The sequence below is a fragment of the Coregonus clupeaformis genome, chromosome 18 (assembly GCF_020615455.1).
Source record: "Coregonus clupeaformis isolate EN_2021a chromosome 18, ASM2061545v1, whole genome shotgun sequence".
NCBI lineage: Eukaryota > Metazoa > Chordata > Actinopteri > Salmoniformes > Salmonidae > Coregonus > Coregonus clupeaformis.
The window spans coordinates 28,748,358-28,809,305 of NC_059209.1; the positions used below are offsets into that span (position 1 = coordinate 28,748,358).

The 60,948-nt window shown below is 44.4% G+C and overlaps 1 protein-coding gene across 1 annotated transcript; it reads left to right on the forward strand.

Moving 5' to 3' along the window:
- Positions 1 to 26,388: 26,388 nt before the first annotated feature.
- On the forward strand, positions 26,389 to 58,667 carry LOC121587270 (ABC-type oligopeptide transporter ABCB9-like). The gene is made up of 11 exons (XM_041904185.2): positions 26,389 to 27,144; positions 30,370 to 30,484; positions 30,672 to 30,802; positions 31,729 to 31,934; positions 32,096 to 32,293; positions 32,555 to 32,683; positions 39,856 to 40,044; positions 52,218 to 52,391; positions 52,633 to 52,792; positions 53,584 to 53,720; positions 58,197 to 58,667. The coding sequence occupies exons 1-11, from the start codon at positions 26,439 to 26,441 to the stop codon at positions 58,515 to 58,517; spliced, it is 2,466 nt and encodes an 821-aa protein (XP_041760119.2). The 5' UTR covers positions 26,389 to 26,438; the 3' UTR covers positions 58,518 to 58,667.
- The last annotated feature ends 2,281 nt before the right edge of the window (positions 58,668 to 60,948 follow it).

Below are 60,948 nucleotides of genomic sequence, written 5' to 3' on the forward strand. Positions count from 1 at the left end.
GCCAAATACATTTAAACTCAGTTTTTCACAATTCCTGACATTTAATCCTAGTTAAAATTCATTTAACCCTGTTTTAGGTCAGTTAGGATCACCACTTTTATTTTAAGAATGTGAAATGTCAGAATAATAGTAGAGCGAATGATTTATTTCAGCTTTTATTTCTTTCATCACATTCCCAGTGGGTCAGAAGTTTACATACACTCAATTAGTATTTGGTAGCATTGTCTTTAAATTGTTTAACTTGGGTCAAATGTTTCGGGTAGCCTTCCACAAGCTTCCCACAATAAGTTGGGTGAATTTTGGCCCATTCCTCCTGACAGAGCTGATGTAACTGAGTCAGGTTTGTAGTCCTCCTTGCTTACACATACTTTTTCAGTTCTGCCCACAAATTTTCGATAGGATTGAGGTCAGGGCTTTGTGATGGCCACTCCAATACCTAGACTTTGTTGTCCTTAAGCCATTTTGCCACAACTTTGGAAGTATGCTTGGGGTCATTGTCCATTTGGAAGACCCATTTGCGACCAAGCTTTAACTTCCTGACTGATGTCTTGATGTTGCTTCAATATCCTTCCTCATGATGCCATCTATTTTGTGAAGTGCACCAGTCCCTCCTGCAGCAAAGCACCCCGACAGCATGATGCTGCCACACCCGTGCTTCACGGTTGGGATGGTGTTCTTCGGCTTGCAAGTAACCCCCTTTTTCCTCCAAACATAACGATGGTCATTATGGCCAAACAGTTCTATTTTTGTTTCATCAGACCAGAGGACATTTCTCCAAAAAGTATGATCTTTGTCCCCATGTGCAGTTGCAAACCATAGTCTGGCTTTTTTATGGAGGTTTTGGAGCAGTGGCTTCTTCCTTGCTGAGCGGCCTTTCAGGTTATGTCGATATAGGACTTGTTTTACTGTGGATATAGATACTTTTGTACCTGTTTCCTCCAGCATCTTCACAAGGTCCTTTGCTGTTGTTCTGGGATTGACTTGCACTTTTCGCACCAAAGTATGTTCATCTCTAGGAGACAGAACGCGTCTCCTTCCTGAGCGGTATGACGGCTGCGTGGTCCCATGGTGTTTATACTTGCATACTATTGTTTGTACAGATGAACGTGGTACCTTCAGGCGCTTGGAAATTGCTTCCAAGGATGAACCAGACTTGTGGAGGTCAACAATTTTCTTTCTGAGGTCTTGGCTGATTTCTTTTGATTTTCCCATGATGTCAAGCAAAGAGGCACTGAGTTTAAAGGTAGGCCTTGAAATACATCCACAGGTACACCTCCAATTGACTCAAATGATGTCAATTAGGCTACCAGAAGCTTCTAAAGCCATGGCATCATTTTCTGGAATTTTCCAAGCTGTTTAAAGGCACAGTCAACTTAGTGTATGTAAACTTCTGACCCACTGGAATTGTGATACAGTGAAATAATCTGTCTGTAAACAATTGTTGGAAACATTACTTGTGTCATGCACAAAGTAGATGTCCTAACCGATTTGCCAAAACTATAGTTTGTTAACAAGAAATGTTTTGGAGTGGTTGAAAAACGAGTTTTAATGACTCCAATCTAAGTGTATGTAAACTTCCGACTTCTTCAAATGTAGGTCATGTGTGTAATTCCCATGTGAGCTTTCTCTGGATTCCATTGGAAATTGTCAATAATTGTTTGTGTTTACAGGTGATAGCCAACATGAATGCGGCGTACAAACAGGAAAAGAAGAATGCCAAGAGAAGAGCTCGGAACATGCCCTCCATTACCTTCAAAGTCACAGACCCTTTGTTTGGCTCGGGTGAGTCGTCCTCCCCGAAGAAACTGAAACAGAGCATTTACCTGTCTTTCCCGGTGGAAACGGTCCTCGCCACTGAGCAAAGCAGCTCTGATGAAAAAAAGAGTGACTTGGAATACCCCCTGACGATTTCTGATGCACATTGAGGCCTGCTATGCTGGGGGTTATAGTATACAAGGAACAGAATTGAGAAGCATACAGTGACTGTATTAATGGATCAACAATTCCTCTCGCTTCAGTGGTATGATGGAGACATGATGTCCTCATAAGATTCTACACCTCAGAGAGAAGATTGGTGAACATGGAGTCACCGGAATCAAGAAGCCTGACCAGATATATTGATAAAAAATTATATTGAGTTGGACACATGTCCAAATACATAGGTTTTCCCAGTCAGTGCCTGTGGATTTGTGGTCTAGTCCTTGATATTGTGAGGCATGTAGGTGCTATATGCCAATTTGTTTGCCAAGAGGTGAATGAAATGAGTACGTTGTCACTATCCTATCATTTAGGATACCCCTTTCTCTAACTCTGTGTTAAAAATCTGATATGAAGTTGTATTGACATCATGGAGCAGGGTATGTGCACTTGGGGCCAGCATCAGTTTTTTTTGTGGCCACTTTTTCTTCACAATCAGTTATTAATTCATAGTTATTTGAATTTCGGCTCTGTTACATGCTTTAGAGAAGGAATTTTATTAACTGGTTAGGGTCCATGTCAAATGATGGCATTTGGTTTATTGCTGTGCATGGATTCAATATTCCCCATAGGCCAACATTCTATTGACCAGTGCAACCTTGAAGAAATGTGGATGGAAAAGCACAATAGAGTTCTAAAGTAAAAAATAATGTAATTTATTTTAAAATAAGCTAACACAAAACAAATCACCCTTTTAATCTATTGCAAAGTCTTGTTAAAGGTGCAATATACAGAAATCGCTCTACCAATTCCTGGTTGCAACAATTCTAATAGTTCACCTAATTTCAGTTTGTTCCCCAACTGGCGGCCAGCAGGGTTCCCCAACTGGCGGCCGCGAGCAAAATCTGTCCTGCCAGCAATATTATCTGGCCCTCCAAATTAATTATGAATATTTTTTTCATTAAAAATAAAAAAATCTCGGACTCGAGATGCAAAAACTCCCAAATGCAATGTCCCAAGAAGGAAGTTACCCTACCTAAGTAATGCAAAAGTTACATTTTACTTATATTCATGAGGAGAGAGAATACAGGAGACAGTCAACTAATAAAGCAGGCAACAGACCATTTTGTGGTGCTGAAAGTAAAGCTGCAACCGCAGCGCAATCAATAGGAGGTTAACCGCCTCTGGTGCTGAACATATAGCTACAGATGGAGAAAACCTACACCAGTCAAGTTATTCATTTCAACAATAATCTTCATTTTAATTTGACTTTACAAACAACAAGAGTGCTTAATTGGAGTCTTTCTTCTGAGCCTAGATAAAATAACTTAACTGGTTGAGGTTGGCTATGAGGCTTAACAGCATCTTTCACAATAAAAACATATATGCCTAATAGAAGTGGGATATTTTGTATTAGGCCTACCAAAAATGTAGCATCCTACATAAAACAATCATTGAAAGAAAAAAATGGCTATATCTGTATCGGGATAGGCTGCTCCTTTAGCGACAGAACAAACAGAAAATACTGTCAGCTTGAGACCTAAATATCCCTGGATAAGCACTCACAATAATGTTAGTATTTTCTAAATACAGTCATATAGGCCACTAGGTGACTGACTCAATGGGAAAAGTTGCATTTCCGCTAGGACACGATCTTGTGGATGTCGCGTGAGATGGGTGTGATTTTGATGCGCAGGCAGTCCTTGATTGATTTATGTGAAAGCCGGTTTCTGTCGTGAGGAAAATTAGGACTTGCAGGTGTAAGTCGATCCAAACATTGCTAGCACATAAAATGCAAGTTTCTTTATTGTTCTGTATTCCTCTGAGCGTGCCACCCAAAACGCACACAAGGATTCGGCACTCCTGAGCGCATGCCTGATTTGGCTAGATGTCTGGAATTCAATCAACTCAGTTTGAATTGCGGCCTCATTCAGCGAGGGTATCGTTTTCTTAGCAAGTGAAGAGAATTCTCCACCTGGGCGGACTGTGAGAGGATCACGTACAAACACAATGATATCCACGGGCATGCTGTAATTTCTGGTGGAGAAATTGTCCCTCAGCTGCTTGATGAAATCTTCCATGACAATGCTGCGGCCTGGTCCCTCTGCCTGTCGTTTCTTCAGTGTGCTGAAGTGCAGTAGCCTTCCAGATGACATGTCCAAATCGAACAACTCAAGCTTCCTAGTAAAGGCCTCAAGTTTTTCCACCATGTCCACGAATGTTTTCCCTCATCCTTGCAAATGGAGATTTAACCCTTTTAAGTGACAGAATATGTCAGCCAAAAAAAGCCGTGTGTGTAGCTTGCAGTTAACTCTTCAATGTTTCTGCGTCGGGCCTCTGTCTGGGGCGGGAAAGCCACTTTGAAAGTTCCATGCTTAGATTCATAATGACGTCTGAGTTTGTATTCTTTGTAAACAGCGATATTTTCATTGCAAATAAGACACACTGGCTTGGCATTGGGAAAAGATGGTAAGACGAACGCATATCTCTCTATACATTCTTCCCTGAAACTTCGACTTTCATTATCCACCTTTCTTTTGATATTTTTTGAAAGCGCCATTTTCGCTTGCTATCAAGTTAATTGCTCTGAACGAATGTTGTAGTTTAAAAAAGTAGTGTAGCCTACAGTAGGCTACGTATACCTGTTTTTCCTACCAATCAACAGAGAAATAGACAAAATAATATTTGAATAGAGACATGGTGATTTTATGAGCGTAATCAGATCGAAATTATGTTATTGTCACTGAAATGTATTATGTACTAATCGGATGTGTTAAACATATTGTTCAATTAATTGTGATTATATACTCATTATATTCTGGGCCGCCGACTATTAGATCAGAAAACATTTGTCCCTAGGCCAAACCTAGTTGACGCACCCTGGTGTAGAGAATCATTGTACCATCTAAATCGCTTTCAAATATATTTTAAATAACCAAAAATATTGTATTTTCAGCTGTTTTGAAGCTGGTGTACAAAAACCGAAAGTAAAAGACAAAAAATGACGTTTAACCGAAAGCATAGAATAGATCTACCGCTTCTTTGCATATACTGTAAAATATATTTACAAAGCCATCGATGACATCGCGGCATTATTTTCTATGGGAACGCATTTTAAGACCAGAAAGTTTCGTTGATGCGCGCGCTATCTTGTTTCATAGTAGAGTTTTTGGAAACAAGGCATGCGCAGTTTGAGCTAGTCCAGAAAGTGACGTCACAGGCTGCGACAGTCTGAAATGACAACATTCCATCACGTGGAGTTTAGGCAAACTGCCGGTAGTTCCCATATATGTTCATAGGCCACTGCACGCAAGAGCAGTCAATGTGCAAGAGTCAGCTTTTTTTATGTTTTTGTCAGAGAGAGCTATTCTTTGATCCGCTTCGGTCTATGTCGCAAGCCAGCTTTATGTGCACGAGTAAAACAACTTTTCACTTTTAAAACCTGCGTGCACTACTCACACTGTGCCACCACCAGTTGGGGAGAGGCAATCATGCACCACCACATCTAGCGATACAAAAGGTAATTGTTTATTCAGATTTTGTATGAAATTGTCTGTCAACGCAATCACAACAATACATAAGAAAATGATAAGTTAGTGCATGCAGCCATTTATCAAGGTAATCTATTCATGGCTTGTGTTGGACTTATCTTCTGTTACCCAAAACATGTCTATTAATAATACAAGCCTTTGCCCTAATAAATCAGTCAATTGCCTTGTATAACCAGCCTGGTTGTTATCGTAAGCATCATATTCAATTTAAAACCAAAAGGCTATCATGTTTTATGTGAGGATGCATAACCCAGCGCCACGTTGTATCAACTCCAGGATTCTGTAAGAGGCTCTAAACAATATGTAGCTAGCTATTGAGTGATGTCAAACCAATATAGGATGTTAGATATACTATTTGCTGCTATGGTTTCCTGTGACTGTAAGAGGGGGGATCGGTCATCTTCTCTAACCCCTGCCAAGAGATTTCTTAGACCAGGCGTTTCAACATAAGTACAGCATGAGGTACATTATTTCTGACCAGCTATTCAAAACAATAAGTGGTGCATCAGAGTAAGAATGGGTAAAATTATGTATTTTTTTTTCACAAGGTCCAGTCTTTACCTGCCCCAGGTCATTCCACCCCCCCACATGAACCAAGAGGATATGGCCCAGCCTGGGAATCCATTTGTTTGTAGAATATGGTGAGAAGGCCAGACCACCCCATCACAACCTCCCCAAACAATGACACACTTTCCTCCAACCCCAGACCCTCCCCAACGTTTCTCTGGACCTCTTTTCCCCGCGCCACACAGTACATTCGGAAAGTATTCAGACCCCTTGACTTTTTCAAATTTTTGAAAATTGATTTAAAAAATACAAAACTGAAATATCAGATTTACATAAGTATTCAGACCCTTTACTCAGTACTTTGTTGAAGCAGAGATTACAGCCTCAAGTCTTCTTGGGTTTTGGCCTACAAGCTTGGCACACCTGTATTTGGGGAGTTTCTCCCATTCTTCTCTGTAGATCCTCTCAAGCTCTGTCAGGTTGGATGGGGAACGTCGCTGAACAGCTATTTTCAGGTCTCTCCAGAGATGTTAGATCGGGTTCAAGTCCGGGCACTTGCTGTGCCACTCAAGGACATTCAGAGACTTATCCCGAAGCCACTCCTGCGTTGTCTTGGCTGTGTGCTTAGGGTCGTTGTCCTGTTGGAAGGTGAACCTTCGCCCCAGTCTGAGGTCCTGAGCACTCTGGAGCAGGTTTTCATCAAGTATCTCTCTGTACTTTGCTCTGTTAATCTTTCCCTTGACCCTGACCAGTTCCTGCCACTGAAAAACATCCCCACAGCATGATACTGCCACCACCATGCTTCACCGTAGGGATGATTCCAGGTTTCCTCCAGATGTGACGCTTGGCATTCAGGCCAAAGAGTTCAATCTTGGTTTCATCAGACCAGAGAATCTTGTTTCTCATGGTCTGAGAGTCTTTAGGTGCCTTTTGGCAAACTCCAAGCGGGCTGTCATGTGCCTTTTACTGAGGAATGGCTTCCGTCTGGCCACTCTACCATAAAGGCCTGATTGGTGGAGTGCTGCAGAAATGGTTGTCCTTCTGGACGGTTCTCCCATCTCCACAGAGGAACTCTCGAGCTCTGTCAGAGTGACCATCGGGTTCTTGGTCACCTCCCTAAACAAGGCCCTTCTCCCCCGATTGCTCAGTTTGGCCAGGCGGCCAGCTATAGGAAGAGTCTTGGTTCCAAACTTTTATTTGAGAATGATGGAGGCCACTCTGTTCTTGGAGACCTTCAATGCTGCATACATTTTTGTTTGTACCCTTCCCCAGATCTGTGCCTCGACACAATCCTGTCTTGGAGCTCTACGGACAATTCCTTCGACCTCATGGCTTGTTTTTTTTTTGTCTGACATGCACAGTCAACTGTGGGACCTTATATAGACAAGTGTGTGCCTTTCCAAATCATGTCCAATCAATTGAATTTATCACAGGTGGACTCCAATCAATTTGGAGAAACATCTCAAGGATGATCAATGGAAACAGGATGCACCTGAGCGCAATTTCAAGTTTCATAGCAAAGGGTCTGAATACTTATGTAAATAAGGTATTTCTGTTTTTAATTTTTAATACCTTTGCAAACATTTCTAAAAACCTGTTTTTGCTGTCGTCATTATGGGGTATTGTGTGTAGATTGAGGATTTTTATTTATTTAATCCATTTAAGAATAAGGCTGTATCTTAACAAAATATAGAAAAAGTGAAGGGGTCTGAATACTTTCTGAATGCACTGTATTTGTAACAGTATGTGTTCATTGTACTGTACGTCCACTATATTTCGTTATTACACTTTGAGAGAAGGGTTGGAAAAGGTGGCCATAGCATAGCTATGGTTATGTAGCCTGAATCCTTAAGAGTTGTGTTTTTGCCCAACATATTTGTTTGTGCCTGTTGCATTTAAAAGTTATAAAAGTTTTATGGCCTTTCTGGTGTGCATTGTATTACAGGAGGATCTCTCACCAAAACACTATCTTACCTAAGCTACGCTGCTAGCTCTCCTAATTTATTTTGTCTATGCCTCAGGTGCGCATGTAGAGCACGTGATTTAGTCTTCAATAACTAACTTGCATGATCTAAAACACCATCTAATTATTACTAAAAGTTCAGAAATCAGGAGCACTGGTCTTTAAAATGCACAGTCTGTATTGAAGTGTGTGTTTTGTAAGAGGTTGTTACCTGTTAGTTCCTGATTTTTGATCGAGCTGTGCGCAGTTTTCTGTATCCAGCAGTGCCAGTGTGCACGTGAGAAAAGATTGCACGGCAGAGGGTCATAAACGGGCCCTGTTTTCAGACCATTACAGGGTTGACTATTATATCAACTGACTGCTTCTGTATGGGGTAGATGTTACAAGCATTGCAATGATGAAGGCTTACATGCGTATTTCTATTTAAACTACAATCAATAAATAAGAACTCACAGACCAACAGGAGTCTTAACTATTCCTCAATGATACTTTATTAAAGTATTTCACAAAACGACATTTTACAACAATGTGAATTACAATGCTACTTGGCTTACAACTGGAAGTTGTAATATGATGATTGTAACAGTGTAATTGGTCCTTTTGTATGACCTATTATTTCCTCTTGTTTTTATTTAATCTCATTTCAGAAAGGGAGTGAAATGGTACGGTGTCACCCAAAGCTGCCCAAGGTGATGGAGGAGAAGTCTGTGGGCCATCCAGACATGTTTCTTCCTGGATAAGATCTGTGAGAAGCTCAGTAGCCAGGCCCCTAGTCACAGCATGGAGGTGGACCTGGCAGAGCAGGACCAAGCCCAGGACCTCGGCACCATCGTGAAGGACTGCTTAAAGTTCAGAGCTTAACCCAACTCGGCCCACTTGCACAACATGGATATCGGTGCTGGAATAGAGCTGGACGAGACCTTGCTGATGGCCAGGGACATAATCACAATTATGCTGGTGACCCTAAATGACAATGTGAAAGTGAAGGTCCCTGTCGCTTACTTCCATCTCAAGCACCTGACAGAGGCAGAGAGTGCCAACCTTCCCGGACCCGGCTAGCCCAGCCAAGAGGATACAGGCCCTGCTAAATATGAGTGAGATGTCCAGCCTGCTGCAGATCTTTCTGGTGTCCTCCAAGGTCATCATTGATAAAGGAGTGAACAGAGCAATCATTGTGCAGAAATAGGCAGGGCTAACATGTTTTATGTGACACTAAGATGCTCGCAATAACGGTATTGTAGTTACATGTTGTGTTATTATCTGTAAATAGTTCACTAAACTTTTCTGCATCACACTGGCCGCCTACTTGTTTTCTTTCTTGTTCTACACAAATCCCATCAAGACCTCCAGTGGTGAAAGGTTATATACTGGCTGCTGGCCCAGTTGATGGAGTTTGACATTTACCATCCCAGTCCTTAGGGACTGAGAAGCTGAACCTTAACAGGGACAGATGGTAGCCTAGACTGCAAAGTGGTCACACTCAAGAAATGCTCTAATTTTCACTGCAACCATTAGATATCAATATCATAATGGAGTGCAAAATTACACAGCTAATCATTTCACACGTGATAACTGAAGATAATTATGAGCAAGTCATAGGCTAGAGGATATTAAACACAATGAAACTGTTGAAACTCACAACAGCCCCACACTAACCTGCTAGGTGGCGAATGGGCCGAATCAAGCACCGATTGAGCAATGTCTGTTTGATGAGCTGAGCTGGGGATGCCTCCTTGTGGCAGCGTGGACAAAGTGGGATAGAGAGCGTGGGTTTGTCGGTCTTGGATCAGTTGAGGTTTGGGAGAGTCACGTGGTGACGTCAGCTCCACTGTAATCAGCCAGGTAGCTCTCTGCTAGAGGCAAGGAATCAGCAGCAGCAGTGTCTTTGGAGCTCTGGTGTCGGGTGGCCTGGAACACACCAGTGAAATTGGATAAATGGCATGCAATTAACAATGTTAGCTGTCACACTCAAGTCCATCCCTGTTTGCATGAGTAATAATAAAATAAAAATGAATTGTCACATACACTGGATAGGTGCAGTGACGTGTTGTTATACAGGGTCAGCCATACCCACCGGGCAGACACTGGTTGAATCAACGTTGTTTCCACGTCACTTCAATGAAATGACATAGAAGCAACGTGGAATAGACATTGAATTGACATCTGTGCCCAGTGGGTAGTAGTATGGCGCCCCTGGAGCAAATTAGGGTTAAGGGTACATCAACAGATTTTCACCTTGTCGGCTCGGTTACTGGCCCAACACTCTAACCTCGAGCGGAGTGTGACATGTTCTTTTTTGGAGGTGAAGGTGCAGCTTCGGACGTCAGAACACACAGGAGGACCTCAGTTAAGTTTCAGGTGAACACGAAACGGTAAATGACACACCAATGAAGAAGAAAGTATGGAAAAAATCATCCCTCTCTGAAGGGCTTCCTCCTCGGCGGCGTTCTGCCAATGCTGCATGCTAGGTTGATAGACAGAGTGTGTGTGTGTGTTTTGTGTGAGTGAAAAAGACAACTTAATAATAGTAGCACGAGACAAATGGATGGTGCTGAAAGAGTTTGGGGAGGATGGAGCCACATTCACTACAACAACAACAACACATTTTATTTAACACCCTAAAACACAAGATAAAACACATTAAACTATAGAGCAGCAGAGGCCTGCTTTGGTTTAAAGCCCACTCACCACGTCAAGGTACAGGCCAAGACTGAGGTGTTAGTATGGCTGAGTTAGTTAACATAGACAATAACGCAGAAAGTGCACACTTAAAGAATACAAAACGGGCAATAAATAAGTGCAACTACACTGAACAAAATTATGAACGCAACATGCAACAATTTCAAAGATTTACTTTTTTACAGTTCGTATAAGGAAATCAGTCAATTGAAATAAATTCATTAGGCCCTAATCTATGGATTTCACATGACTGGGAATACAGATATGAATCTGTTGGTCACAGATACCTTTTTTAAAAATGTAGGGGCGTGGATCAGAAAACCAGTCAGTATCTGGTGTGACCACCATTTGCCTCATGTGGCGTGACATCTCGTTCGCATAGAGTTGATCACGCTGTTGATTTTGACTTAAGACCTGGGACATTTTCAACTTCCAGGAATTGTGTACAGATCCTTGTGACATGGGGCCTTGCATTATCATAATGAAACATGAGGTGATGGCGGCGGATGAATGGCACAACAATGGGCCTCAGGATCTCGTCACGGTATCTCTATGCATTCAAATTGCCATCGATAAAATGCAATTGTGTTCGTTGTCTATAGCTTATGCGTGCCCATACCATAACCCCACCATGGGGCACTCTTCACAACCGCTCGCCCACACAACGCCATACACGCTGTCTGCCACCTGCCCGGTACAGTTGAAACCGGGATTAATCCGTGAAGAGCACACTTCTCCAGTGTGCCGGTGGCCATCGAAGGTGAGCATTTGCCCACTTAAGTCGATTACGACGCCAAACTGCAGTCAGGTCAAGACCCTGGTGAGGACGATGAGCACGCAAATGAGCTTCCCTGAGACGGTTTCTGACCGTTTGTGCAGAAATTGTTTGGTTGTGAAAACCCACAGTTTCATCAGCTGTCCGGGTGGCTGGTCTCAAACGATCCCGCAGGTGAAGAAGCCGGATGTGGAGGTCCTGGGCTGGAGCGGTTACACATGGTCTGCGGTTGTGAGGCCGGTTGGACGTACTGCCAAATTCTCTAAAATGATGTTGGAGAACATTAAATTATCTGACAACAGCTCTGGTGGACATTCCTGCAGTCAGCATGCCAATTGCACACTCCCTCAAAACACTTGAGACATCTGTGACATTGTGTTGTGTGACAAAACTGCACATTTTAGAGTGGCCTTTTATTGTCCCCAGCACAAGGTGTACCTGTGTAATGATCATGCTGTTTAATCAGCTTGTTGATATGCAACACCTGTCAGGTGGATGGATTATCTTGACAAAGGAGAAATGCTCACTATTACATTTTAGTCATTTAGCAGACGCTCTTATCCAGAGCGACTTACAGTTAGTGATACAGTGGGGGAAAAAAGTATTTAGTCAGCCACCAATTGTGCAAGTTCTCCCACTTAAAAAGATGAGAGAGGCCTGTAATTTTCATCATAGGTACACGTCAACTATGACAGACAAAATGAGAAAAAAAATCCAGAAAATCACATTGTAGGATTTTTAATGAATTTATTTGCAAATTATGGTGGAAAATAAGTATTTGGTCAATAACAAAAGTTTCTCAATACTTTGTTATATACCCTTTGTTGGCAATGACACAGGTCAAACGTTTTCTGTAAGTCTTCACAAGGTTTTCACACACTGTTGCTGGTATTTTGGCCCATTCCTCCATGCAGATCTCCTCTAGAGCAGTGATGTTTTGGGGCTGTCGCTGGGCAACACAGACTTTCAACTCCCTCCAAAGATTTTATATGGGGTTGAGATCTGGAGACTGGCTAGGCCACTCCAGGACCTTGAAATGCTTCTTACGAAGCCACTCCTTCGTTGCCCGGGCGGTGTGTTTGGGATCATTGTCATGCTGAAAGACCCAGCCACGTTTCATCTTCAATGCCCTTGCTGATGGAAGGAGGTTTTCACTCAAAATCTCACGATACATGGCCCCATTCATTCTTTCCTTTACACGGTTCAGTCGTCCTGGTCCCTTTGCAGAAAAACAGCCCCAAAGCATGATGTTTCCACCCCCATGCTTCACAGTAGGTATGGTGTTCTTTGGATGCAACTCAGCATTCTTTGTCCTCCAAACATGATGAGTTGAATTTTTACCAAAAAGTTATATTTTGGTTTCATCTGACCATATGACATTCTCCCAATCCTCTTCTGGATCATCCAAATGCACTCTAGCAAACTTCAGATGGGCCTGGACATGTACTGGCTTAAGCAGGGGGGACACGTCTGGCACTGCAGGATTTGAGTCCCTGGCGGCGTAGTGTGTTACTGATGGTAGGCTTTGTTACTTTGGTCCCAGCTCTATGCAGGTCATTCACTAGGTCCCCCCCGTGTGGTTCTGGGATTTTTGCTCACCGTTCTTGTGATCATTTTGACCCCACGGTGTGAGATCTTGCGTGGAGCCCCAGATCGAGGGAGATTATCAGTGGTCTTGTATGTCTTCCATTTCCTAATAATTGCTCCCACAGTTGATTTCTTCAAACCAAGCTGCTTACCTATTGCAGATTCAGTCTTCCCAGCCTGGTGCAGGTCTACAATTTTGTTTCTGGTGTCCTTTGACAGCTCTTTGGTCTTGGCCATAGTGGAGTTTGGAGTGTGACTGTTTGAGGTTGTGGACAGGTGTCTTTTATACTGATAACAAGTTCAAACAGGTGCCATTAATACAGGTAACGAGTGGAGGACAGAGGAGCCTCTTAAAGAAGAAGTTACAGGTCTGTGAGAGCCAGAAATCTTGCTTGTTTGTAGGTGACCAAATACTTATTTTCCACCATAATTTGCAAATAAATTCATTAAAAATCCTACAATGTGATTTTCTGGAGAAAAAAAATCTCAATTTGTCTGTCATAGTTGACGTGTACCTATGATGAAAATTACAGGCCTCTCTCATCTTTTTAAGTGGGAGAACTTGCACAATTGGTGGCTGACTAAATACTTTTTTCCCCCACTGTAGCATACATAAAATTAAAAAAATCATACTGGCTCCCCGTGGGAATCGAACCCACAACCCTGGCATTGCGAGCGCCATGCTCTACCAACTGTTCTACATGGGGACCTTGTATAGACACGTGTGTACCTTTCCAAATCATGTCCAATCAATTGAATTTACCACAGGTGGACTCCAATCTGTTATGATTTAACTGGATAGAACCCAAATGCAGACAAGTACACCAAGCCAGAGAAGTTTTAACAGGTTTATTATAATGTTCAATAGTCCAGGTTTCCAATAAATGGGGAAGAGCAAGTCCAGGTTACAGTGAGGGTACAGATCCAGGTCAGGGCAGGTGTGGTACCGTAATGTCCTAGTGTCCGTGGGGAGTCCAAAGGAGAGGTCCGATAGTGGAGAGCAGGATGGTGGTGGCAGGAGTGAAGCGGAGGCAGGAGTCAGGTTCCAAATATCTGTGGCACAGGAGAAAAAGTAAATAAACAGTCCAAAAAACACAAGCGCGAAAACAGACAGGTTGAGTCGGCAGCGAGACTAACATGGTTGTCTTGACTATGATCTGACGATGAGTGGCAAGTTTGACCGGGTCTTAAAGGGCTGAGGTGATTATGGTGAATGAGCTGCAGCTGGAACCCTGACTCCCGCACACCAGACTTCACTCCTGCAATCAAGGACAAACAGAGGGGAGGGGAAGAGCAGAGAGAGAGCTACCTAGCAGCAGTAGGCCTAACAGTACCCCCCCCTCTACGGACGCCACCTGGCGGCCGACAGGGTTTATCGGGATGTAACCGATGAAATTCACGGACCAGAGCAGGATCCACAATGAAGCTCCTGGGCACCCAGGAACGTTCCTCAGGACCATAACCCTCCCAATCCACCAGGTAATGGAAACCACGACCCCGGCGGCGAACATCCAGAAGTCGCCGGACAGTGTAGACAGGACCCCCACCCACGATCCGGGGCGGAGGAGGGGGACGAGAGGGCGGGCACAGAGGGCTGACAGACACAGGCTTGATCTGGGATACATGAAAAGTGGAATGAACCCGTAGGGAGGCAGGAAGCTGTAGCTTAACCGCGCAGGGGTTAACAATAGACAGTATCTTGAACGGTCCTATAAAACGCGGCGCCATCTTCTTAGATTCTACTTTCAATGGAAGATCACGTGACTTAAGCCATACCTCTTGACCAGGAGAGTAACCGGGAGCCTGGGACCGGTGACGGTTGGCTTGCCTCTGCATGTATGACGAAGCTCGGGACAGAGCTACCCTGGCCTTCCTCCAGACCTTGAAGCAGCGGCGCATGTGGGACTGCACCGAGGGTACCGCCAGTTCCCTCTCTTGAGAAGGGAACAGGGGAGGTTGATAACCCAGAGCACACAGAAAGGGAGACAAACCAGAGGAAGCGTTAGTCAAGGTGTTATGAGCATATTCCACCCAGGGGAGCATGGAGCTCCAAGACCCAGGGTTAGACCCTGTGACACAGCGGAGAGTGGTCTCCATCTCCTGGTTCGCTCTCTCGGCTTGCCCGTTGGTCTGGGGGTGATATCCAGAGGACAGGCTGGATGTGATGCCCAAAGCTTTACAGAAAGCTTTCCATACCTGGGAGACAAACTGGGGACCCCTGTCGGAGACAATATCAGTGGGCAGACCATGAGAGCGGAACACATGTTCAACCAAAATATCAGCCGTCTCTCTGGCAGTGGGCAGTTTAGGTAGGGCCAAAAAATGAGCAAACTTAGAAAAACGATCAATCACAGTAAGAATGACAGTCTTTCCAGACGAGGGGGGAAGTCCAGTGACAAAATCCAAAGCAATGTGGGACCAGGGCCGACTGGGTATTGGCAGAGGTCGTAGATGACCAGCGCTGGCCTGGGTGGAGTTCTTACTTCGTGCACAGACCGTACAAGCAGCAATGAAGGCTCGAGTGTCCGCCTCCATCCTGGGCCACCAGAACTTCCGTCGCACAAAGTCAAGGGTCCGAGTAACTCCAGGGTGACAGGTAAGGGGAGACGAGTGAGCCCACTGAAGTACCTGGGAGCGAACAGACTCAGGGACAAACAACCGGTTAGGAGGACCGCTCCCAGGGTCAGCTTGATGATGTTGAGCCTGTCTAACAATCCCTTCGATGTCACATGTAATGGCCGCAATACTGCAGGTAGGAGGCAAGATGGGTTCAGGGTTACTACCAGTATCAACAGCAGAATGAACACGAGACAGGGCGTCAGGCTTGACGTTGCGTGACCCAGGACGGTAAGACAGAGAAAAATTGAATCTCCCAAAAAATAGTGCCCACCTGGCTTGACGGGGATTGAGCTGCTTAGCTGACTGGATGTATGCCAGATTCTTGTGATCCGTCCAAACGATGAAGGGTTGTTCCGCCCCCTCCAACCAATGCCGCCACTCCTCGAGAGCCAGCTTAACGGCGAGCAGTTCACGATTGCCAACATCATAATTCCTCTCTGCCTGAGAAAGCTTCCGTGAAAGAAAAGCACAGGGATGCAGTTTGTTATCTTCAGGAAAACGTTGTGACAAAACCGCACCTACCCCAGTGTCGGATGCATCCACCTCCCACGACAAACTGGCGGTCTGGGTCCGGCTGCATCAGAATGGGAGCCGAGGCGAAGCGATGTTTCAGTTCTTCGAACGCTGATTCGGCCCCTTCATTCCAAGCGAACGGTAGTGAGATGGAGGTGAGAGCGGTGAGTGGTGCCGCAATGCGGCTGTAGTCCTTGATGAACCTCCTGTAGAAGTTCGCAAACCCCAGGAATCGTTGAAGTTGTTTGCGGGTGGAGGGGGCTGGCCAGTCCGTGACTGCAGAGATCTTAGCTGGGTCCATCCGCAACTCCCCCTGAGCGATTATGTAACCCAAAAAAGAGGTCTCAGACACATGAAATTCACATTTCTCCATCTTCACAAATAGTTTGTTCTCCAACAACCTTTGCAACACCTGGCGCACATGTAGTTCATGTTCCTGGGAGGACTCTGAGAAAATCAGGATATCATCCAGATAGACAAAAACAAAACGATTCAACATGTCCCGAAGGACATCATTCACGAGTGCCTGAAAAACAGCAGGGGCATTAGACAAACCAAAAGGCATGACCAGATACTCAAAATGTCCCAAGGGTGTGTTGAAGGCAGTCTTCCATTCATCACCTTTACGAATGCGCACCAGGTGATACGCATTTCGTAGATCAAGTTTCGTAAAGATGGTAGCACCATGAAGGAGGGGAAAAGCAGAATTAATCAAAGGCAGAGAATACTTGTTCTTAATGGTGATATTGTTAAGTCCACGGTAATCAATACAGGGTCTGAGGGTCTTATCCTTCTTAGCAACAAAAAAGAATCCTGCTCCTACAGGTGACGAGGAAGGACGCATAATACCTGCCGCCAAGGAGTCCCGAATGTAGTTCTCCATAGCCTCCGTCTCCGGCCGGGAGAGATTGTACAGGCGACTGCTGGGGAGCGGGGCTCCTGGCTGGAGGTCAATGAGGAGGAAGAGAAGTAGCTCTGTGTTTGCAGAAAACGGATGCCAGGTCATGATACGCGTCAGGAACAGCAGAAAGATCCATGGACTCCAGTGGAGGTTGAGGCACAGTACTGGCAGGAGTCTGAGCAGAACACAAACAATTCACATGACAAAAAGTGCTCCATGAAACAATGCTACCTGTCACCCAATCAATGTGTGGATTGTGTCTTATGAGCCAGGGGATACCAAGGACCAGGGGGGTCTGTGGGCAGTCGATAATATGGAATTGAATGTTCTCCTGATGATTTCCCGACACTCTAAGACACACAGGAACAGTCTGATGGGTAATACGGGTCAACAATTGTCCATTTAGACCCTTAGCCTGCAGCGGACAGTCCATAGGAACAGTCTCCAAATCCATCTGTTGAGCCCACTCTCTATCCAAAAAGCTTTCGTCGGCACCAGAGTCAATCAGCGCACTAACCGAGAAATTCTGAGACTGCCACTGGAGGGATGCCTGGAGCAGAATGCGGGGAGAAGAGGAAGAATCCGCTGCTCGGCTCACCAAAACTTCTCCCATTAATGATGAGCCGGGCCTTTTCCCGGACGAACTGGGCAGGAAGGAACGAAATGACCAGCTTCTCCACAATACAGGCAGACCCGAGCCTGAATACGACGTGCACGCTCCTCTGAGGACAACCGTGCACGACCCACCTCCATGGCTTCGGGTTCAGTGCTCCTCGTATCGACTCGGGAAGACACGGCTTTCTCCGTAGGGGAAGATGCAGGGAGGAGTTTGTTGATGACAGACACTCCTCTCCCGGCGGCGCTCCCGAATCCGATTATCCAACCTGATAGTGAGTGAAATAAGATTATCCAGCGTAGGCGATTCATCATATGACACCAATTCATCCTTTAAAGTCTCAGACAAAGCATTGATGAACACTCCTTGTAATGCCTCGTCATTCCAACCACTCACTGCTGCTAAAGTCCGAAACTCCACTGCCATCTCCGCCACACTACGAACCCCCCTGCCGAAGAGAAAACAACCGTTTCGCAGCCTCCTTGCCTCGTACGGGGTGGTCAAAAACCTTCCTCATCTCCGTGGTGAAGGCCACGTAAACGTTGCAAATGTCCAACTGACTCTCCCAGACCGCGGATCCCCAGGCACGAGCGGAACCGCTAGTAGAGTTGATAAGGTAGGCAATACGGGCTCTTTCTGAGGCGTAGGTGAGGGGCTGTTGTTCAAACACTAACGAGCATTGAGTCAAAAACTCGCCACAGGTTCCCATGTTCCCGTCATAGCGCTCTGGAGCAGGAACAAAAGGCTCTCTGATCTGGGCTGAAGGGGTAGTAAGGGCAGACACTTGATTGGTGAGTAATTGAACCTGATTAAGCAGCACCTGACTGTCCTCAGCAATCGTCTTAAACAGGGTATCATGTCGGCCAAGTAAAATGCCCTGATTGGCTATGGCAGTCCAAATTTGAGTGCACTCTGGGGTGGTATCCGAGCTACTGTCTGCTGGGTTCATGTTGGTCAGATCATACTGTTATGATTTAACTGGATAGAACCCAAATGCAGACAAGTACACCAAGCCAGAGAAGTTTTAACAGGTTTATTATAATGTTCAATAGTCCAGGTTTCCAATAAATGGGGAAGAGCAAGTCCAGGTTACAGTGAGGGTACAGATCCAGGTCAGGGCAGGTGTGGTACCGTAATGTCCTAGTGTCCGTGGGGGAGTCCAAAGGAGAGGTCCGATAGTGGAGAGCAGGATGGTGGTGGCAGGAGTGAAGCGGAGGCAGGAGTCAGGTTCCAAATATCTGTGGCACAGGAGAAAAAGTAAATAAACAGTCCAAAAAACACAAGCGCGAAAACAGACAGGTTGAGTCGGCAGCGAGACTAACATGGTTGTCTTGACTATGATCTGACGATGAGTGGCAAGTTTGACCGGGTCTTAAAGGGCTGAGGTGATTATGGTGAATGAGCTGCAGCTGGAACCCTGACTCCCGCACACCAGACTTCACTCCTGCAATCAAGGACAAACAGAGGGGAGGGGAAGAGCAGAGAGAGAGCTACCTAGCAGCAGTAGGCCTAACACAATCAAGTTGTAGAAACATCTCAAGGATGATCAATGGAAACAGGATGCACCTTAGCTCAATTTCGAGTCTCATAGCAAAGGGTCTGAATACTTATGTAAATAAGGTATCTGTTCATTAATATATTTGCTAAAAAATCTAAAAACCTGTTTTCACTTTGTCAGTATGGGGTATTGTGTGTAGATTGATAAGGACATTTTTTTATTTAATCTATTTTAGAATAAGGCTGTAGCGCAACAAAATGTGGAAAAAGTCATTCATGCATGTAAACAAATTTGTGCACAACATTTGAGAGAAATAAGCTTTTTAGGTGCATGGAACATTTCTGGGATCTTTTATTTCAGCTCATGAAACATGGGACCAACACTTTACCTGTTGCGTTTATATTTTTGTTCAGTGTATACAGTTGAAGTCAGAAGTTTACATACACTTAGGTTGGAGTCATTAAAACTCGTTTTTCAACCACTCCACAAATTTCTTGTTAACAAACTATAGTTTTGGCAAGTCGGTTAGGACATCTACTTTGTGCATGACACAAGTAATTTTTCCAACAATTGTTTACAGACTGATTATTTCACTTATAATTCACTGTATCACAATTCCAGTGGGTCAGAAGTTTACATACACGAAGTTGACTGTGCCTTTAAACAGCTTGGAAAATTCCAGAAAATGATGTCATGGCTTTAGAAGCTTCTGATAGGCTAATTGACATCATTTGAGTCAATTGGAGGTGTACCTGTGGATGTATTTCAAGGAGGCCTACCTTTAAACTCAGTGCCTCTTTGCTTGACATCATGGGAAAATCAAAAGAAATCAGCCAAGATCTCAGAAAAAAATTAGTAGACCTCCACAAGTCTGGTTCATCCTTGGGAGCAATTTCCAAATGCCTGAAGGTACCACATTCATCTTTACAAACAATAGTATGCAAGTATAAAGACCATGGGACCACGCAGCCGTCATACCGCTCAGGAAGGAGACGCGTTCTGTCTCCTAGAGATGAACGTACTTTGGTGCGAAAAGTGCAAATCAATCCCAGAACAACAGCAAAGGACCTTGTGAAGATGCTGGAGGAAACAGGTACAAAGTATCTATATTCACAGTAAAATGAGTCCAATATCGACATAACCTGAAAGGCCGCTCAGCAAGGAAGAAGCCACTGCTCCAAAACCACCATGAAAAAGCCAGACTACGGTTTGCAACTGCACATGGGGACAAAGATCGTACTTTTTGGAGAAATGTCCTCTGGTCTGATGAAACAAAAATAGAACTGTTTGGCCATAATGACCATCGTTATGTTTGGAGGAAATAGGGGAAGGCTTGCAAGCCGAAGAACAACATCCCAACCGTGAAGCACGGGGGTGGCAGCATCATTCTGCGGGAGTGATTTGCTGCAGGAGGGACTGCATTTCTAAACAAATAACAGGGTAATTCCTCAATTTGTACATGTTGACCCTTTATCACTAGTACATTGTTTGTAGTTTGTGCTTTTACCATTTTACTATATATTTTCTTCATTGTTTAGAAGCTATATTTTGTTTCCATAGTCTGTATTTTAGAAAATATGTCTACTACACCTTAAAGACTCCAAACCAAATAATATGACATCATGGGTTCAGATACAATACAAGTTGGTTTGGTGTGTTTGTAAGGTGTTTTATACATATTTTTAGAATACATGGAGATCAATAGCAATATCGAAAACAAAACTTGGATGACAACTATGTCAATATCTGCAATAATCTATTTTAAAAAATGACCTTGGAGAATCAACTATGATTAAGGTAAGAGTGATAAAGAGTCCACATGTTGCTAGGACTGATAGTCAGACATCCAAATAGGAGTTATAAACATATGTTGAATGCAATAAATGGTTTGCTTACACATTTGTAAGCATTCAGAGTTATATTTTGGGTTATGATGGAGTGAGTCATTCTGAAGTCATGAGGCATATAGCTAGACATAATCTGCTAGAATCAGTGGCTAATGGCTATATTGTAAATGTTGGCCCTACATGTCCACAAAACCTTCCTTAGTAGTCTCTTTCCATCAGGCGTGAAAGTAAAAATGTATTTATTCCTGGTAAACAACTCCTATGTGTGCACACGCTTGTCAAACAATCACTTCAGCGGGCTACTTTACTTGGCTACCCATGCACATTCATCCACTTGCAACATACTGTATTTCCAGCCTCCAAACAGTGGTGAATGGAAAAAGACATATGTTACACAAAACATCAAAAAGTGTAATGACATCTGGTAATTGCCATTAGGCCTGAATTTAACACACTGTACAAAAAAAATATTCATGCTGAGTAGGTGTAATCTTTTTTCATCATTGCTTAGACATTCACATTCACTCACATGCATTCACTCACATGAATTCAGAAGTTATAAATAACATGGCTGATTGTGCTATCTTTATGTAACTGCAACAAGAGCTCTATGAACGCGAATTCATTTTCATAATTAATCAAGATATATTAGCTAGCTAGTTGACGTTAGCTAATTGTCATGATCCTGTTTGTGTCAGAAAGAATGCCCATTTGTGGAATACTAAGTTAGTGCCATGATGAAGTAGCTAGCAGTTTCTGGGGCAAGATAATGCTAGTAGCTAAGTATTGATGTCTGAACCTGTCAACCATTAACTTCAGCTAGCTAGCTAACGTTAGTTCACAGGAGCCAACATTTATCACATAAATGTAGACTATAAATGAAGTTGGGTCATAAAATGGGAACGTGAAAACTAAATACATGAACCTGCATACAGACAAGATCAATTTCATTCGGCCTAACATTGTTAGTCTTGCCTGCCAATACAGTGCCTTGCAAAAGTATTCATCCCCCTTGGCGTTTTTCCTATTTTGTTGCATTACAACCTGTAATTTAAATGGATTTTTATTTGGATTTCATGTAATGGACATACACAAAATAGTCCAAATTGGTGAAGTGTAATGAAAAAAAGAACTTGTTTCAAAAAATTCTAAAAAATTAATAACGGAAAAGTGGTGCGTGCATATGTATTCACCCCCTTTGCTATGAAGCCCCTAAATAAGATCTGGTGCAACCATTTACCTTCAGAAGTCACATAATTAGTTAAATAAAGTCCACCTGTGTGCAATCTAAGTGTCACATGATCTCAGTATATATACACCTGTTCTGAAAGGCCCCAGAGTCTGCAACACCACTAAGCAAGGGGCACCATGAAGACCAAGGAGCTCTCCAAACAGGTCAGGGACAAAGTTGTGGAGAAGTACAGATCAGGCTAGGGTTATAAAAAAATATCAGAAACTTTGAACATCCCACTGAGCACCATTAAATCCATTATAAAAAAAATGGAAAGAATATGGCACCACAACAAACCTGCCAAGAGAGGGCCGCCCACCAAAACTCACGGACCAGGCAAGGAGGGCATTAATCAGAGAGGCAACAAAGAGACCAAAGATAAGCCTGAAGGAGCTGTAAAGCTCCACAGCGGAGATTGGAGTATCTGTCCATAGGACCACTTTAAGCCGTATACTCCACAGAGCTGGGCTTTACGGAAGAGTGGCCAGAAAAAGCCATTGCTTAAAGAAAATAATAAGCAAACAGGCATGTGGGAGACTCCCCAAACATATGGAAGAAGGTACTCTGGTCAGATGAGACTAAAATTGAGCTTTTTGGCCATCAAGAAAAACGCTATGTCTGGCGCAAAACTCTCATCACCATGAGAACACCATCCCCACAGTGAAGCATGGTGGTGGCAGCATCATGCTGTGGGGATGTTTTTCATCGGGCAAGGACTGGGAAACTGGTCAGAATTGAAGGATTGATGGATGGCGCTAAATACAGGGAAATTCTTGAGGGAAACCAGGGATTCCAGGGATTTGAGACTGGGACGGAGGTTCACCTTCCAGCAGGACAATGACCCTAAGCATACTGCTAAAGCAACACTTGAGTGGTTTAAGGGGAAACATTTAAATGTCTTGGAATGGCCTAGTCAAAGCCCAGACCTCAATCCAATTGAGAATATGTGGTATGACTTAAAGATTGCTGTACACCAGCGGAACCCATCCAACTTGAAGGAGCTGGAGCAGTTTTGCCTTGAAGAATGGGCAAAAATCCCAGTGGCTAGATGTGCCAAGCTTATAGAGACATACCCCAAGAGACTTGCAGCTGTAATTGCTGCAAAAGTGGCTCTTCAAGCTATTGACTTGGGGCCAGAGCATATGAGCGGAGTGGAGCGGTGAGAATCTCAGCTCCTCGCTCACGGAGCTGTTCACCCCTCCGCTCCCCCCGCTCAAAGCCACATCAGGCCAGTCCGCTCATTATCGCTCAGCGCTCAACGCAGTTTGCATCGCGCTCCACTAAAATCGCCCCCCGCTCACTCCAAAAAAGGAACAAAATCTGCATGTATTTCACTTTTAGCTTAAACCACAGCCTTACTTTATCTCCCCGAATTTGTTGCATACAGACTCATCTCGGATTATCCATTCTGTCTTGAAACGGGGATCTAACACTGACGCTAAAATGAGATGTTAATCAGTATAGTATATTCCATAGCGAATTGACACGTTGTTTGCCAATGTTTCTGCAAAAGCAGCGATGCCCATTGGAAGTGCAGCGTGAGTGTAATCGGTGAGCAGGGATTTGATTTATGTGACAGCAGGGAGGATCATCCCCAGGTTCCCCAGCTCCTTCTGCATTTTGTCTGTGAGGTCTGCTAGTGGTGTCAGCACACTGACAAGGTGCGTCAGCTGCCGTACTTGATTCAGGGTGATGTTAGCAACATTAGACTTGAGTTTGTTTTACCATAACGGGTCTTTTTTGGAACAACCGGATGAACGACTGAATCATCCGCAGCTGGCTGCTCCATCGAATGGCGCAGGCATTTGTGGGGCGGACACCTAATTGGTCGGTTTCCTCTGTGCTCTTGCGTACACTTTTCACCAGGTGCCCGACTTTCACTAACAGCCTATTAATGTTGTCGTGCTTGTTAACAGCGTTTTTGATCGCCAGCTGAAGCATGTGAATGGGGCATCTCAGATGTAAATTTGACAAAGTTAAGTACTGATTTATCATAGTTTCTTGGGGGAGTGTAGCCCGGTTGAGCTGCGCTGGCGAAGTGTTGCATCCCTTCGCGTTCTCCTTTACTCAGCGGTTCATAGTCCATGAAAATCATTTCAAAAATGCTACATCCAGCTCTCTTTTTCTCTCCCTTGTTATGGTTGGGCCTTTGCGTGCAGTGAATAAACTTTTGAATTCCTCAACCCTTTTCTCTTGTTGCTGCTGCTGCTCCTCTCGCTCTATAAAATACAAATTCATGGACGACACAAATTAAATTAAACAGATGGATTCTGGGTCAGGCTTGAGCATGCTTCAGACTCGTGGTGTGAGCGAGCGAAATTGGAGCGGGACATAGGGCGACGCTCCGTCCTTTTAAAAATGCCGCTCTGCGCTCTGTTCAAAATCCGTCCGCTCCCGCTCCACGCTCGCTCCCGCTCCACTCCGCTCATATGCTCTGCTTGGGGCACGCTCAAGCTATTGAATAGTTATGCACGCTCAAGTTTTCTGTTTTTTTGTCTTATTTCTTGTTTGTTTGACAATCAAAAATATTTTGCATCTTCAAAGTGGTAGGCATGTTGTGTAAATCAAATGATACAAACCCCCAAATAATCCATTTTAATTCCAGGTTGTAAGGCAACAAAATAGGAAAAATGCCAAGGGGGTGAATACTTTTGCAAGCCACTGTATATGCTGCCACCGGATCAGCCACAACAGGCAGGTGCATGCAGAGTTGATATTAGCTAGCTAGTTAAACATACTGTAAGATGCTTCGCATGTCACTCATTATTGAACATAAAATTAGAACATTCATGCTAAGCTAGCATTGGAAGCTAGGCTATCTGTTAGCTAACCCTCTACTAGCATAAGCCTAGCCCTAGTTGACACGAAAATATGAAAGTGAAGATCATAATTTAATCAGATGACAGATTTACCACAAAAAAAGATAATCATCCTCCTTGCAATAGTGATTAGTGCAGTTAAATCCTGAACAAGCTATGTTTGCCCTTGCTATCAACACTGTATCCAAACGACTCTGAAGAACAAACGCTGGAAATTGGAGCCATCAGAGATCATAAAAATAGCTCTGATAGCGTTTACATCAGCCTGTAGGGCGGGAGGAGACGGCAACATCTTTCCCGCAGGCTGCAATGACCATAAGGGTTTCTCTTTTCTTCTCTACACAGGATTGTGAAGTCAAAACTAACTGCCGGTAGCAACAAAATTATCCTCATAACTTCGCTGTGTGTGATTTTAAAGTAATCGGTTCAAGGACATATATCTGGTGAAATAGAAGCAAGTATTAATACATGATTGTGTTCGGGAAATGTTTTTATATCCACGAATATTGACCACGAAGATCGCCAAACTCCCATTGACTATAATCGAGGGATCCTGTTTTCTGGAAACAATTGCCTGCAGTACCGCGGCAGTTGGCCTTGAACTTTACATCTTCAATGCGAGGGCGGCAGTCGTTCTCCCCTGCTTCTTAGACTTGCTGTCAATGGGAATTACAGAGCTTTAACTCACATTTCTATGTGAATTTGGTCGGTTCACCCAAGAAGTTAGATATTGCAGCTTTAAGACTGTAATGATAAATATTACTTTCACTTAATGCACATTTTCAGTTCTTCTGTTTGTCAAAATTCTCTCTCTCCTCACTCACACACACACACACACACACACACACACACACACACACACACACACACACACGCACACGCACACACACACACACACTCACTCACTCACACACTCCCACACACTCTCTCTCTCTATTTTGAATAAACCTAATAAAAATAACAATGTACAGGTCTGGTTCTCTATTTGCCCGCCAATCCCATCCTTGCATTATCTTGTGGGAGGAGCCTTTCACACCATGACTATTACCGGCTTCCGTAAACACTAAACAATACGGGATGAAACAAGAATGCGACAGACGTCGAGAGACTGGTCTATCGCCTAAAATATAACCAATTACTGTATCAAGGAAAGCTGTTGAGTAATCGAATATCAGAGAAAAGACAAGCAACGGTAGGGAAATGTGATAAAGTAACGCAAGCCCTTGAAACCTGATGTCACAGGCGCATTAGTGATCACGGTAGGCATACAATTCGGGTTGAATTCAAAACTATAGTCTGAAAAAAACCTTTATAGTACCCTATTCATATCTTGTAATAGCAGCTCTATTAAAACTTGTTTCTCCCTAGACTTTTTGACATTACATGACACTACACCCCTGATAGACTGAAACAGAATGGGGGTCATAGTAGTGGTGAGCTGCATCTTGGTATTCATCCTTGTGGATGTTATTGTCACCACTGTCATGTACTTACACGGATCCCAGACTGCAATATTCACAGAGGATGGGCAGAACTTTGACATTCTCCACTCCGTCCTGGACCTCTGGGGTACTGTGCTGGTCAGAGTCTGCCTTCTGCTGGGGGCCTCCATAGGCGTGTTATGGAACAGAGTGGACGGTCCACGCAGGGTCTCTGCCCTGGGGACCCTGACTCTCCTCATCTGCCTGACCATCAGTACCTACGCCTTAGCCAAGCTGCTGATGCTGTCGGAGCAGGGTGATCTGGTGCACCAACCCTGGCTCCTCAGCCTGTTCTCCTGGACCTGTGTGTCAGCGCTGGGGACTGTGCTCCTCTGGAGGCTCCTGGGAAGGACTCCCAACACTGTTACTGAAGGAGAGGGAGGTGGTGGTGGTGGAGGAGGAGGAGAGGGGGGCTGTGAGGAGACTGAGAGGCTGGTGGAGACAGCTGGAGAGAATGGCACTGAAGAGGTGGAGGAGCAAGGACAGGAGCATGGGGGGAAGAAGAGGAGGAGGGCAAGCAGGAAAGGGACACAGGACCAGACGAACTCAGGGGCCACACTGGGGCGTCTGCTGTCCTACTGCAGTAAAGACGCTGGGCTGCTCTCTGTTGCCATCCTCTTCCTCCTCATCTCTGCTGTGTGTGAGTAACTCTGACCCCTTATTTAAAGGTCATGGCTAGAAGGGATGCAGCTAATGTCAAAGTGATGTCAAAAGCAGTGGCGTGTATTCATGGATGCCAATAGCAGCCAGGCTTCCCCCAAAAATGAACAAGAAAATAACAAAAAAACATACAAAATAATGTATCTTTCGTCTCTGTGTTTCCTTCAATTCGCAAGAGACTGAATGTATCTCACCGGAGAAAGCATCCAAGCGAACGAAACAGCGCCCCTCTGTCTCAGTATGTGTAACGTATCTATCTGATGCTGTCTGGTCAGAAAGAGTATGACATTGTTGATGCCCGTAGCATTGAATGGCAAGGGAAGCCAGCGAGCATTTGGCCTCCTTTGATAAAACATTAAAAATAATAGCCAATCAGTGTTGAGCTAAACTGAGTGAGCTCAGCTGTGAATGGTCCTGGCGCACCAAAAAAAAAAGTGTAAAGGGAAGCCAGTTTGTATTTGGCTTCAGACCAATCACATCACAAGCCAACCGTCATTATTGACAGAAAAAAAACTTTGTTGCATCTCCATTGTGTTGTTGTCCTCCAGTTGCTAGCTAGCTAGCTAAAATCGTCCCTTTCCTAAATTAGCCATGGACGGAGATAGGGATTTGGACTGGATTATAACATCCAATGATTATAACGGCGATTCTGATCCAACCATTAATTCATACATTGATGTGCCCCTGGCCTGAGAGGATGGAAGTTCAACATATAGCTATACATAGTATGCTAATGTTAACAAGCTGGCCTGGCGTATCTTTGCCCATGAAAGGAAGTTAGGCTAGCAAGCATGTATTTTAGCCAGGTAGCCTAGGACAACAAAAACTAAAAGTGTGTACTGTATGACAGAGTCATAGACCGTTTAGGCAACATGAAAGAGGAGTATGGCATTGGCGTTTCTCTACAAGTAGGGTGAGTCAACATGTTTTTTCTACTTGCATGCATGCACACACACACACACACCACACACACACAGAAATCAGTACATTTACATTGACATTTTAGTCATTTAGCAGACGCTCTTATCCAGAGCGACTTACAGTTAGTGCATTCATCTTAAGACAGCTAGGTGGGACAACCACATATCACAGGCATAGACAGTACATTTTTCCTCAATAACGCATCTGTCAGTAGAATCAAAGCTGGGGGGGTGTCGCCACCTGGGTGAAAAAGGGGGGAAGGAGAAAAGTAGTTGAGCGTCATCCGCATAGCAATGATAGGAGAGACCATGTGAGGATATGACGGAGCCGAGTGACTTGGTGTATAGAGAGAAGAGAAGAGGAGAGGGCCTAGAACCGAGCCCTGGCGGACACCAGTAGTGAGAGTACGTGGTGCAGATCCTCTCCACGTCACCTGGTAGGACCGGCCTGCCGGGAAGGATGCAATCCAAGAGTGTTGCAGAGTCTGAGACGCCCAGCCCTGAGAGGTTGGAGAGGAGGATCTGATGGTTCACAGTGTCGAAGGCAGCAGATAGATCTAGGAGGATGAGAACAGAGGAGAGAGAGTCAGCTTTGGCATTGCGGAGAGCCACTGTGACACAGAGAACAGCAGTCTCGGTTGAGTGACCCATCTTGAAGTCTGACTGGTTAGGGTCGTTCTGAAGATAACGAGAAAGTTGATCAGAGACAGCACGCTCAAGTACCATGGACAGCCACATCATATTACGTTGATTGGACTAAATTGTTTTTGGTATCTTTTAGTTGTCACTATTAGACTAAGCATGGTTGATTAGATGATGTTGAAATAGTGCTGGAATAGTGGAGGCAACTCCTGTTTTCTTTGCGGTTAGGTTCTAAATCAATAGTTGTTTAGTAGTCCGAAAATGTCGGAAACATTACCTTGCTTGACCATGCTGTAGGTCATGTAACTGTTTGTTACATGCAATATGTTTTGTGGACCTCACCGGACAGATGTTGCTCTCCGGTTTTGTGATGAAACAAAGGTGTGGTTGAATTTATTCTGCCACTGTCTTCTTATTGTCTCAGCTTTAGGCCTATATATCACGGTGTCAAGGCATATGAACTTAAAAGATTATAGAGCAAACAACGCAATTATCACAACACATGTTGTAATATGTTTTTTTTCTGGATTGGCTTCCCCAGTGATTTTACCCACGCACCGCTACTGGTCAAAAGTTGCATGTTAGAGTTGCATCGTGGATATTTTTTTTTATTTGAGCTAACCCTAACCCTTTTCCTAACCTTAACCTAATTCTCCTAACCTGCCACGCTAATTCTGATAACCTGCTGTGTAAGTTCTCCTAACCTGCTACGAAAAGTCATTTCTGACAGCTGCAATCATCCCATCTAGTCAAAACCCTTATTTAAACACAATCCTCAGATGACTAGGGCCTGACCCAATGTCTCACGTTAGATGGCGTTACTTCTACGTGACGCTCGTCCCTCAACCGAAACGGCCTTCACGCTATCTGACATGAGACAATGAAGCCTGACCAGGAACAACTAATGGCTCCTATAGCCTATTACTTGGGCAACAGAGTTCTTCCTGGTAAGTAACATGTCAAAAGGGGACCATCGCGCTCTCCCAGAAGCTTGGCTGGTGCGTAAAACCCACGAATTCAGACAAACAAAAGGTGTAATGGGTCCTCACTCAAAAAGATGTCACATAATGCTTCATTTTTGTATCTTTTTATTATTTTGACTGCATCAGGAATAGTGTACACATGCAGTGAAAAAAAAAAATAATGAAGTAAGCTTTATGCAACATATTTTTTGAGTGTGGACCCATTAGACCTTTTGTTGGTCATTAACATGGTCAGAAAAAACTCAGGGCCCTATAGATGACAAATCAACTTGCTTAATGATCACCATTGTGAGGCATAGACTTTACACAGTGCTGTGTGAGATAGTATCCTATCTACAGTAGGTCAAATGTGTAATAAAGCAGCAATACTAGCTTCTTTGAAGTTTTGTTTTGATCCCAGGCGTTTGTGTTTTACGACGGTGTTACTCACACCAGCATGGTATTGCATTTACAGTTGCAATATGTTTCTCTACTACTCATTAGCCTAACTTACTGTCCATTTACAGTAGATGACTCATGCAACAAGAGTAAATAACGTAAGCATGTTGTATAACTATTGCCCTATTCTTACAAATTTCCCTTCATATTTCTATTTTACACTGTTGTGCTTATTGTTAGCATTTCATAGCAGTTAATGGTACAATGTGTTCCCCTTCATAGGTGAGGCCTTCATTCCCTACTACATTGGGCAGGCTATAGATGGCGTTGTTATTCACAAAAGTATGGAGTACTTTACCAAGCCCCTGATCACCCTTACAGTGTTGGCCTTAGCCAGGTAAGACACTATGAATGGTTGAAGTTGTGTGTGTGTTGTTAACTTTTTAGACTATGTTGTGTGCTATATCTTCTCTGATGGACTGTATCTGTGCTTGATTCTACATTTGAATAGATTATGACGTACATTATTGTGTGCTTGTTGCGTATATCCTTTGCAGTGTTTAATTTCTTGCATCTCTTCTCAGCTCTATTGCTGTTGGAGTACGAGGTGGTCTCTTTAGTCTAACATTTGCCAGACTGAATCTTCGCCTTCGGAACCTTCTCTTCAGGTCTCTGATGTGTCAGGAGATAGGCTTCTTTGATGCTAACCACACAGGTGACATCTCGGCTGTGTACCAAATTGCACCCTATTCCTTTATAGTGCACTACTTTTGACCAGAGCCCTATGGGCCCTGGTCAAAAGTAGTAGACTAAATAGGGAATAGCGTGTCATTTAGGACATTAATTCCCTTTTCCTTTGATCCTCTGATCAGAAGATACATAAAACGCTTGGCAACACTTAAGTCTGCAGGTATAATCTTTACTTAGATCCCCATCAGCTGACACATGACAAGAGCTAGTCTACCTTTTATAGCAAGTTATAATGCTTTATAACTTGTTGTTCATGCTTTATACCTTGTTATTAATGCTTTATAACTTGTTATAAGCATGGATAATACATTTAAAGTGATAATGTCTTATGACAAGGATTATTATACTATGCTACGTCTCTCTATGCCTGCAGGCTTTAAGTAAAGGGTTAAAGTTGTGGAGGAAAAAACCCACTCAGAAGGCAATCCGATCTCAAAATACAGTAAAGCTTTATTTGAACATGCATGGGAAAATGAATTCAACTCGCTCTTTGTTCTCACCGACATTTTATACAGACCCAGGATGGGTGTGGTGTTTCACATGCCATTCGTATGAGTCAGGTACTTCTGCTTATCAGTAGATAGCAGCCCCACAGGCAGTAGACAAATCATACCAAGGACACTGATTAAGAGCAATCTTACAGAAACTAAGAGGAATCGGATGACCTGTCCCTTCTTCAGGCCATATAAGATAACAAATAAAATGTTCCTCTTCCACAAAGTGTAAAAGCTTTTCTCCTGGGCCCAGAGTTTGGTCCCCGTGGCGGTGATCCCGGTTCGGTCCCTGCATGAGCGCTATGCATTGTCTCCCTGCTTCTGTTCCTATCCTGTCATGAAATAATGAAAATACGAAAAGGGTTTAGAAAAATAAAATAAAATGTTTGTCCTCTAGGTGACATCACCTCTCGCCTGTCCTCTGACACTACTCAAGTGAGTGACTTGATCTCTCTGAACATCAACATGTTCCTAAAGAGTATGGTGAAGGGCATAGGGTTCTTCATCTTCATGTTCGGGATGTCCTGGAAGCTGACTCTGGTCACCATCATGGGATTCCCCTTCATCACAGTCATCTCCAAAGTGTATGGGGAGTACTACAAGGTACGCACAAGCACACACACATACAAACACACACACACTTCACTTGTCTTTCCAAACCAAACTTGCCCCCAGCCCATTTATTAAGTTGAAATACTTATGTGTATTAACAGATTAATTCACACAGTATTTAGTTTGTACATTTTCTTGTTAACCATCCTCAGAGACTGACCAAAGAGGTCCAGACTGCCCTGGCTCAGGCTAACCAGGTGGCCGAGGAGACCGTTTCAGCCATGAAGACGGTACGCAGCTTTGCCAATGAGGAACAGGAGGCTGATTCATACTACGGCAGGCTGCAGGTCATGTTTCAGCTGAACAAGAAGCAAGCGTTGGCCTACGCCCTCTACATGTGGTCCAGTTGTGTAGGTATTACCATGTACAGTAGCTACCATCTGTGAGATGATAACTGACTCGACCGGTTAAATAAAAGTGCAATAAATAAAGATAGACGGGGACTGAACGTTGCTCTGACATACAACAGACTGAGATTTAAGGAGCTGCCTCATGTTTTATATATGTCTTGTGTTTTTTGTTGTTGTATCCACTCTATCGGTGCCATACCCTTGTCGTTGGGCACATTCACAAATTCACAAGAGTTTCAAATGTGTTTGTCATTGCTCCAGATCTCAGAGCTTATTCTTGAAGTGGCTGTCCTCTACTACGGAGGTCACCTGGTCGTTACTGAGCAGATGAGTGGAGGGGGCCTGATATCGTTCATCTTATATGAGCTGGAGCTAGGAGAGTGCCTGAAGGCAAGTCTGACTCATTCAAATCTAATCAGTTTATTTGTCACATGACAGAATACAACGGGTGTAAACCATACAGTGAAATGCTTACTTACAAGCTCCTTCTCAACCATGCAGAGTTCAAAATCAGAGGTCCAAAATAGGATCTTTAAAAAAGCAAGGAAACAACACTAGCACATACAGTTGAAGTCGGAAGTTTACATACACCTTAGCCAAATACATTGAAACTCAGTTTTTCACAATTCCTGACATTTAATCCTAATACAAATTCCCTGTCTTAGGTCAGTTAGGATCACCACTTTATTTTAAGAATGTGAAATGTCAGAATAATAGTAGAGAGAATTATTTATTTCAGCTTTAATTTCTTTCATCACATTCCCAGTGGGTCAGAAGTTTACATTCACTCAATTAGTATTTGGTAGCATTGCCTTTAAATTGTTTAACTTGGGTCTGTCAGTAGCTGAGTGTAGATGCGGTGTGGAAATCAAGCGCAGGAAACACGGGCGTTCGTGAACAGACTTTAGTAAACGAAAGCAGCACCAAACAGGCGAACAGCCAACCCAACCGGGAGGCAAAATACAAATTACGCACAATAAACACAGTGCGTAAAACGACGATAGCGCACACAGTGCGGACTCTCGAAAACAACAAAACACGAGAGTAAATACAGAGAGCAACAGCTTGACAAAAAACAATCACACATAACACCTGACCCAACACACGATAACTAAATAGGAAACAAAATCAAACACTAACAAGGGACAGGTGTACAAACAGACAAAACCAAACAAACATGAAACATTGAACGGTGGTAGCTAGTACTCCGGGGACGACGACCGCTGAAGCCTGCCCGAACAAGGAGGAGGAGCAGCCTCGGCCGAAACCGTGACAGTACGGTCGTCCCCGAGGCCGGGATCGGGGGTACTGTCCCAGTACCCCCCGTGACAGTACCCCCCCCGATCCCGGCCTCGGGGACGACCAGGACGACGCGGAGCAGGGCGCGTAGGATGACCCCGATGGAACTCGGTCAGCAGGGACAGGTCTAATATGTCCCTCCTCGGCACCCAGCACCGCTCCTCCGGGCCGTACCCCTCCCACTCCACGAGATATTGGAGACCCCCATCCGGCGTCTCGAATCAAAGATGGACCTCACAGTGTACGCCGGAGCCCCCTCGATGTCCAACGGGGGCGGAGGAGTCTCCTCTATCTCATAGTCCTGGAGTGGACCAGCTACCACCGGCCTGAGGAGAGACACATGGAACGAGGGGTTAATATTCCTGTAATCAATAGGCAGTTCTAACCTGTAACATACCTCGTTCAACCTCCTCAGGACTTTGAATGGCCCCACAAACCGCCGACCCAGCTTCCGGCAGGGCAGGCGGAGGGGCAGGTTTCTGGTCGAGAGCCAGACTCGATCTCCAGGTGCGTATACAGGCCCCTCACTGCGGTGGAGATCGGCGCTCGTCTTATGCCGACGGATGGCCCGCTGCAGATGGACGTGGGCAGCGTTCCATGTCTCCTCCGAGCGCCGCACCCACTCATCCACCACAGGGGCCTCGATCTGGCTCTCGTGCCAAGGTGCCAGAACCGGCTGGTACCCTAACACACACTGGAAAGGGGTTAGTTGGGTGGAGGAGTGGCGGAGAGAGTTCTGCGCCATCTCGGCCCACGGAACGTATCTCGCCCACTCCTCCGGCCGGCCCTGGCAATAAGACCTCAGAAACCTACCCACATCCTGGTTGACACGTTCAACCTGCCCATTACTCTCCGGGTGGTAACCCGAGGTAAGGCTCACCGAAACCCCCAACCGTTCCATAAAGGCTCTCCACACTCTGGAGGTGAACTGGGGGCCTCGATCAGACACTATATCCTCGGGTACCCCGTAATGCCGGAAGACATGGGTAAACAGAGCCTCAGCGGTCTGTAGGGCAGTAGGGAGACCCGGCATGGGAAGGAGACGACAGGCCTTCGAGAACCGATCCACAACGACCAGGATGGTAGTATTCCCCTGTGAGGGGGGAAGGTCTGTAACAAAGTCCACCGAGAGGTGGGACCAGGGTCGTTGTGGAACGGGCAGGGGTTGTAGCTTACCCCTGGGCAAATGTCTGGGCGCCTTACACTGTGCACACACCGAACAGGAGGAGACATAAACCCTCACATCCCTGGCTAACGTTGGCCACCAGTACTTAGTGCTAAGGCAGTGAACTGTCCGGCCGATACCTGGATGTCCAGAGGAGGGGGACGTATGAGCCCAATAAATGAGGCGATCGCGTACCTCGAGCGGAACGTACGTCCGACCCACTGGACACTGTGGAGGACTTGGGTCGGTGCGTAACGCCCGCTCGATCTCTGCATCGACCTCCCCATACCACCGGTGCCACCAGACAAGACTTTGGTAGTATGGGAGTGGGCTCAACGGACCTCTCCTCCGTGTCATACCGCCGAGACAGGGCATCTGCCTTCCCGTTCTGGGACCCAGGGATGTAAGTGATTTTAAACACAAACCGGGCTAGAAACATAGTCCAGCCGGGCCTGGCGAGATTCAGTCTCCTAGCTGCCCGGATGTACTCCAGGTTACGGTGGTCCGTCAAAATGAGGAAAGGGTGTTGAGCCCCCTCAAGCCAATGCCTCCACACCTTTAGGGCCTGTACCACGGCTAACAGATCCCTGTCACCTACGTCATAATTCCGCTCCGCCGGACTGAGCTTCTTAGAATAAAAGGCACAGGGGCGGAGCTTAGGTGGTGTGCCAGACCGTTGTGAGAGGACGGCCCCAATACCGGCCTCGGACGCGTCTACCTCTACCTGGAATGGTAAAGCGGGATCCGGATGCGCCAACACCGGCGCCGAGGTAAACAGGTCCTTCAGTCTCCCAAAAGCCCTGTCCACCTCAGCTGACCACCGCAAGCGCACCGGACCCCCCTTCAACAGAGACGTTATGGGAGCTGCCACCTGTCCAAAACCCCGGATAAACCTCCGGTAATAATTCGCAAAACCCAAGAACTGTTGCACCTCTTTCACAGTGGTTGGGGTTTGCCAATTACGCACAGCTGACACCCGGTCAACCTCCATCTTCACCCCTGACGCAGACAACTGATAACCCAAAAAGGAGACCGACTTCTGAAAGAACAGACATTTCTCTGCCTTGACATATAGGTCATGCTCCAACAGTCTCCTCAACACTCGGCGCACCAGGGCTACATGCTCAGCTCGGGTAGAACTGTACACCAGAATATCGTCTATGTACACGACTACTCCCTGCCCCTGCATGTCCCGGAAAATCTAATCTACAAAGGATTGGAAGACTGAGGGAGCATTCATTAACCCATATGGCATGACGAGATACTCGTAATGACCGGAGGTCGTGCTAAATGCTGTCTTCCATTCATCGCCCTCTCTAATGCGCACCAAGTTATATGCGCTCCTGAGATCCAATTTTGTGAAGAACTGAGCACCATGTAATGACTCCGTCATAGTCGCAATCAGAGGAAGTGGATAACTGTACTTCACCGTAATCTGATTGAGACCGCGGTAATCAATACACGGGCGCAAACCTCCATCTTTTTCTTCACAAAAAGAAGCTTGAGGAAGCGGGTGAAGTGGAGGCCCGTATGTATCCCTGTCTCAGAGACTCGGCGATGTAAGTTTCCATCGCCTTCCTCTCCTCTTGAGACAAGGGATACACATGGCTCCGCGGGAGTGCTGCTCCTAACTGGAGATCTATCGCACAATCCCCCTGTCTATGAGGCGGCAGCTGCGCCGCCCTTGTCTTACTAAACACCAGTGTCAAATCCTCATACTCGGGGGGAATATGCAGTGCGGGCATTTGATTTGGACTCTCCACCGAGGTCGCCCCTATGGAAACACCCAGACATAGCCCCTCACACTGAACAGACCACCCTTTAAGAGCTTTCTCTCGCCACGAAATAGTAGGATCATGGGTAATCAACCAGGGAAGTCCCAGCACCACCGGATACGCAGGAGAGTCAATCAGATAGAGCTGAATCGTCTCCTCATGACCCCCTGCGTCTTCATCCTAAGGGCGCTGTGACCACCCTAATTAACCCAGATCCTAACGGACGGCTATCTAGGGCATGTACAGGGAAAGGCTTATCAACGGGAAGGAGAGGAATCCCTAACTCTACACAGAACTGGCGATCTACAAAATTCCCAGCTGCGCCTGAATCTACTAGCGCCTTATGCTGGGAACGAGGTGCAACCTGTGGGAAACAAACAGGCAAGGTTATGTGAACGACAGAAAGCTCTGGGTAAGTAGGGCGCCTACTCACCTGGGACGACTCCCCAATGCGTGGCCTGCCTTCACCTCCACCGGGGACCTTCCCCAACACCTAGCCGCGGTGTGCCCTCCACGGCCACAGTTGGTGCAGGGAACGGCCCCCCTCGGGTTCCTACTCCTCCGTTCTCTAGCGCCAGCACCTCCGAGCTCCATAGGGCTCGGCTCGGAGGTGCCGGAAGGTGGAATGGGCAACCCCCACCCGGGACATCCACGGGTGGCGAGCAGGGTGTCCAGCCGAATGGCCATGTCGACCAGTTGGTCAAACGACAACGTGGTATCCCTGCACGCCAACTCTCTCTGGACGTCCTCCCGGAGGCTGCAGCGGAAGTGGTCTATGAGGGCCCGCTCATTCCACCCTGCATCTGCCGCTAGAGTCCGGAACTACAAAGCAAAATCCTGTGCGCTCCTCATCCCCTGTCGGAGGTAGAACAGACGCTCCCCCGCCGCCTTCCCTTCTGGTGGATGGTCAAACACGGCACGGAAGCGGCGGGAGAACTCCGCATAGGTAATAGTAGCGGCGTCTATTCTCCTCCATTCAGCGTTGGCCCACTCCAACGCCTTGCCGGTGAGACAGGAGATGAGGGCGGAGACGTTGTCGTGTCCCGAGGGCGGCGGGTGTACGGTGGCGAGGTAGAGCTCCACTTGCAGCAGGAACCCTTGACACCCGGCAGCGGAGCCGTCGTACGCCCTCGGGAGCGAGAGCCGAATCCCGCTGGGTTCCGGAAGGGGGACAGGAGGACTGACCGATGGGGATGGTCCGGTAGGTGGGGGCGTGGGTACCCCGCTGCTTTCCCATCGGTGGAGAGTGTTCATCACCCGATCTGGTTGATCCTGTCCTCCTGCCCACGAAGACGGTCCTCCATGATGTCCGTTGGCGCGGTTGCTCCTGCTGATTCCATGGGTTGATGTGTGATTCTGTCAGTAGCTGAGTGTAGATGCGGTGTGGAAATCAAGCGCAGGGAAACACGGGCGTTCGTGAACAGACTTTAGTAAACGAAAGCAGCACCAAACAGGCGAACAGCCAACCCAACCGGGAGGCAAAATACAAATTACGCACAATAAACACAGTGCGTAAAAGCAGCGATAAGCGCACACAGTGCGGACTCTCGAAAACAACAAAACACGAGAGTAAATACAGAGAGCAACAGCTTGACAAAAAACAATCACACATAACACCTGACCCAACACACGATAACTAAATAGGAAACAAAATCAAACACTAACAAGGGACAGGTGTACAAACAGACAAAACCAAACAAACATGAAACATCGAACGGTGGTAGCTAGTACTCCGGGGACGACGACCGCCGAAGCCTGCCCGAACAAGGAGGAGGAGCAGCCTCGGCCGAAACCGTGACAGGGTCAAACGTTTCGGGTAGCCTTCCACAAGCTTCCCACAATAAGTTGGGTGAATTTTGGCCCATTCCTCCTGACAGAGCTGGTGTATCTGAGTCAGGTTTGTAGGCCTCCTTGCGCGCACACGCTTTTTCAGTTATGCCCACAAATGTTCTATAGGATTGAGGTCAGGGCTTTGTGATGGCCACTCTAACACCTTGAATTTGTTGTCCTTAAGCCATTTTGCCACAACTTTGGAAGTATGCTTGGGGTCATTGTCCATTTGGAAGACCCATTTGCGACCAAGCTTTAACTTCCTGACTGATGTCTTGAGATGTTGCTTCAATATATCCACATAGTTTTCCTTCCTCATGATGCCATCTATTTTGCACCAGTCCCTCCTGCAGCAAAGCACCCCCACAGCATGATGCTGCCACCCCCGTGCTTGACGGTTGGGATGGTGTTCTTCGGCTTGCAAGGAACCCCCTTTTTCCTTCAAACATAACAATGGTCATTATGGCCAAACAGTTATATTTTTGTTTCATCAGACCAGAGGACATTTCTCCAAAAAGTACGATCTTTGTCCCCATGTGCAGTTGCAAACCGTAGTCTGGCTTTTTTATGGCGGTTTTGGAGCAGTGGCTTCTTCCTTGCTGAGCAGCCTTTCAGTTTATGTCGATATAGGACTTGTTTTACTGTGGATATAGATACTTTTGTACCTGTTTCCTCCAGCATCTTCACAAGGTCCTTTGCTGTTGTTCTGGGATTGATTTTCACTTTTCGCACCAAAGTACGTTAATCTCTAGGAGATAGAACGTGTCTCCTTCCTGAGCGGTATGATGGCGGCGTGGTCCAATGGTGTTTATACTTGCGTACTATTGTTTGTACAGATGAACGTGGTACCTTCAGGCGTTTGGAAATTGCTCCCAAGGATGAACCAGACCTGTGGAGGTCTACAGTTTTTTTCTGAGGTCTTGGCTGATTTCTTTTGATATTCCCATAATGTCAAGCAAAGAGACACTGAGTTTGAAGGTAGGCCTTGAAATACATCCACAGGTACACCTCCAATTGACTCAAATGATGTCAATTAGCCTATCAGAAGCTTCTAAAGCCATGACATCATTTTCTGGAATTTTCCAAGCTGTTGAAAGGCACAGTCAACTTCGTGTATGTAAACTTCTGACCCACTGGAATTGTGATACAGTGAAATAATCTGTCTGTAAACAATTGTTGGAAAAATTGCTTGTGTCATGCACAAAGTAGATGTCCTAACCGACTTGCCAAAACTATAGTTTGTTAACAAGACATTTGTGGAGTGGTTGAAAAACAAGTTTTAATGACTCCAACCTAAGTGTATGTAAACTTCCGACTTCAACTGTATACTGTACATCTGTAACTGACAATCACAACCTATCCCTTTAGCAACCTTACATTACCATAGGCAAAATGGATGTGTGATGATGAAGACTTACACTATGAAAATCCAGAGGAACTGAAAGAGACCATTATAATTATATTACCCCTGTCTTGAATGACTTGTGTTACAGAGCATAGCATCGGTCTTCACAGGTCTCATGCAGGGAGTGGGAGCAGCTGAGAAGGTGTTTGAGTACATGGACAGGGAGTCCAAACACCCACATGATGTGAAAGAGGTCCATGACACCTGCAAAGGACTGGTCGAGTTTAAAGACGTCACGTTTTCCTACCCAACACGGCCCGAAACTGAAATTCTAAAGGTATGTGTCAGCTGACCATTCAAATTGGGCTCAAAGCTAGACTGCTGAGTGGAGCTATAGACAGAAAAACTGTTGTCAGGTAATTCTGTATCATTTCAGGCCAGCAGAAAGCTTATATACCATTACCATAAAGTAAAGTTAGCCGCTACACGTCTCTTGTCTATCAATCATAAAATAAATCTATTGATCAATGTCACTACATTTCGTCATGTCTAAACTTATATTAGTGATACTGTATGTATGCCTATGCCATGATGGCTGGGTGTGAATGAAGGGGTGTCAGAGCCATATATTTAGAGCACAGGTGTCAAACTCATTCCACAGAGGGCCGAGTGTCTGCTGGTTTTCACTCCTCCCTTGTACTTGATTGATGAATTAAGGTCTCTAATTAGTAAGGAACTCCTCTCACTTGGTTGTCTAGGTCTTAAAACAAAAACCAGCAGACACTAGGCCCTCCATGGAATGAGTTTGACACCCCTGATTTAGAGGATTTGGCAATATGCCTGTAATGGTCCTCTGTAGCTCAATTGGTAGAGCATGACGCTTGTAACGCCAGGGTAGTGGGTTCGATCCCCGGGACCACCCATACGTAAAATGTATGCACACATGACTGTAAGTCTCTTTGTACAAAAGCGTCTGCTAAATGGCATATTATTATAATAATAAATGAATATAAACTATGTAGAACTGATAGCTCTGTCCAGTACCACAGGCTTCCATTGAAATATAAGTTTATTGGTTGCGTACACCAATAAGTTTATTGGTTGCGTACACAGTTTTGTAGATGTTATCACAGGTGCAGCGAAATGCTTGTTTCTAGCTCCAACAATGCAGCAATATCTAGCAATACAGTAACAATACACACGTAATCCAAAAGTAAAAAAAAAAAAGAAGAACCGAAATTAAGACATGTCAGAACGAGCAATGTCAGAGTCCGGAAAATAAATAAATATATATGTATGTGAATTTTGTGCATGGACAGTGCATGAATATGCACATACAGTGCCTTCAGAAAGTATTCATACCCCTTGACGTATTCCACATTTTGTTGTGTTGCAGCCAGAATTCGAAAGTGATTAAATAATTGTTTTCTCACCCATCTACACCCAATACCCCATAATGACAAAGTGAAAACATGATTTTAAAAATGTTTGCAAATTTATTGAAAATGAAATACAGAGATATATTCATTTGCATAAGTATTCACACCTATGAGTCAATACATCTTAGAGTCACCTTTGACAGTGATTACAGCTGTGAGTCTTCATGGGAAAGTCTCTAAGAGCTTTGAACACCTGGATTTTACAATATTCGCCCATTATTATTTTCAAAATTCTTCAAGCTCTGTCAAATTGGTTGTTGATCATTGCTAGACACCCATTTTCAAGTCTTTTTTTTTTTTTTCTTGGGGGATGGATCAGCTTAATATTGCAGATAGATTGTATCTTCTATCAATGTAATTGTCTGCATCACTTCCAATCCCCCATGTTTTTTATATATATACTCCCCTTTATTACTTTTCAACCCCGCCATCCTTTCCCTACTTGGAGTAAATTAGTGAACAACAATGCCCAGGCCTCTACTTCCGATCTATACTTACTATCTACACCTTATGGACAGAGTTAATTTTACAATAATTCTATTATATATATATAAACATTTTTTTTTTTTTGCTCCTGAACTTCTTCAACTATCAACCTCTCAGATCATTTTCATGATGTCCATCCGGTTTGCTTCTACAGTGGGGAAAAAAAGTATCCAGTCAGCCACCAATTGCGCAAGCCCTCCCACCCAAAAAGACGAGAGAGGCCTGCAACCCCCACCACAGGCACACATCAACCAGGACAGACAAACCGAGAAAAAAAAACTCCAGAAAATCACACCGTAGGATCTCCAATGAATTCACCCGCAAACCATGGTGGAAAATAAGTATTTGGTCACCTACAAACAAGCAAGATTTCTGGCTCTCACAGACCTGTAACTTCTTCTTAAAGAGGCTCCTCTGTCCTCCACTCGTTACCTGTATTAATGGCACCTGTTTGAACTTGTTATCAGTATAAAAGACACCTGTCCACAACCTCAAACAGTCACACTCCAAACTCCACTATGGCCAAGACCAAAGAGCTGTCAAAGGACACCAGAAACAAAATTGTAGACCTGCACCAGGCTGGGAAGACTGAATCTGCAATAGGTAAGCAGCTTGGTTTGAAGAAATCAACTGTGGGAGCAAATATTAAGAAATGGAAGACATACAAGACCACTGATAATCTCCCTTGATCTGGGGCTCCACGCAAGATCTCACCCCGTGGGGTCAAAATGATCACAAGAACGGTGAGCAAAAATCCCAGAACCACACGGGGGGACCTAGTGAATGACCTGCAGAGAGCTGGGACCAAAGTAACAAAGCCTACCATCAGTAACACACTACGCCGCCAGGGACTCAAATCCTGCAGTGCCAGACGTGTCCCCCTGCTTAAGCCAGTACATGTCCAGGCCCGTCTGAAGTTTGCTAGAGTGCATTTGGATGATCCAGAAGAGGATTGGGAGAATGTCATATGGTCAGATGAAACCAAAATATAACTTTTTATTAAAAACTCAACTCGTCGTGTTTGGAGGACAAAGAATGCTGAGTTGCATCCAAAGAACACCATACCTACTGTGAAGCATGGGGGTGGAAACATCATGCTTTGGGGCTGTTTTTCTGCAAAGGGACGAGGACGACTGATCCGTGTAAAGGAAAGAATGAATGGGGCCATGTATCGTGAGATTTTGAGTGAAAACCTCCTTCCATCAGCAAGGGCATTGAAGATGAAACGTGGCTGGGTCTTTCAGCATGACAATGATCCCAAACACACCGCCCGGGCAACGAAGGAGTGGCTTCGTAAGAAGCATTTCAAGGTCCTGGAGTGGCCTAGCCAGTCTCCAGATCTCAACCCCATAGAAAATTTTTGGAGGGAGTTGAAAGTCTGTGTTGCCCAGCGACAGCGCCAAAACATCACTGCTCTAGAGGAGATCTGCATGGAGGAATGGGCCAAAATACCAGCAACAGTGTGTGAAAACCTTGTGAAGACTTACAGAAAACGTTTGACCTGTGTCATTGCCAACAAACGGTATATAACAAAGTATTGAGAAACTTTTGTTATTGACCAAATACTTATTTTCCACCATAATTTGCAAATAAATTCATTAAAAATCCTACAATGTGATTTTCTGGATTTTTTTTTCTCATTTTGTCTGTCATAGTTGACGTGTACCTATGAGGAAGGAAATGATGTGGATATATTGAAGCAACATCTCAAGACATCAGTCAGTAAGTTAAAGCTTGGTCGCAAATGGGTCTTCCAAATGGACAATGACCCCAAGCATACTTCCAAAGTTGTGGCAAAATGGCTTAAGGACAACAAAGTCTAGGTATTGGAGTGGCCATCACAAAGCCCTGACCTCAATCCTATAGAAAATATGTGGGCAGAACTGAAAAAGCGTGTGCGAGCAAGGAGGCCTACAAACCTGACTCAGTTACACCAGCTCTGTCAGGAGGAATGGGCCAAAATTCACCCAACTTATTATGGGAAGCTTGTGGAAGGCTACCCAAAACATTTGACCCAAGTTAAACAATTTAAAGGCAATGCTACCAAATACTAATTGAGTGAATGTAAACTTCTGACGCACTGGGAATGTGATGAAAGAAATAAAAGCTGAAATAAATCATTCTCTCTGCTATTATTATGACATTTCACATTCTTAAAATAAAGTGGTGATCCTAACTGACGCAAAACAGGGAATTTGTACTAGGATTAAATGTCAGGAATTGTGAAAAACTGAGTTTCAATGTATTTGGCTAAGGTGTATGTAAACTTCTGACTTCAACTGTACATAGCGCTACATTTACATTACAATTTAGCCATTCAGCAGACGCTACCATCCACAGCGACCCACAGCTATTGCATTCATCTTAAGATAGCCAGGCGAGACAACCACATATCACAGTCGTATCACAACCACGTATCAAATACAGTACATAATACAATACAAAGTCTCTTCACAGTCCCCATCGTGCTGTAAGGTGTTCTTTTATCTTTTTTTTTTTTTGCATTTGTTTTATTGCTAGCTTGAGTTACCTAGGGTTCAGTGGTGTAGCACAATTTAGGTAATGGAGCGCAACAACAACAACAAAATATGTTAATGACATCATCGTTTCCTCTATCAACGTTTGTACTGACAGATGTATCCTACAGCCTGTCATTATAGAATATGCATAAAATGCATCCTCCAATTGCAACTTCTGTCTATGCCCACATATATTGTCTCAAGAACATTTTCTATTTTTAAAACCCTCAAACACCAAGTTAGGCATACGTAAATTATAATTATTCATGTTTTACCGGTGAAACTGCATCTGCATGCCAATCATTTGATTGATCTCAATCAGTTTCATGGGAATAGCCTATGCATTTTGATCTTCTGGAGTTACTGTTTCATGAGCAAATTAGAGCAGATGGTGTTAACAAACTATTAGACTTTCTTGTATTTTGTTTCAATCAAAGCATATATCCTGCCTAGTGGCACACACTGTTGAGTTTTGGCGCATGATAAAACATTTTGACTATTCAGCTTCAGCTAACCATTCTAAAATCTCATTAGAAATGAGGTGTTGTTTGTGTATCAGTAATGTTAGAGGCCTACTATGCTATTCTATTACAGTATATTCGATTCTGTTATGTAAAATACTAATGATCTTGCGAGACATTGATTCAGCTTTAATCTAACTTTACTAAACAAGCACCATTGTTAGAAGTGATAATCTTCTATTTGTAATACTAATAATAATAAGTGATGAGTATAGGACTATTAAGATCTTGAAAGAACAGCGCCAGGATCACGAAATTATGTTAAAGAAGTTCAACCAACTTGGTGCTGAATGACAGCTCTGCCATTCGGCCAGTTCAGGAAAAAACAACAATACTTTCAGTATATCCTAATAGGGTTCTTCTAAGAGCCTCACAGTTCTTCGAAGAACCTTAGAGTTCTTGACACTAAAAATGGCCCCCGAAAGGTTCTTCCAAGAACCCCATAGGAGGTGGGGTTCATCGAGGAACCTCCTTAGTTGGTGGGGTTTCTAGCAGGAGCCTAACTGCTCAACTGAAACACTTGAATTTGAAAGGACAGCAGGTGCAGGCACTCAACTGAAAAATGTAAAGATCTCCTTAATTTAAGGTAAGGTTTGTCCCTCGTATGATCTAAATTGATATTGTTTTATGATGATACCATGTAACTTTTCATATTTGTGCAAACCTTTTCTTTTTAGAGTGTACCTGCACTCTAAAAAGAAAGGGTTCCTGGAGTATCCTTTAGGGGTTCTTCGAATTGAAACTGTGGGGGAACCCCTTTTAAGTTCTTTGAAGAACCCTTTAAAAGGGTTCTTCAAAAAAAAACTTTTAATGGATCTTCAAAGAACCTTATGGGGAAATGTTTGAACTACCCCCCTCCCCTATTATTATTATTATTATTATTATTATTAGTATTAGTATTATTAATAATAATATGCATACAAATAGCAACAATAACACAATATTTTAGTTCTCAGTGTTTATTATGATTTTAGTGGCAAAGCAGAATAAAAAATTCCAAATATGAGGTAAACTCCCAGCAGAGCCCAAAGTCCGATGGGTATATCCTCTGGCATGTTGATGTTAATGTGTTGATGTTCTCCGTATCCATAGCCAGAATGATTTTGCAGTGCATGGTGATCGAACAGGTTTTCTGTTTTATTCATCAGAGGTGTAGGGAGGGTGAAGTCTGTGAATAAAAATAAAAAAAATTATGAAGATGATTAACAAAATATGCACACAACAGTATTCATACCTTGGTTTTTGTGGTGAATGTGAATGAAAAAACTGTTTTGATAATGGTTTTCTTACACATACTTTGTCCATAATGTAGAGGCCAATGGGATATTAATTGACGAGGTAAGGAAAGAGGATGGTAAATGTGATCTGCATAACATACCAATACCAATTGACATACCTTTGTATGCCTCCTTGTCTGTATATTTGCAGTCACAGACACAAAAGTGAGCATTTCCGACATCTGCACCCAATACAGCTAGCCTTCAACATGTTCTTATAGCCTACATATTCTTACCTCTTTGTTGATTGCTATCCATTGAATTGTGTCCATTTTCTGTTTCAGAAAGAATTGCACAAATATGGAAAGATACATGGTGTCATCATAAAACAATATGAATTTAGATCATACAAGGGACAAACCTTACCTTAAATTGAGGAGATCTTTACATTTTTCATTTAAGTGCCTGCACTTTCAAATTCAAATCCAAGTGTTTCAGTTGGGCAGTTAGGTTCCTGCAAGAACCCCCACTAACTGAGGAGGTTCCTCGATGAACCCCACCTCCTATGGGTTTCTTGGAAGAACCTTTTGGGGGCCATTTTTAGTGTCAAGAACCCTAAGGTTCTTCAAAGAACTTTGAGTCTCTTAGAAGAACCCTTGTTGAACCCCTAATTTTTAGAGTGTGGTATAGCTATGTGTAGGTTATAGCCTAATATAAATATAAATACATATAGCTTAATTTCATTGCACTGTTTGCAAGAGAACTTAAGTTACGAGTAGGCATTTCATTGTATTGTGTAGTTTAAACTACGCTGTATTGATTGATTGATTTCATTTATTAGACCAATTGTTAAAATACATACATAAGGGCACTGCTGCCGGTGACGCCTCCACATACAATTGAAGAAAATCATCAAGGATAACACAATAAAGCTTAAAAGCTTATTTCCATTGTGGTCCTTTTGGAGGGGGGATGCAGCAGGGTTAGGTGGCAACAGACAATGTCAGACAAAATAGTTTGTTTCATCAAATGAGCTAATTAGTACAGTTCCATTTCCTAATAAACAACTATGGACAGGTACATCTCCCTTGTCTCACATACCCTTAATATATAAAACAATCCCTAATATATATATACAAGACAATCACAATATGATAAACAACAGGCACCAAAAGGCAGACCATATGCTATCCCGGGCATTTCCTTCTCAGCCACGTACTATAATCTTACGACTCACTTTTGAGACATGCTACTATTTAGCATTTTTTTCAGTGAGAACTTAAAACTACCCATTGAAGGTATAAGTTTCAAATTCTTTGGAAGACTATTCCAAAGAATGGCAGCTGAGTACAACAACGTTTCTTTCCCCATACCACTATTAAATCTAAAAGGAACAACATCAGCTCACTCCTACACTCTATAAAGAAAAGGTTCCTGGAGTATGGTCCTCTGTAGCTCAATTGGTAGAGCATGGCGCTTGTAACGCCAGGGTAGTGGGTTCGATCCCCGGGACCACCCATGCGTAAAAATGTATGCACACATGACTGTAAGTCGCTTTGGAACCCCTTTTAATGGAACCTTTTGAATAACCTTTTGGGGTTACTTTTTGAACTACCCCCCTCCTGTATTATTATTAATAATAATAATAATAATAATAATAATAATAATAATAATAATAATAATAATAATAATATGCATAACATTAACAACAATAACACAATATTTTAGTTCTCAGTGTTTATTATGATTTTAGTGGCAAAGCAGAATTAAAAATCAAAATATGAGGTAAACTCCCAGCAGAGCCCAAATTGTTGATGTTGATGTTCTCCGTATCCATAGACAGAATGATTTTTCAGTGCATGGTGATCTAACAGGTTTCCTGTTATATTCATCAGAGGTGTAGGGAGTGTGAAGTCTGTGAATCCCAAAAAATTGTAATTATACAGGTGATTAACAAAACATGCACACAACAGAATTAATACCTTGGTTTTTGTGGTGAATGTGAATAAAAAAACAGTTTTGATAATAATTTTCATACACATACCTTGTCCATAATGTAGAGGCCTACAGGATATTCATTGACGGGGTAAGGGAAGAAGAAGGTAAATGTGATCTGCATAACATACCAATACCAATTGAATGCCTTCTCGTCTGTATACCTGCAGACACAGACACCAAAGTGAGCAGTACAGTCATCTGCACCCAATACAGCTAGCCTTCAACATATTCTTACCTCTTTGTTGATTGCTATCCATTGAATTGTGTCCATTTTCTGTTTCAGAAAGATTTGCACAAATATGGAAAGATAGATAGTATCATCATAAAACAATATCAATTTAGATCATACAAGTGCCTGCACCTGCTGTCCTTTCAAATTCAAAACCAAATGTTTCAGTTGGGCAGTTAGGTTCCTGCAAGAACCCCCACCAACTAAGGAGGTTCCTCAATGATCCCCAACTCCTATGGGGTTCTTGGAATAACTTTTTGGGGGCCATTTTCAGTGCCAAGAACCCCAAGGTTCTTCAAAGAACTTTGAGGATCTTAGATGAAGCCTTGTTGAACCACCATTTTTATTAGTGTAGTGGAATAATTATGGTTATTTCGGACCAAGTTAAAGTAGGTACCTGGGTACCATACGGTGGAAAATCTTGTGTACAAGACACAATTTAATCCGAGAGTCTCTCTCCTCCACTTTGAGCCATCTAAGGCTTTCAAAGTGGGAATGGTCAACATGAGTACGTGCTGGAAGTTTAAGAATAATCCTGACTAATTTGTTCTGAGATGTCTGCAATTTATTTGCAATTATCTTGGGGGCAGTATTGCACCAGGAAGAGCACACATAGTCGAAGTGGCACTGAACAAGAGCCCCTGATTTCATTAGCTTGAACACATGATTACAATATATCCTATTACAGAATAAAAGAAAACAGAGAGGTGAACTATCAATTCATATCATTTATTTGCCTAGATTTAAACATGCTATCAAATCAATTGACCAAGTAGTGAACATTACTAAATATAATTTCAGGAAATTTGTTTGAAAACAGCCATAAAATCGTGCTATTGGTGTGGTGTATTCATGCATCTCAATAAACTATAACCTAAATAAATACATTATTACCTCCATTTTTGGCCAAATTCACATTTCCAATTTCCCACCCTGACATACCAAGCTAGAACGGGCCCTCAGTCTCAACCAATAGCCAATAAGCTAAATATCCCAAGCAGGGCTACAGCAACTTCTAGATAGGGTCAGGCTCCTTGGGCTTTGCAGAGAGGGTCAGGCTCCTTGGGCTTTGCAGAGAGGGTCAGGCTCCTTGGGCTTCTAGAGAGGGTCAGGCTCCTTGGGCTTCTAGAGAGGGTCAGGCTCCTTGGGCTTCTAGAGAGGGTCAGGCTCCTTTGGCTTTGCAGAGAGGGTCAGGCTCCTTGGGCTTTGCAGAGAGGGTCAGGCTCCTTGGGCTTCTAGAGAGGGTCAGGCTCCTTGGGCTTTGCAGAGAGGGTCAGGCTCCTTGGGCTTTGCAGAGAGGGTCAGGCTCCTTGGGCTTTGCAGAGAGGGTCAGGCTCCTTGGGCTTCTAGAGAGGGTCAGGCTCCTTGGGCTTCTAGAGAGGGTCAGGCTCCTTGGGCTTCTAGAGAGGGTCAGGCTCCTTGGGCTTCTAGAGAGGGTCAGGCTCCTTGGGCTTTGCAGAGAGGGTCAGGCTCCTTGGGCTTCTAGAGAGGGTCAGGCTCCTTGGGCTTTGCAGAGAGGGTCAGGCTCCTTGGGCTTCTAGAGAGGGTCAGGCTCCTTGGGCTTTGCAGAGAGGGTCAGGCTCCTTGGGCTTTGCAGATAGGGTCAGGCTCCTTGGGCTTTGCAGATAGGGTCAGGCTCCTTGGGCTTTGCAGAGAGGGTCAGGCTCCTTGGGCTTTACAGAGAGGGTCAGGCTCCTTGGGCTTTGCAGAGAGGGTCAGGCTCCTTGGGCTTTACAGAGAGGGTCAGGCTCCTTGGGCTTTGCGGATAGGGTCAGGCTCCTTGGGCTTTGCGGATAGGGTCAGGCTCCTTGGGCTTTGCGGATAGGGTCAGGCTCCTTGGGCTTTGCGGTGACCACTCTGGTTTGGGTGTGCTCGGCAGAATGGTGTTGCCGTAACCAAGTGGTCACACATCGTTCTGGATTCCACTGCGCAAGAGAGGGTCCGTGGTGTTTTATGAACATCAAGGCAGACACACTGTGATTGTTTTTTTTCAACGTTCTGATTGGCCAAAGTGGTCAAGCCTCCAACAGGCCTTCACAGTGCACATACACAGCATAAAGTTCTTCATCATTCTCCCCACCGCCAGAGAGAAGACAGGGAAGAAACCACCATTTACTTACCTCTAGGCTGCTATACATATTTATTTGGTTTGTCATTCTATAGTTTTCATGGGATTTATGGTAATTAAATAAAATGTATTTAGCGGCACGTCTTGCTCTTTATTGTAATCAGAGGGCTGATATAAACACTATGCATGCCAGTCTCTCTTGGCTAAGAGTTGAGGAGAGACTGACTGCATCACTTTTTCTTTTTATAAGAAACATTAATGTGTTGAAAATCCCAAATTGTTTGCACAGCCAACTTACACACAGCTCTGACACACACACTTACCCCACCAGACATGCCACCAGGGGTCTTTTCACAGTCCCCAAATCTAGAACAAATTCAAGAAAGCGTACAGTATTATATAGAGCCATTATTGCATGGAACTCCGTTCCATCTCATATTGCTCAAATAAACAGCAAACCTGTTTTCAGAAAACAGATAAAGCAACACCTCACTGCACAACGCCTCTCCCCTAGTTGACCTAGATAGTTTGTATGTATGTATTGATATGTAGGCTACGTGTGCCTTTAAAAAAATGTATGTAGTTCTGTCCTTGAGCTGCTCTTGTCTATCCATGTTCTGTATTATGTCATGTTTCATGTTTTGTGTGGACCCCAGGAAGAGTAGCTGCTGCTTTTGAACAGCTAATGGGGATCCTAATAAAATAACAAATTTAGAATTTAGGAAAATACATTTTCCAGAAATAGTTTCAGCATGACAATGCCTCCGTGCACAAAGCGAGGTCGATACAGAAATGGTTTGTCGAGATCGGTGTGGAAGAACTTGACTGGCCTGCACAAAGCCAGTCTTCCACTTTGACATTACAGTGACCTCAACCCCATCGAACACCTTTGGGATGAATTAGAACGCCGACTGCGAGCCAGGCCTAATCGCCCAACATCAGTGTCCGACCTCACTAATGCTCTTGTGGCTGAATGGAAGGAAGTCCCTGCAGCAATGTTCCAACATGTAGTGGAAAGCCTTCCCAGAAGAGTGGAGGCTGTTATAGCCGCAATGGGGGGACCATGATTTTGGAATTAGATATTTGACGAGCATGTGTCCACATACTTTTGGCTATGTAGTGTATCTTCAAGCATGGTCAAGTTAATAATTATGCTGTGGATGATGTATTAAACCACCCCACACATCAAAGATGCAGTCGTCCTTCTGAACTGAGCTGCAGGACAGGAAGGAAACAGCTTAGGGATGTCACCATGAGGCCATTGGTAATTTTAAAACAGCTACAGAGTTCAATGGCTGTGATGGGATAAAACTGAGGATGGATCAACAACATTGTAGTGACTCCACAACAATGACCTAAATGACAGAGTGAAAAGAAGAATACAAATGTTCCAAAACATGCATCCTTGTTTGCACAAGGCACTAAAGTAATACTGTTTTTGACTTAAATGCAAAGCCTTATGTTTGGGGCAAACACAGTACATCACTGAGTAGCTGTCTCCATATTTTCAAGCATGGTGGTGGCTGTATCATGATATGGGTATGCTTGACATCAGCAAAGACTGGGAGTTTTTCAGGATGAAAAGAATGGAGCTAAGCACAGGCAAAACCCTAGTGGAAAACCTGCTTCGGTCTGCTTTACACCAGACACTGGGAGAGGAATTCACAGTTTTTACTTAAATCTGCTTGATTAATCTATGGCAAGACTTGGAAATTGCTGTCTAGCCATGATCCCTAACACCTTGACAGAGCTTGAATAATTTTGAAAAGAATAATGGGCAAATATTGGGCAATACAGGTGTGCAAAGCTCTTATGAGACTTACCCAAGAGGACTCACATCTGTAATTGCTGCCAAACGTGTTTCTAACATGTATTGACTCAGAAATGTCTTCCACTTTGACATTACAGTGTTTTGTGTAGATCGTTGACAAAAATCAATTTTTAATCCCACTTTGTTACGCAACAAAATGTGAAAAAATGTCAAGGGGGTGTAGACTTTCTACACTGTATATGACTCTGGTTTATGTCTCCAGAGTGTGTCCTTCACGTTGCGGCCTGGGGAGGTGACAGCCTTGGTGGGACCATCAGGCAGTGGGAAGACCTCCTGTGTGGGGCTCCTAGAGAACTTCTACTCTCCACAACAAGGCCAGGTGCTGCTGGACGGCCGGCAGGTGCACACCTACCAGCATGACCTCCTCCATTCACGGGTCAGCACTCCACACTTCTCCTCTGACGTTTTAACTCCTTGTTTACAATGGCGTCTTTGAGAATCTGTGTTAAATCGCCATTACTACCTGAGAAGTATGCCATGAAATCCCCATATTCTGTCTCGTGTTAGATACAGTTTATCCTTTTTTACCACCAGGGCAGCAGTGTTCATTTTTAGTTGAAGACTGGTAAAGATCCCAATGCAGGAAGACAGCCTCTATATCTGTGTTGTTTTTGCAGGTAGCACTTGTGGGCCAGGAGCCTGTCCTGTTTTCCCGTTCTGTAGAGCAGAACATAACCTATGGCCTGACTGATATCCCTATGGAGGCTGTGGTGCAGGCAGCCACCAAGGCAAACGCACACGACTTCATCACCGGTCTAACCAATGGCTATGACACAGGTGATATTAATGCTATTGCCTAAACGGTTGGAGTGAAATATAAAAACGAACATCTTAGGAGTGTTAAATTGCGTCAATTCAAATCTGGTATTAGGAACAAAAGAGGTCAATACACATCTTCTAAAATAGACTAGTATTTTAATTAATGCAAACCACTTCAATGGTAAATATGATGTTCGTATATACGGGTCCACTGAAATACCACGCAGGGCACTCAGAGAACTGATCCATTGTTCTAAGTTCTTCTTCAAATACTCTGACAGAGATAGTTCCCGCTCCCTGCTGGCCAATCAGAGTAGAGACTGAGCGTGGTTTAGACTTACTCAGCCTATCCGTTGGCGCACAGGCTGGTCCCAGCTCTTGGCGCTTCACTGTTGCCAGGTGTCTAGTTGTTTTGCAACTTATCCAGAAAGTCAGCACTTTTGCAGTACACGTCCTTGAGCACGGTATAACAAAGAGGCAGTGTGTATGTGTCTGTGAGAATCACAAGTTCTTATCTCATCCTACCCCCTAACATTCCTCACATGAATCACAGCTTGTTATGTGAAACAATTTATATCAGTACAGTACAAACCCATTATGTTTAATCATTAATGCATTCCTTCTAAGCTAGGCATCACATCTAGATCCCCACAGGAGGTAACTAAAAACTGCTAAATCTTATGATGTTCATGGAAATTGGCCGATCAGTATGTTGAGAAACACAGCATCTCCTCACGATTTTCATATGATTTTGCATTTCTATTTTAAGATCTCTAACACAGTGGAATTGTTCCTCGTTCCTCTCTTAGGAGTGGGTGAGAAGGGGACCCAGTTGTCAGGGGGACAGAAGCAACGGGTGGCCATCGCACGGGCACTCATCCGCAACCCACATGTTCTCATCCTGGACGAGGCCACCAGTGCACTGGATGCAGAGAGCGAACATGTTGTAAGTAAAGAGGCAGGTCAAATCAGTGTTCTGTAATCTGTGTTTAATTAGATCAAGTTGTGAATTATAGATAAAGATACAGTATATCCTGGAAAATGAAAACCCCTCCCTGCCTTGGTGGCTTTAAAGAGGAAGAGTATTATACAACGGGTGGGTCTAATCCTGAATGCTGGTTAAAAGCACATTCCAGCCGGTGTCTATTCCACAAGTTACCACCAGCTAAATCTATGACGTTAAAATGCCTATTTACTCTGTTCCATCTGACTGCGCAATCCACTATCTCATCAGCCCAGCCAGGCAAGTTATAAACTTGATCTCCACTATAAAAAGCACCTAGACATTATCTCACATTTATTTTAGACTAACATTTCGTTTTCAACAGCGGAGATTTGTATAAACCTTGCATTTGCAACATTGTTTCAATATTCAAATTCGATCTCCAGCTGTCCCATTGTAATGAACGAGTTGGGATGAGACAGACAGGCAGGCAGCGTTTCTCAGCCAGTTGAAATCATGAATCAGCTGGCATCATTTTTATGGATATATACAAAGAAATGTCAATTGAAAAAAGGTAAAACTAAACGAAGTGCAGCTACTGTAGTTTGCAGTCTTTCCAGCTTCAATTTGAAGTGATTGCGTTAACTGTGCTGTTTGCTAGATCCTCCGAACAAGTGTCCTGACGAGTGAGCACATTTTCTATGCCAAGCGAAATCGTGCCTCATTAGCTCATTGTTATGGATGTATCCAAATAAATGTCACTAGAAAACAACTTAAACAAATGCGCTACTTTGCTGTTATTCTGGTTGCACTTTTTGATGTGACTGTAAATTAGCCGTAGTTGGCTAGCTAGCAAGTAAGGGATAAGAACGTTGCCAGCCAGTATGGCAATGGAACATTTAGAACGAACGACTAGGTCGCGTCCATAGATACAGAACAAAAAGACTGAATGACTGGGTCGCTTCTCTGGCAACCGAACCAATAGACGACCAGCCGGCTTGCGTAGCAACCGTAGATTTGTGTCGGGACTATATCTTGTGGAAGTATGAAATAGTACGAATACATTAATCAGAATAATGTTTTTAATAAACATATGTAAATCATTATTTGAATATGTTGGTAACCCATTGTATAAAAGGGATAATGCCCTCGAAGCCGGTGTTTGTCACTTATATCCATCTCCTGAAGTTTCATGACAATAACCTAGTTCTTGTTTTAGTTCAATAACCTACTTCTCTAAATGCAGTCTAATGTTATTATAACTACTCTCAGCTGCTGGTGTCCTCCCTGCTCTCTATCTTCAGGCAAATCAAGTCTTCAACTATACTAGATACTTTTAACCCTGGTGAATCCTCTTTTAGTATAAATAAACTGTAAGTGAGGACTTGGTGGACTGTATATTCTTTATGTGTTCGCTCCCATGTGCTGGTAAGGGAACAGATGACAGACAGGTAAGATTCCAGTTGAGGTGGTTTAATAACGCTGAATATGGACAGGCACGGAACAGTACAGCACAGTGTATGTAGTATGGATGGGCTAAGGCACTTAGTGGTCTGGCAACTTGCTTCAACCAAAGTGTGTGTGTGTGTGTGTGTGTGTGTGTGTGTGTGTGTGTGTGTGTGTGTGTGTGTGTGTGTGTGTGTGTGTGTGTTTGTGTGTGTTACCTGGCTGATGAAACATGCGACGGCGGAAGTCTGACCTCATCTCAGGTGGTAGCTTGCTGAGTAGGCGTGCCACATGAGATCCAGACATCAGCGCTATGTCGCCATCTGGACCCAGTGTCCGGAGCATGCCCACTAAGGACTGAACCTGTAGTGCGAACTTTTCAAAGGCAGCTGTATCTCCACGGCGTACATCGGGAGAGTCCATGACACTGGCTATCTTCTTCAGGGCAACATGGTGTGGTTGTCCAAACTTCTCGTTCAGGGCTGCCATGGTGTCTGAGTAAGGCGTGGGGGAATTGAGGTATGAATCTGCCACTAGGCAGGCTTCTTCTAGCTTTAAGTGATCAACTAGGATCTGATACTTGAAGAGCTCGTTCCCGTCAGCTGGCAGGAGGCTCCCTAGTGCGATCTTCAGGCGAGCAAACTCACTTGGGTCTCGGCTGTTGAAGTTAGGGATGGTTGGCCTAGGCCCTCTGTAAGTCTGCACTGCTGCTGCGGCGGTGAAGCCTCTAGGGGGCTGCGGATGGGGTTGAGGGGCTGGCCTAGGTATCCATGGAACCCGACCTGGTCGGTGACCTGGTGGGTGCTCTGGTTGCCTTTGGCTGGCAGCTCTTCGTTGCTCATAGGCTGCTGCATGAGGGTGAGCCCTAGGAGGAAAATATTTCCGGGTCACTGCACCGACATAGCACTGTGAAGGTGCAGCACTGGCCTGGTGAGGAGGTTGGCTATAGTCCACATCAGGATGGTAACTTGACTCTCTGGGACACGGCGAAGGTGTAGCCTCTCTTGTAGGGTGGCCTAGAGTCTTGACTACTGATGCTGGTCTGCTCTGCTTAGCAGCAGCAGAAGTAGCCTGATCCCTCATGACTTTGAGCTCACTCATCATCTTATCCAGGAGGTCTACTACTTGTTCTTTGTCTGGCTGCTCTGATTCTTCCTCTGTAGGCCATGGTGGTGGATCAGGCCACTCAACGTCATCGCATTCCTCTTCATCGTTATCGTACTCCTCACTGTACTCCTCGCTGAACTCTTCCTCTAGCTCAGGTTGGGGAATGAGGTGGACTGGGAGAACCGATTCAATTCGTACAGCGGGGCCAGACTGTTGTTGAGTAGACTTTGTGGGGGTGTAGCTGGCTGCAGTCGGGTCAAGGGGTGGCTGGAGACTGCAGACCTTATCCACAAGCTTCCTCATTGAGAGATACGCAGCTTCTCGTTCTCTTTCCGGATCTCCTGTAGCTCTGCTTGGTAAGCTGTTGGCAGCTTCCTGTGTTCCCGGTAAGCGTAGGGTGTGGAGCCTTCTCTGCTGACCTCCATGTGCTCTCTTTTCCTCTGCAGGCTGTGGGCTAGCTGGGGTTCTGAACCATACCCTCTGTGATGATGGCTCTGATGGTCCCTCTCTGGGGCAGCATCTCATTGAACCTGGCGAGTGGATGAGGTTGCACATGACGAGGTGAAGGGGGCATCTTGGCCACTCCTTCATGATGAGAATAACTCTCCTCTTCCTGCCCATGTACATCATACCGTGCTGTGCTACTATAACTTGGATAAGGTGAGGCTTGGCGCCTTGGATGATCAGACCAGGTCCATGCTTCACCAGTAACTTGCTGCATCTTGATCCGGGAGTAAACACCTTTATCCAGCTCGAAGAACCACAATGTAGTTGAGGACTTGGTGGACTGTATATTCTGTAGGGTTAGGTTTTACTCAGCACTATGTGTTCTCTCCCATGTACTTGTAAGGGCACAGATGACAGACTGGTATGATTCCAGTTGAGGTTGTTTAATGACGCTGATTCACAGAGCAGTAACGGCACAGCACAGTGTATGGCTTGATAATTGTGTTAACCAAAAGTTTGTATGTGGTCTGCAAGTAAAGAGTCATACAATAGTGAATGACAGAATACAATCTCCAATTCACATCTCTTATAAACAATATACATGGCTATAACATGACTATGATGACTTAATGCTATACAGGACCATACAGCACAATACAATGTGACTGTGACTGCACTAATTGAGATCAAAGGAGTGCCGCTGCACGTGTACTACAAGGCATAGCACCATCATCTTCAGTTCAAGGCTACAACTGCACAATGAACTTGCATACCTCTAAACAGTGAAATATAATGTAATACCCATATAATGATGTATCATACACCTATACAATTACAGGGCATATAAACAACGCATTGGGGGACATTATCCTTTACAAATACAGGGTTAAATGTCCGAAATGATATGACAACCAAACCAGAGCTAGCCAGCTCACAATAGCTAGCTCGCAGTATAAACTACTAATTAGCATAACCATAAATATTGCATTATCATAAGAGTGCATCTTCAGACATAAACACCTGAAAGATATGAAATATGTACTTACATATCAACAAGGACGCACACCGGCCTTGGCTAACACAATGAAAGCTAACTGTTGGGAAAACATGAGGATGGCTGGAACTTTCTCTCGCTTGACTTCTCTCGAGCTGATCTTCTCTAAGCTGGAGATCGCCCAGCATGCTCTGCTCCACTTCACCGGTGGGCGGAGCTACAGCTCTGATATAATGAACTAACATTACTGATATGATTAACTACAAATACTTCACAGCTTTTTGTACATTAACTGTCTGCAATGTAACTATGCTGCTTTCAAAAGGTCAGTATTATTGCAGAAGAATCTTTGCCAGCATTCAAACATATTCTCCTTATCTGTGGTCTTGAATTTTATGCCACTTTCTCTAGTTTTCTGAATACTATATCTTGTGTTGTTTAGACTTAGTGTAGGTAAGGATCCTCTCCATGTTCTCTCTCTTCAGGTCCAGCAGGCCCTGAACAACAACATGCGTCAACACACAGTGCTGGTGATCGCCCACCGCCTCAGCACAGTGGAAAGGGCAGACAACATCATAGTTATCGACGGTGGCTGTGTGGTGGAGCAGGGGCCACACAACCAACTCATGGCAAAGGGGGGCCTGTACTGCAAGCTGGTGCAGAGGCAGGTCCTGGGTATCGAGACAGGGGCAGAGGTCCTCAACCCCCCAGAGAAGCACTCCTGGAAGTCTGAGGGGGGTAGTCAGCGAAGTGGACCTGATAGCAGCAGTCCCAGTAAGTCTGAATGTGAAGCACCACGCTACTGAGAGAGCTTGGGCTCCATTGGTAGCTAACACTGACTGACTGGCAATCATGGACTATGGAGTGCCCCATATCCAAGGCATTACATTACAGTACCCTTAATTTATTAAAGGCCCAGTGCAGTCGAAAATGTGATTTTCCTGTGGTTTATATATATTTCCACACAATGTGGTTGGAATAATACTGTGAAATGGTGAAAATGATGATAATGCCCTTTTTAGTGTAAGAGCTGTTTGTAAAGACCACCTTACATTTCAGCCTGTTTTGGTGGGATGGAGTTTTGGCTTGACTAGTGATATCACCAGGCAGTTAATTAGTTAAAGGTCAACAAAAAAAAACGGTCAAACTCCACCCCTTTCCCAATTTTCTATAACAGCACCTGTTAAGGGATTTAAAATTTGCACAGTAGATTGAATAGATTCAACTAAAATCTATTTCACGGTGTCCAAAACCTTGAGTAATGCATTATTATTGAATAATCAGTAAGAGTATAGGGATTTGGTAGCCATTTGACCAGCTTTGACGGACTTTAATGAGCAACACTTGAATAAGTTTATCAATGTTATTTTTCATAGAGTCTATTATACAGTCTATGGTTATCGCAGTGGACTTCGTGTTGAATGCACATGTACTTTGAGGTGGAGACAGCTCAAGCCAAAGTTAACATCATTGATTGTATGACGTACAAAACAGTAATAGTATTGTGATACTTTATTTCTTATGGCAATACTAGGTGGAAATGGTAACGGCATCTCTGCTTACATGTCAACAGCTAGGCCTCTCTCTCTGTTAATGTGAAAATGTGTACTGTATACAGGACAAAGAGGTGCCTTCGCTGAAGACTGTATTTTTTTTTATTCTATGCAAATCAATGGAAAGTGCATTATCTTCAAACTATGACACTATCATTGCTGATTTTGAATAGATGAGATTTCATGTTGATGCTGTCCGATTCTTGATTTTGCACAATTAAACGTGAATGTACTGAATGAACTAAGATATGACTGCCATTCTGAACTAGGCTACTGTAAACATATTGGTTGTTGTAGCCTATTGGTTTTACTGTAGCAGAGATTGCTCTGACTAGTATATTTAGATCACAGCATGGACCATGTTAGTTTGTTGGTGATGTGGACACCAAGGAACTTGAAGCTCTCAACCTGTTCCACTACAGCCCTGTCGATGAGAATGGGGGCGTGCTCAGTCCTCTTCTTTTTCCTGTAGTCCACAATCATCTCCTTTGTCTTGATCATGTTGAGGGAGAGGTTGTTGTCCTGGCACCACACGGCCAGGTCTCTGACCTCCTCCCTATAGGCTGTCTCGTCATTGTCGGTGATCAGGCCTCGACTGTTGTGTCATCGGCAAACTTAATGATGGTGTTGGAGTCGTGTCTGGCCATGCAGTCATGGTTGAACAGGGAGTACAGGAGGGGACTGAGCACACACCCCTGAGGGGCCCCCGTGTTGAGGATCAGCGTGGCAGATGTGTTGTTACCTACCCTTACTACCTGGGGGCAGCCCGTCAGGAAGTCCAGGTGGAGAGAAGGTCCAGGAAGATAGAAATCATTGTGGAAGCGGTGGAGCGGTTCCTGGGGCTGAAAGATTTCTTGGCGAAGGAGTTTCATGGAATATTTTCACAAGTCCTACCGCCCTCTCAGGGTCTAAGGGAGATATGGAGAATTGAAAGAAGGAAGAAGTGGGTGTTTTGTTTTGTCAATGTACTATTTTTATTTGGGTGGATGAAGTTAGTTTCTCTATCACGTATGGATTTTATTTTGACCTTGTTTTGGTTTCAACCCGTCCAGTTGGTCGCGGCAATACACCTTTTTGGGTTGTAGTCCGCCGTAAAACCCACAGAAGAAAAAGGGACACACAGTTGAGGTTGACGAAGCAGAGACACAGACAGGAAGGTTGCGTTTGGAGAAGGTTAGAGGAGTAGGTGGGATAAATCGTTGAAAAGCAAACAAACTTTACTCGGTGTGGCGGCGGTTCGGCACGGCTGTGCTGTGAATGGGTCAGAAATGGTAGGAGATAGTGATGGAGAAGAAAGTGAAGCAAGTATGGAACATAGCGGTACAAATAAAGGAGGGAGTAAGAAAAAGAAAGCGGGAGAGAAAGGGTGTAGGGGTTTGAAGGGGAGCGAGAGGTCTATGGAGGCAGAGAGGAGGCAGAAAATGACGTTTGAGGAGAGGAACCTAGCTTCCAACGCTAGCAGAAGTTCGGAGGTATAAAGTGCAGAGGAAGGGCAAGATAAGACGCGAGGGGAGCATGGAGGTGAGGAGGAGCATAAAGTGATTCTGAAGTTTAGGGAGGAATGGGGAGTTGGGGCGATGAGTCCGATAAGGCTGATGGCTGTGATAAAATAGTTGATTGGGGAAGTTGTCAATGCTAAAGTGTTAAGAGATGGGAGCTTGTTGGTGTTCTGTAAGGACATGGC

Coding starts and splice junctions, on each gene's coding strand:
- LOC121587270 (XM_041904185.2), top strand. CDS start 26,439: ATGGGGGTCATAGTAGTGGTGAGCTGCATCTTGGTATTCATCCTTGTG. Junction 32,294..32,554: donor TCTACATGTGGTCCAGTTGT/GTAGGTATTACC, acceptor TCATTGCTCCAG/ATCTCAGAGCTTATTCTTGA. Junction 40,045..52,217: donor CCGAAACTGAAATTCTAAAG/GTATGTGTCAGC, acceptor TTATGTCTCCAG/AGTGTGTCCTTCACGTTGCG.